We start from the raw sequence: 72,089 nt of genomic DNA on the forward strand, positions 1-72,089 counted from the left end.
CTCTTAACAAATAGCATCTCTCGATCTCGCTATAGGTCCCTAATGTCACTAATACTAACTTTCGTCCGGAAAAGTGACTAACGGTCTAAACTATACCTATCTTTCGATCTTAGCACAGTTTAGTCGATTTAATTGATGGTCTAATAACCTCCCCTATCTTTCGATCTAATGGGTCATCCACGAAATAGGTATCTAATCGGTCGCATGCATTCGATTCGTTAAATACAAGATTAAATTCAATTAAAACGAATATAAACCCTACGAGGTCGGGTCGATCGATCGATAAGGTCAGTCGATTGACCAACACGCGAAACAGCCTTCCCTAATCTAATGCCGCCTATGCCATAAATCGCCTACATCCTAGCACTAAAGAATTAGCTACTCATGATAAAGATGAAAACAACAATAAAACTCATAATAATCACTGAATTCATGCTTAAGGTAAATAACAATAATGACAAAACGATAATTGGCTTTCGGGACACTAGCTATCAATTCTATACTAATAATGAAAGTAAACAACAAACTGAAACTAGAGCAGAATGAATACCGAGATTTTAAGAGAAAGATTGAGAACAAAGGCAGAATTCCAATGCTAAAATCGATAACCCAAACCCTAGTTACTCGAAATAAACCGAAACTGAAAGTACTGTATTGTGATAGAAACTTAGATAAAAACTTCATATCAACTGATGGTTTTATGTTACGTTATATAGAAATCAACGCAACATCTTATTTCCTAAACCTAAACTTCACGGGCTTCAAGATTCACGGTCTTTCAATTCACGTCTGTAATCGAAATCTGGTCGATCGATCGTAATCTTTGGTCGATCGACCGACCTTCCTCAGCAAACAAGTAGCTTCGGAACCGAGCATTGGTCGATCGATGAAGGTGGTCGTCGATCGACTGGATGAGCTGCTAATTGACTTCTTAAAACACGTGGACTAGTCTTTTGGGCCTTGGATTGCGCACCAAGCTCGTTCCTTAAGCAGTTCCTTTACGTCATTTGCAATGCAGATTACTCGGGGACGGATTTGGCTTGATTTCCCGTTGAATTCTTCACATTTCTGCAATAAAGTACAAAATACGGAAGTAGATGGAAATAGGGAGAAATATAGCATAAGCTACAAGAATGAGCTCTGAAATGCGTGTAAAATGGGATGTAAAACATCATATAAAAGACACGCATCACACACCATCTCCTCGGCCCCACACGGCAGACCAGAAATCATGCCGTAATCCTCCAGAGTGACACCCACCTCACCAAAAGGTAGGTGAAACGTGGAAGTCATGTCCCAAAATCGGTCCAAGAAAGCGCGGACCAGGCTAAGGTTAGCCCGCAACTTCCTCTTCACGATATCCCTCCAGACCTCAACCAGAGGACCGAACGCTCCACGCTCGATCATGGCCCTCTCCTCCGCCGACGACACCGCTCGTAGTGCTCCATTGTCGTGTAACCCGAGAACGACCTGATGTTCCGGCCTCCTATTGTGATTTGAAACAAAGCTATCTTTAGTTTTGAATGAAATTTGAAAAAAATTTGGACAAAAAAGAATGAAAGAGGATGAATAATGAGTAGTGAATTCTTATTTACCAAGCTCTTCACCGTCCGTCGTAGGACGGGTGACCCCTCGCAGCCCACACGAGGTGCCTACTCTCCCAAGTCTCAGCCCACGCAGAGCTCCTCTCAACTGACGACCTCCTCGCCCGACGTTGGCCCGTCTCGGGGCCTCCTCCTCCTCGACGGCCTCTTCCTCGTGAGCCTCGTCTCCAGCAGCCATCACCGCAGCGGTGAAGGCCTGCTCTAAAGCCTCCTCAACAATAGCGGCGTCTATCTCCATGGGAGCTCTCCCAGAAGTAGAAGCCTCATCACCTGCAACGTTAAAGCAAATTCAGGCCGCGTCATACGACGACAAGCCTTTGTTAAGGGGTTTTCGAGCCTTCAAAGCCCTGAAACTACTCCTCCCGTGCCATCCTTGGCCACATTCCCACCAACCCGATCACTCATGCGATAAATTGGGTCAAGTCAAGTCCAATTCGAAGCCTTAGTTCCGGTTTCGAGTCGGAAATTCGGCAGCATTTTGCTATAACGGTGATTATGCCCTAGAAAGGTGTCCTGAAAAAGTTGTCACAAACCAAAATTCCGAGATGGTAGGAAGTTTACCCATCGTTCAAGGATCCCAAATATCAAATTTCATCGCCAATGGGCAATCCTAAGGCTATTTTCGAAGCAAACTACGGTTCAGCTATAAAACCGTCTCAAAATTCATTCAAAGGCTCAAAACTTGATGAAAATTCGAAGCGAATGCATGGTTGTGTTCCTAACACTACCTACTATCCATTTCTAACATCAATTTGGCAAGGCAAGTCCGTTTGGGGGAAAAGCCCTAAATTTTCGATCAAAAGGGTCGAAAACCCTAATTTTCGCGGCTCAAAATTCGACGAATGTAGAAGATTAATGCAAGATCAAGACACATACCTCGATTAGTCATGTTTAAAGCAAGCTTTTGAATCAAACCTTGGCGGAAATGGTGAAGATTTGAGAGAGAAATCGTGTGAATTGTGTTTCGAAATAATGAAACAAATGCCTCTGATTTTCGCGTTTTTACGCAGGAAAGCCAAATTGGGGAAAAGACGCAGCAGGCGCTGCGCCTCTTCCAAGAGACGCAGCTCTTGCTGCGCCTCTTCCTTTTGTTCCCTCCATACGGATTTTCAAAAATTCGTTATAAGTTCGTTATTTGTGGGCCCATCTTTGGTGCGCCTCTTCCACAATGCTATTTTAATCTCTGGGCCCATTCGACGATTTTCTTTCGTTCCGACCCGCATTTGTCCTCAGCGCAGCAGTATTTTGCAGTATTGCTCACTCAAGATTTCTTCCATGACGATCAAGATGTTCCTAGGTCGTCAAAACATTTATCCCCAGCGCAGCAGTATTTTGCAGTATTGCTCACTCAAGATTTCTTCCATGGCGATCAAGATGTTCCTAATCGTCAATATATTCCCCAACAAGAGTTCGCTTGAGACCGACGCAAGCCGATTCAACCTCAAGTTTTTTTTGCCAGAGTTCGCTTGAGACCGACGCAAGCGGATTCCCAGCAGATTTCTACCGACGCCCCTTTGCTTTCGATATTTATTCCTCACGGAGTTCGGCAAAGGTGTCATTCTCCGGAAGCATCTCGAGAAGAAGTCTCAGGTATGGTCTCTTCTTATGGCTGGCGAGCTTCCTTACGTAGTCTAATGGACTTTAAACGACCCTCCCCGATAGTCGACAGACTCTAAAATGTTCCCGACGACAGGTCCTTGGCTCAGACCCCTTGAGCCGCCTCGCGTCGCCATAGTCGTCAGGTTGTAATCTTCGATTGACCTGATGGCTATACTTTGACTTTCGCCTTGTCCAAGCCTCAGTCAAAGTGGGGGCTCTGTAGATACCTCATTTCTGCACCTCCCGCAAACCACCCGGTGATGATTGGGCCGCATGTTTGATACGCGGAACGATTTGTGACAGTTCATAAGTTTATCGTCAAGTGATTGCTCAAACATTAATGTATACCTCTCAGTTGTCATCTACGTCCCGATACGGTCGTTTTGGCAGTAATTAGAGTACATTCGGAGTCCGGGTCAAAAACCGTCTCCATTTTCTGATAACTGTTAAATCCCGAGTCAGAATGTTCTGGAATGTTCCGGATATTTCTATTCCATATTTCACAAATTTTATCTTTTGGCAAATAATATCCCGTAATATTCATAAGATATTCGAATTATTTCCGTCCTACCATAACTCAAACGCGGAAATCTTTCTTCAAAGCAGAGGAAACCTCCGGGAACGACGCGGCAGCGCCGCGCCTCTTCCAAGAGACGCATGGGCTGCTGCGCCTCTTCCGTGCCCTTTTCGCATGTTTTACGTATCTTTTTCATATCTTTCCGAGATTCACTTCCAAAGAGTCTCCGAAACCCTAATTCCGTCGTGTGATTAGTATAAATAGGAGCCTTCGTTCCTCATATTTCTCACGCGAGTGTCCGCCCTTCTCTTCTCCCTTTGCATTCTAGACTTTGTTCTTACTTACTGGCGCCTACGTGCTTGAAATTTCGACCACGTAAGCTCGGATCTTTCCGGGTACCAACCTCTCCGTTGCATGACCGACCAATTTGACCAACTACACTCAATCAACTTAATTAATCAATCGTTTTCCTCTTACGTGGGCACTCTCTTTGCGTTCGCGTCGAGCATTCACTAATCGGTATCTTAGTCCTTCTCGTTTCGTCAACATGTAAGTCTGAGGGTGTATAATTCCTATTTATTTATTGTATTTTACTTTATCGTTGTCAATTGTAAGGTTTACGTCGAAAATACCGTTAAAATCGATTTCTAAAACCCTTTGTTAGAATCTGTTTTTGCGGATTTCCAGTAAATAACCGTCGAGAAAGGACGCAAAGAATCGCTCCGCCTCTTCGAAGGAGCGCACTCGCTGCGCCTCTTCGTGAGGCCGCATGCATTCTCGCTTCCTTTCTTCTTCGTTTGTCCTCTGTAATTCGTATTCAAATCTTTCTTTTGCTTGTTTCGTCTGTTAATTCTTCGTCGTAATAGTATATAATCCACATGTATTGTAATCATTCATCATTAGTATGTTTTAATTCATCATAAATCCGACTTAAATCCTAAATAATCCGATATTTACGGGTTTTCGTCATTAAATTCAAACCCGGATTTTAGAGATTCAATTTGCTCATATTGAGTTTCTGGAATTCGTCATTGATATAGTTTTAATCTGTTTATTCGCATGTTTGTCGCATACTCGTTTTATATCCGTCGTATTTAGTCTAATTGACTTATTTCAATAGAGGACTCATTAATGTTCTTCGCTTTCAATCATAATTTCATGTAAATAATCCGTTTCCGGTTCGTCCTATCCATGTTTATCGCTTTTATGACCATCATTCACATGTAATCAACCTGTTAATCACTTTCATCCGAGTAAATATTTTAATCCATCATTAAATTCATCAATTCAAATTAACGATTTGCAGTTCCGGCTTCACAGCCAGAACTCACCCTTGGAACAGACGCAGCAACTGCTGCGCCTCTTCCAGAGGGCGCGATCTGCTGCGCTGTTCCAGGATGATTTCGTCCCCGAACTCCGTTTCGCGCTTGACGTAGTTTAATTAGTTTACGTATTAATCTACTACTAATCATATTATCATCACATTCGTTAAGTAATTCCTTCTTTTATTCTTTTTTTCTCAAATCATCCGTTTTAAAGGTATTTTCGACATAAATCACCTATCCAATGTAATTATTGTAATTTTCATTATTGTAATTTATAATCACTGTATTTCTTTCTTTGTTTGTATGTTTTCACATGTAAATCAACATTAAATCCTACTTTGACCCAATTGTATGCTAAATTAATTGTCCACCGACTTAGTCTAATCTTCACATGCTAGGATCAAAACAATGGATGTTGCATTGCATGCATATAGCCGACGATATATCAAGTATAAATAACTTCCCTAATCATTAGTAGAGGCCGCTATCAAGGCGGGCGGGATTAGGTGTTCGATCAAAAGAGCTTCCTAATACGTACCCTCACCCCTTACTCCAGATCTCCGTGAGCACCCGTGTTCATTGGCATCCACGAGAGTCATTCTAGACATAGAATGCTAAGGGTAACGATTGCTTAGTGTTCATGTCACTACTTTGTGTCTTGACATGACACGAGGTATTCGAACGGTTCCAATTTCCCATAAAAATTGGTGGCGACTCCATACAAAATGCAAACGCTTGTTTCGACCTTCACCAAGCGCCCCCGTGGGCGGCCCGCTGTCCACACTTTAGGTATTCAGTTTTCATTGAGCTTGCATCCAGTTTTAATTTATCATTAATTAGGGTTTGGTTTCCGAGTTGAATCATTCAATACAATTTCTTTTGTTCGTGCTTTTCTTCCTGCAATTCTTCTACTGGTATTCCTTTGTTCATTATTTTAGTTTTATTGCTTTATTTCGTTCGTAGCTAGAATTGATAGATTAGTTTTCCGAAGCCATAATTATCGTTTTATGCTAATCTTTTGTTCCGTTATTTAAGCATGAATTCAGTAGTTTATTTCGTTAATCTTGTTGTTGTTTTTACCAATATCATGAGTAGCTAAATACCTCGTGCTAGGATGTAGGGAATCTGTAGATTAGGCGGCAGTAGAATAGTACGACCTGAGTCGTGCCACGGTCGATCGACCGCACACTCTGGTCGATCGACTGGCCATGTGAGGTTTTGCTTCGTTTTAATTGATTTACATTCTATATTTGACGAATCGAGTGCACGCGACTAGTTGAATGTTCAAGAAATGACCGACCCATTAGATCGAAAGATAGGGAAAGTTGTTAGACTACCAATTAAAATGACTAAACTATGCTAAGATCGAAAGATAGGTAAAGTTTAGATTTTTAGTCACTTTTCAGGATGAGAGTCAGTACTAGTGATATTAGGGACTCGTAGCGAGATCGAAAGACGCTACTTGTTGAGAGTGGACCGAGAGGACCTCTTGTTTTCCCGCCTCATGTGTTTATTTCAGACCTACTTAGTATGCTGCTGCCGAAACTACAGTGAACCGATCATCTTAGTACTCCTTTTAAATTTGATTTTATACATTTCTTTAGTTTATTGCTCATTAGTTATAGACCAATTCAAAACAACCCTTACATAATCGTTACCTTAGACTAAAATTAAACAACTAATAATTACATCTGCCACTCTGTGGTTCGGCCCTGCTACCGCTATCTATAGTTGTAGTTAGGAATTATAAATTTATCTTTGGTGCACAACGACGGGCATCAAATTTTGGCGCCGTTGTCGGGGAGGCAATTGTTCTAATTTTTAGTTGTTTTATTTTAATCTGTTTCTTAGTTTAAGGGACATTCGTTCCTTAAGCTATTCTCATATTCTTTTTGTAGTTTCCTCTTATGCGCAAGTCACATGGTGGTGAATTACTACCGTTCAATCCTGAGATTGAGAAGACTTTGCGCGAGTTGAGACGATCATCTATGATATTGCCGACATAGGAAGAGCTAATTACTCTGTCTAGTTACTACGAGAACGAGCTGTTTGAGGAAGATCCACCTTCATCTCCCATTTCCACTTCATCAGCTGAGACCGTCACATCTCCAGGTTTTCTAGAAATGGCTGAAGAAGCGACTATAGCAAGTCACTCTGAGCCGACAGCTGCAAATCTATATAAGGGGTTCGAATTACCGGGAGCTGATAGAAAATTTGAACCGAAGCCTTCTTATATCAACTTGGTTGAGAGAAACCAATTCGGGGGAGCTGCAAATGAAGATGCAGCCAAACATATGGAGATATTTATTGATTATTGCTGCTATATACCCCCGCCGACTGGTGTGACCCAGGACCAGGTAAAGGAGACTATGTTTATATTCTCACTCCATGATGCTGCAAGGGAGTGGTATAGAGACCTGGATCGAGCTGCTAATGGGATCACCGACTGGAATTATTTGGCCTTGGCATTCTACAAGAAATATTTCTCTGCCTCAAAGACGAATGCTATTAGAGCTCAGATCACAAGCTTTAAACAGGGTCCTGACGAGAACTTTCATGAGGCGTGGGTCCGTTTCAAGAAGCTGGTGCGAACCATTCCGCATCATGGGTTTGAGAAATGGAGCCTATGCAATCAGTTTTATAATGGGCTCTATGACGATCAGAGAGCTATCCTGGATGCGGCAGCTAGTGGCAGATTCCAGGAGAATATGGGGGAAACTAAGGGGTGGAAGATCATTGATGACTTGGCGACCCATAAATCTGAGTATGGAAATTCCAGAGGAAATCAAAGGAGAGCTGCTGAATCTCCTTCTGTAGCTGCATTAGAGGCTCTCACGGCGAGATTTGATAAGTATGAGTTGGGGAGAGCTTCAAAAGGAGGGATTTACCATGTAAATGTTGTTTCAGACGGTCCTTTCGTCTGTAAAAGATGTGGAGTTGAGGGACATGTTTCAGACAATTGTCCTAGTCCCTTTGAGTCTTGTGCTGCCTTTCAACATTATAGGCAGACGAACACTTACTATGAGCCGAATATCCATCCAAACTTGAGGTGGAGTAGCCAAAATGTCCTAAATCCAACTCCACCTCAACAAAGAATAAAAGCAAAGAGCGAGAACTATGTGCCCCCTCATAAGCAACAACAGTTTCAAAAACCTCCCTATGTGCCGCAGCAGCAACAATTCCAAGGTTCTGATCTTGCCGAGTTGAAGAATTTGTTGTTGAAAGAATCCCAAGCTAGAGAGGCCGGGATAAAGATGTTGGAGAGCCAAATTGCCCAATTGGCTAGCAAGAATACAACTCGAGCTCCAGGACATTTACCAACTCAAACTGATCAAAAGGAGACCTTTAATGCAATTACCTTGAGGAGTGGGTCTACCCTTGATGGGCCCGCTATGGTTGAGGATGTGTAGACACCTCGTTTCTGCACCCCTCGCAAACCACCCGGTGATGATTGGGCCGCATGTTTGATTCGCGGAACGATTAGTGACAGTTCGTAAGATTATCGTCAAGTGATTGCTCAAATATAAATGTCAACCTCTTAGTTGTCATCTACGTGCCGATACGGTCGTTTTGGCAGTAATTAGAGTACATTCGGAGTCCGGGTCAAAAACCGTCTCCATTTTCTCGATAGTTAAAACCCGAGTCGGAATGTTCGAATGTTCCGGATATTTCTATTCCATATTCATCAAATTTTATCTTTTGGCAAATAATATCCCGTAATATTCAAAAGATAATCAAATTAAATCCGTCCTACCATAACTAAAACGCGGAAATCTTTCTTAGCGGGAGGAAACCCCCGGGAACAAAGGCGCACTCTTGCGCCTCTTCCAAGAGACGCATTCGCTGCGCCTCTTCCCAGGCCCTTCTTTGCATGATTTACGTATCTTTTTTATATCTTTCCGAGATTCACTTCCAAAGAGTCTCCGAAACCCTATTCCTTCACGTGATTAGTATAAATAGGAGCTTTCGTTCCTCATATTTCTCACGCGAGTGTCCGCCCTTCTCTTCTCCCTTTGCATTCTAGACTTCGTTCTTACTAATTGGCGCTTACGTGCTTGGACTTCCGACCACGTAAGCTCGGATCTTCCGGTACCACCTCTCCGTTGCATGACCGGCCAATTTGACCACTACACTCAATCAATCTAATTAATCAACTTGTTAAATCGTTTTCCTCTTTCGAGGGCACTCTTTCCTTGCATTCGCGTCGAGCATTCACTAATCGATCTTCTTAGTTCTTCTCGTTCCGTCAACATGTAAGTCTGAGGGTGTATTAATCTCTCTTTTGTTTATTGTATTTTAATTATTGTATAACAATTGTAAGGTTTATGTCGAAAGTATCTCGTTAAAACCGATTTCTAAAAACCGTCTTTAAAACCTTTTTTGCGGATTTCCAGTAGACAGACGTCGAGAAAAGACGCAGCAACCGCTGCGCCTCTTCGAAGGAGCGCAGCACCTGCTGCGCCTCTTCGTGAGGCTGCCGCAGTTCCTGCTTCTTTTCTTCTTCCTCCGTCCTCTGTAATTCGTACCAAAAATTGTTTCTTTTGTTTTGTTCTTTAATTCTTCGTCACGGTAATTTATAATTCATATGTATAACGTATATAATTCATCATTCATGCTTAATTAGTCGTCAAGTCCGACTTAAATCCCTTATAATTCATATTTGCGGGTTTTCGTCATTAATTCAAGTTTCGGGTTTTAGAAGTTCAATCTGTTCATATTGAGTTTCTGGAATTCGTTATTGATAAATTTGCATCTGTTTATTTATTGTTCATCACTAATTCGTCATCGTTCATCGTGTTTAATCTAATTCGTTTTGTTAGTTTAATCATTCATTTATTAACGTCGGCCCTTCACATAGTTAATCCGTCTTATTTCCGTCTCATTCATGTTTATTGTTTTCATAACCATCAATCATATGTAAATAACATGCTAATCACTTTCATCCGAGTAAATAATTGAATCGATTCATTAAATTCATCAACTGACATTAACAATTGCGATTCGGCTTCACGATGAATTCGTCCTTGAAAGACGACAAAGAATCGCTGCTGCGCCTCTTCCAAAGGGCGCGATGTCTCTTCTTTGTTCAGGGTGAATTCTCGTCCCTCGAACTCCTTTTCTGCCTTGACCTATATTAATTAGTTTACGTATCAATTAACTAATATTCGTAATATCGCTAATTCCTGTTCGTTGATTTGTTATTCTATTCTTTTATTCGTTTTATCAAATCATCCGTTTTATTGGTATTTTCGACATAAATCAATTAAATCCATTGTAATTATTGTAATTTTCATTATTGTAATTTATAATTATTGTATTTATTATTTGTATGTTTTCACATGTAAATCAACATTAAATCCCAACTCCGACCCAATTGTATGCTAATTACATGTCAACCGACTTAGTTAAATCTTCACATGCTAGGATTAATCTAATGGATGTTGCATTGCATGCATATAGCCGACGATACATCAAGTACGAATAAACTTCCCTAATCATTAGTAGAGGCCGCTATCGAGGCGGGCGGGATTAGGTGTTCGATCAAAAGAGCTTCCTAATACGTACCCTCACCCCTTACTCCAGATCTCCGTGAGCACCCGTGTTCATTGGCATCCACGAGAGTCATTCTAGACATAGAATGCTAAGGGTAACGATTGCTTAGTGTTCATGTCACTACTTTGTGTCTTGACATGACACGAGGTATTCGAACGGTTCCAATTTCCCATAAAAATTGGTGGCGACTCCATACAAAATGCAAACGCTTGTTTTCGAGCCCCTTCACTCCCGAGCGCCCCCCGGGCGGCCCGCTGTCCACGCTTTGGCGACTCATTGGGATAATACACTTACGTGTAGCTAAGGGTGAAACTTGAACAAGGTTAGGGAATAGTTTGTACAAGACAATTGTCGGTTTTCATAACTCGGTCTTCCTAGACCGTTTATTCGGCCTTCCTAGGCCCAACCCAACCCATTCGACCAATCGTCCCGTCTAAACGGTCCTAATTCTTATTTGGGCCTAAGGATGGATAGCGATTGACGTCATCCATACCATGATGCTTACTCTTGTTTGTATCAAGGGCCTTCACTACTCGAGGAAATGGACTAGGAATCGGCCTTACTCTTGTTTGGCACGAGCCTCTCCACAGACTTCGGGTTTGATGGTTCGGTATGGCAACCCACCCTTTAAACCAAAAACCCTTCTAAATGCACTCGGCATCCCGTTATAATGCTTGTATAAAATATGCAAACCTTATGTGATCACCATCCTAAACAAAACCATGACGAACTTTCAAAAACCAAAACCCGTTTTCAATCAAGAATTTCGAAAATAGGGCCTTTAATTAGTACAAAATCCGGTCAAAACTCTGTCCGTTTGTCGTGTCAAAATTCGGGCCACAAGCCCATTTCAAAACCTCACTTCGAGTCCACTCCTACAACTACACTACAGTTGGCTAGGACACACATTTTCAAAGACCTTGTCTTTCTTCAAAACTCACTCAACACAAGTGGCACACACCCACTTCATGAGTCAAAACTTTTTTAGCAAGTGTGATAGAATGGTCGATCATGTTTTGATTCGCCGCCGATCTCTTGTCCAGTTTCCAAGATGCCTGGGTCAAGTGATGATACGAACCTCCAGCAACTTCAAGAGAATAGTGATCGAATCCTAGCCGCGCTGGCCCAAATGCAAGTTACCCAAAACCAAACCTATGACCGCCTCGAGCTCATCGAAGGCCGTATCTTTGACGTAGAGGGAAGGTTGCCTCCCATTAAAGGTGAAGTACTACAATTTTCCGATGACGAGTCTAAGGACGAAAGTTCTCCCATGGGGATGACCGCAGCTGAGAAAAGACTCCAATACCTAGAGGAGCAATTGATGTACCTTAAAGGAGATGACATTTACAGAGAGAACAATCGTAAGTATGAAGCCGTCAATTCCAAATTGCCCACTAACTTTAGCATGACGGATATCCCTAAGTTCAAAGGACACGAGAACCCTTTAAACCACATCCGAGCTTTCAAAGATTACATGTCTATCAAAGGCATCAAACCCGAGATGTTCTTAAGGATCTTTCCTTCATCTCTCGACACCATCCCGAAGCAATGGTTCTATACCCTAGATCACAAGAAGGTCGCTACTTGGGAGGACGCCGCGATCGAATTCTCAAAACAATACGCGGATAATGCCGAGATCCAAGTCAATATGCGCACTCTAGAGGTTCTTACCCAGAATGACAAAGAAGGATTCACCGACTTTCTAAGTAGGTGGAGGAAGACTAGTACTCAACTAGTAGAACGCCCGGATGAGGCCACTCTTGTGGAGAAATTCGTAGACAATCTCAAGCCCATATATGCCAACCATCTGAGATATCAAAACATCAAGACTTTCAAAGACTTAACCGTGTTAGGGACACGAATTGAAGATGACATCCGCAAAGGACTCTTGTCCAAAACGGTAGGTCGAGGATATCAAGGGTCCACGAGTCGTTCATACGGCTCTACTAGCAAGACCGACGAGGTTAACCTTCTCGAACCATCCAAGAAAACTAGCCCACCAAGGAAGTTCACAAACCTTGGAGATACGTACTCCAATGCTCTAAAAAGGCTAGTGAAGCAAGGCAAACTCCAACCCATTGGACCTACTCCCGAGCCCGAAAGGAAGTCCAAATTCTGGGACGAAAATTCCTACTGTGAATACCATAGGGGTAAGGGGCACGACACCGAAAAATGCTACAAGTTAAAACACGTGCTTCAAGATATGATCGAAGATGGTCGACTTCCAATTCCACCAGGAGGTAAGCCTAATAACACTCAGAATCCTCTTGGAGTTCTAGTGATTACAAGTGATGAATCTACCTTAGATTGCTCACATCTCATTTCTCCCACCGAGGATGAAATTGGGCAATTGAGAAAGAAAGACTCTACTCTACCATCTCCCTACCATTTCCGACTTCATCGCTCGGGCAAGGAGTGTAGATAGACAAGTGTGGGAATTAGAAAGCATGGTAATGATCTTGCGCGATCCCAATGCAACACCTAAAGAACGCGTACCGTTGATCTTCTCTCAAAATGCTACTATGCAAGAAGTCATCACCGTGGTCGATAAACTAGTCGATCAAATCATACAACTAGAAAGTGACATCATGAGGATGAGGGAACTAGCCGCAATCAATGGGGTTTGGGCCGATGACGATGAAGATGAATATCTCATTGAAAACTCCTTAGTCAAAGAAATAGTCCAAAATGGTGAAGACCAAGATGTGGATCACCTAACTCGCTCGGGTCGTCCATACCAAAGCACTACTCAAAACGGTCCAACCAATGTCATCACACCAAATGACAACGAAGACGACCCCACTGATCATTTGCTCAAGCAATTACAAAAAACCAAGGCTGATCTTTCGGTCTGGCAACTAGTGGCGAGCTCATTTCCACACCGCCAAGCTTTCTTTGCAAGCCTTGGCCAAATTGAATGTGGCACATAACTCTACTCCTGAAGATGTAGTTAACTTGGTCTTCCAAGAATCCCCGAAACTAAGTAACCCTGTTACTTTCTCGGATGAAGACTTGCCACCTTTTGGCGCCAGTCACAACCTTGCTCTATACATCACCGTCGTCTGTCTAAAGAAGAATGTGCCAATGACCTTGGTGGATGATGGCTCCGCGGTCAACGTCATACCCCTCAAAACGGCACACAAACTAGGCATGAGAGAGTCGGACTGGACTCCTACAAATCAAGGTGTACGTGCATATGACGGTACACGACGAAAAGTGGTAGGACTTGCTAACCTAACCATAGCAACGGGACCAATCGAACGAAAGGTTAACTTCCAAATAGTGGACATCGAAGCTTCATTCAACATACTTCTGGGAAGGCCTTGGATTCATGCTTCTAAAGCAGTAACATCCACCCTTCATCAAAAGATCAAGATCCCACTAAATGGCAAAGTTGTGACAATCACTTCGTCACCCATTAAGGCCATAATCGAGAAGCAGTCGAATAATCAAGTCCTTGCGGATCCCATATACGAACTTGGGGGCTTCCAAAGTGTAAATGTCATAGAAAGTGAGTTGGCACCCTTATACTATAATCCCTACTCCAACTTGGTGGTCAACCACATTCTCAAAAACCAAGGATACTTCCCTGGAATGCCTTTGAACCCAGTTCGGAAAAACACCTTCGCGCCATACAAGAAAGGCAACTCATCGAGAATACCACTTGGACTAGGATACAAACCCACAACAGAAGAAGTTCTCGAAATGCTCGCCCAAGTCCAAAACCGCAAGTATGTAGGAGTCCAAATGAGGCCATATCTCCCTACCTTGAATGGATACTTCGTTCAAGAAGGAAGTTCGGAACTCTTTCATGGATTTCCCGAACCTTGGCATTACCTCGAGAAGAAGTTAGCCGGAATCGAGATCTTTCACGATTGCTACTTCATCCCTCCAGAAACGGTTCCTACCGTCAAAACCCGTCAAGCGCCTTGCTTAGACGAACAAGCTGTTAGCCTCCTGTTTGGAGAGGATCGATTTGTTAGGGCGCGCAGATGAGATCATTACTACGATACTTCAAGACGATCGCTTCAACCCCACCGCTTTGATCACAGAAATCGACACCAAGCAGCAGAAAGGGTGGAGAAAATCAATCAAATGGACCAACAGTCAAGGAAGACTCTTCAAGCTCACCACTGGAGAAGGAGAGATGTTCAAAGAAGAACCAGAAGACGACGAATTCGAATCAGAGTCGGAGTCGGAGTCAGAGTCAGAGTCTAGAGGAGTCATTAGAGAGTCTACTCCTGTCGTCATCCCCACTCCCCTCGTTTCTCCTAGCTTATTTTCGAGTAGTAGTTCGGGAAATGCCCCAATTACTGTCCCTTTGCCGCCACTATCCTTGGATCAGTTGGCTTCTTTGTTTCAACTTTACTCAAATCTTAATATGAATAAATCAGGTTCTGCTTACTCTTTGCGTTATCTTGAGTGCAATTCTGTTTATGATGATACCGAGGATGACCAAGACCCAGACTTGACCGAAATACCTCCCTACGTAGCCAAAGAAATACTACGGGAAGGGGAAGGGGACTGTAATTGAGGACACCGAACCCATCAATGTTGGAACCGAACTAGAACCCAAAGAACTTAGGATAGGGACTACCTTGAGCTCAACCGAAAGAACCGATTTCATAGACCTCCTAAATGAATTCAAAGACGTTTTCGCTTGGTCCTACAAAGACATGCCAGGGATCGACAGGGATATCGCCGAACATAGAATTCCGATTAAGCCAGGTTTCAAACCTGTGAAACAGAAGCTTCGACGAATGAGAACAGAGTGGGCTCTAAAGATTAAGGAAGAAGTTGACAAACAATTCAAAGCCGGGTTCATCAAAGTTTCCGAGTATTCTGACTGGGTAGCTAACATAGTACCCGTGCCCAAAAAGGATGGGAGAATCCGAGTTTGTGTTGACTTTAGGGATTTGAACAAAGCAAGCCCAAAAGACGACTTCCCTCTACCTCACATCGACATATTGGTAGACAATACTGCAGACCATGCATTACTATCCTTCATGGATGGGTATGCGGGTTACAACCAAATCAAAATGGCCATGGAAGACATGCATAAGACCGCGTTCGTCACCCAATGGGGAACCTATTGCTATACAGTAATGCCGTTCGGATTGATCAACGCCGGAGCTACATACCAACGCACCGCGACTACACTTCTACATGACATGATGCATAAGGAAGTCGAGGTATATGTAGACGACATGATTGTCAAATCCAAGGAAAGAGAGGGACATATTGCGAACCTTCGCAAATTCTTCGCAAGGCTACGGAAGTACAACATGAGACTCAACCCTCAGAAATGCACATTCGGGGTGACATCTGGCAAACTCCTAGGGTACGTCGTTAGCCAACGAGGCATAGAAATAGATCCGTCCAAAATCAAAGCTCTGATCGAAATGCCACAACCTCAAACAGAAAAAGAAGTCAGAGGATTCCTGGGAAAAGTGCAATACATAAGTCGATTCATATCGAAACTTACTATGATTTGCGAGCCTATCTTCAAGAAGCTCAAGAAAACAGACCACACCATGTGGGACGATGATTGTCAAAAGGCATTCGACCGAATCAAGGAGATATTAGCTAAACCACCAGTGCTCATGCCGCCACAACAAGATCAACCTCTTGGTTTATATCTCACGGTAACTGAAACTGCCATGGGTGCTATGCTAGCTCAAACCGTAGGAAGTGAAGAAAGAGCTATTTACTATCTAAGTAAGAAGTTCTTGGATTACGAGTGCAAATATTCACAACTCGAAAAGACATGCCTCGCTCTTGTATGGGCAACAAAGAAGCTACGTCATTACATGCTTAGCTACTCTGTCAAGATATTCTCCAAAATGGATCCAGTCAAATACCTCTTCGAGAAACCCGTTCTCAACGGACGCCTGGCAAGATGGACCATGATGCTCTCCGAATTTGACCTCAAATACGTGCCACCGAAAGTAATAAAGGGTCGCGCCGTCGCCGAATTCTTCGCATAAAATCCCATCAACGACGCACAAACCATAGATACTTGGTCATTTCCCGACGAGGATATACTTCAGACTGATGTAGAATCTTGGGATCTATACTTTGATGGAGCATCAAACCTAAGAGGATTTGGGATAGGAGTGTTGCTCATTTCTCCTGAAGGTGAGCATACACCGATTGCTGTCAAACTCGACTTCGAGGTGACAAACAACGCCGCAGATATGAAGCTTGTCTCATTGGACTACAAGCGGCAGTTAGCTTAGGTATCAAAAACCTACGAGTGCATGGGGATTCACACCGATCATCAACCAAATCACGGATCCTGGAAAATCCGAAGTGAAAGCCTTGCACCCTATCAGGCCAGGATAGACCAAGTGGCTCAATTCTTTGATCATGTAACCTACTTACACCTACCTCGAGAGGAAAATCAATTTGCAGACGCTCTTGCGAAACTTGCATCTTTGATAAACATGCCAGATTACATGATGGAAATGCCTTTGTGTATCGAACGACGGTCGGAACCAGCGTATGTCCATCAAATTACCAATGAAGAAGAAATCGCACAAGAACCCTGGTTCCAAGCAATCCTAAACTTCAAGCTTAACGGCACTTATCCACCAGAAATGGACAAAAGGGGACAACGAGCTATACGCCTACTAGCTTCCCAATACATCCTGATGCAAGGAGAATTGTACAAAAGAACACCTCTTGGTGTAGTCCTACGTTGCCTTGATCATTCACGGGCACGGAAAGTAATGGAAGAAGTCCACGACGGAGAATGCGGTCCTCACATGAGTGGGCCTATGATGGCAAAGAAAATCACACGTCTAGGGTACTATTGGACCACAATGGAATCCGATTGCATCAAATATGTGAGGCATTGCCACAACTGTCAAATCTTCGGGAACGTACAACACGTCCCTCCTTCGTTGCTCTATACAATGACATCTCCTTGGCCATTCTCCGCATGGGGAATTGATATAATTGGGAAAATAACCCCAGTAGGAACAGGAGGTCACTGTTTCATCCTAGTAGCGATTGACTACTTCACCAAGTGGGTAGAAGCGGCTTCCTACACCGCTCTTACGGCTAAAAATGTGGCAAAGTTCATACAAAACAACATCATCTGTCGATATGGTTGCCCGCATGAGATCATTAGCGATAATGGGTCCCACTTCCAAGCCGAAACCGAACAATTGCTAGCCAAGTACAAGATCAAGCATCATCACTCCTCGCCCTATCGACCACAGACTAACGGCGCGGTAGAGGCGGCTAACAAAAATGTCGTCACGATCCTCAAGAAGATGACTGACAATTATAGAGATTGGCCAAGCAAAATACCCTTCGCTTTGTGGGGGTATCGTACATCGTCAGACGCCCACCGGGGCTACTCCTTTCTATTTGACCTACGGCATGGAAGCCGTACAACCAGTTGAGCTAGAAATACCATCCTTACGTATTCTACTAGAAAGTCAAATCCCGGAGGCCGATTGGAAAAGGGACAGATACGAAGAACTCATCCTCTTGGATGAACGTAGGCTACGTGCCTTACATAATGTCCAAACATATCAAGCACGTATCAAACGAGCTTTCAACAAGAGGGTTAGGCCAAGAAACATCAAAGAAGGAGATTTAGTTCTCAAATCGGTTAGAGCTCTTTTACCTGTCGACCCGAGAGGGAAATTCAAACCTAATTGGGCCGGACCATATCTAGTCAAATCCATACTCCCTGTGGGGTGCGGTGGAGAATCACGGACACTGGATGGAAATGAGTTTTCAAACCCCACAAATCTCGACCAACTGAAAAGGTACTATGCCTAGGATAGAACAGAAACGCGCCTCGCGTAAACCTAAGTGTCGCTCTTGTGGCACTAAATAAGCGGCCCCTGGCCCATTTGAATGTCACTATGCTCTTGCATCTTGGCAAACTTGTCATCCTCATATCATCAAACAAACTAAAATTCGCACCTCCAGAGTAAGTAAAGCTCATGCTTATTTTCTATGTTCATTACAAGCTCTTGCTTCGAACAATTATTCTTTTACATTTACTCGAACTACGCGCAAGGGTTTGATTTCGCTTTCTTTAAGTGAATACGTAGGCAATCCTTCACGGGATTCAACCCGCCATTATATATAAAATAAATGTAAATAGAAGGACATTTGCGTCGCATCTGAAATTCGACAAGAATAATTAAAGAAAATGCCAACGGTTTCATAACCATTTAACCTTTTATTTCATTCAATTTCTAATAATAATAGTACGACAAATAATAAAAATAGATAGGCTAGGATTCTAAAAATCCCCCTTTTTATTACAACAAATAATAATAATAATCTAATAATAATAATAAGACTTGGGCTATTCCTCCATCTTTCCCTTGCCCTTGTCGTTCTTGTCATATTTCTTGTCACGACCTCGAGCCGGGCGCTCTTGCACCACTTCAGACCTAATCACCAACGGTCTTTCTCGAGGCCTGACTCTCCCATTCTTGCCAACCACCATCTCCGCGGCAGAGTAATCTTTGATTTCTTGAAGGATGAATGACTTGAAAGCCGGCTTCTTCTTCTCCTTCGGTCAGATGCTTCTCTTTCTCTTTCTCTCCCTCGCGCACCTTGTAATCAACGGGCTCGCGCTTCCTCGATCTTCGCGCTCTTCCGAAGTTGCGGCCTTCCTCCACCTCGAGATAAGAGTCCGACACCCACAAGGCATTGGAGGAGAAGCTCAGGAACCACATGTTTCTCTGGGCCCATTTCACAGCCCACTCTCTTCGGCTCTCGGTAGTCAACGCCATGGCGTCTCTGGGGACGGTGTCAAGCCTAGGGATCATCTCGCTTCAACCCAACTTGCCTCATCAACCTCTCGGGAAAGATGCACACCATAAACTCCAATCCAGGGATGCGCACGGACCTAGTAGGATCCAAAGAAGACACCCAATGTGAGACTTGAGGTGCCACCACGGTACAACCCACCCGATCAAAGGGCCGTCATCGTCTTGACTTGTTCTTCCAATAGTCACGGACCGGGTGAAGTCCACCATGTACTGTACCGTGTCCTCATCGAAATCATACGGGCATGATAGGAAAGTGCATGAACTGGGGGCTCAAGCAATCGGAGCCGTTCCATGAGCCAAACCTACCAAGACAGGTATTAGACACCAAAAAACAACAAAAAAAAAAAAAAAAAAAAAAAAAAAAAAAACCGAAAAAAAAAAAAAAAAAAAAAAGAGAAAAAGAAGATGTCTTTTACCTGTAGGATAACGGGACTTCCCAAGAACGGCAGATCGCGGTTGGATTTCCTATTATCCAAACCCAAAATAATCTCCCTAAGCACGCACAAGCTGGGCTCTGCGCGACTCCATTTGCTCAATAAGGCTCAAAAGGCGAGGATCACCTCTCAAGTCCTCATCAACATGTCCCTGAAAGACATACACATGCAACAAACAGAAGCCAAATGCTCTCCTTCTAGCAACATACGAGACAGTAGGGTCGGCCCTGTTGATGAATCGGTCTATAAAATCCAACATCCGCACGCCTTTTGGGGTAACAAGACGATCTACCTCGAGTCTAGTCACCCAAGCAAATCTCCGAACTTACTCTTATACCCTTGAGCAGTAGAAGGAATGGCAGGTAAGTGTTCGGGGTCCCACCCGCCAATAGCGCAACAATTTCCTCAGGAAAAGGACAAATATCACCTCCTGGAAAGGCGAACACGTGATAGTTTGGATCCCAATAATCAAGGCAAGCGTCTAAGAACGGTTTCACCACCTTGATGAGTTTCAAACTCAATAAAGACCCAAGATTATAAGCACCCATGTCGTGCTTTTCCATGTTCGAAAACTCATTAGTCCATTCCTTCAAGCGAACCTCTAAAGTATTCATGATGATAATTTTCTCTTGAAAATTTATTTTAGGAGTTTTAGGAGAAGCGACGAAGAAAAGACGGAAGAATTATATGATTCAAAGCTTCGGCAGCGCTTCTATTTATACTAATTTCTTTGTTTCCAAAATCCGTCAGAATAAACCGCTCTCGGGAACAGCGCGGCACTGCGCGCCTCTTCAAAGGGACGCACGGTGTCTTTGCGCCTCTTCCCAGGCTCACTCCCGTGATTTCGCGTTTGGATCTTTCCTAATTCTATAACACGCGTGATTTCCTATTCCTATGGGATTTTATTTTGGTAAACTACGGAAGTTTACCATGTTTTGGGATTTCCTAATTTCGCGGGCACGCATTTCGAGGCGACATTGACATTTTCGCCATTTTATCACATTTGTGTATTTAATTGTCCATTTAATTCTTTTTATTATTCAAACTTTCATATATTTATTTCATTTTCTTAATTTCTTTTGCTACATTTTCTAACTTATGAATTTCTATTTTTTCTTTTTTTTTGGGGTAACCCTCCCTACCGTCCGGTCATTTGTCATTTCATTTAAAGCAAAATTTTTGCATTTTTGCGTTTCTTTTGAGTCTCATTATGCGCTAATTAAAGGCCTTATATGTATATAAAATGTGTGAATCGCGTGATTTTCCATGTAAATTTCGCGGCAAAGATAACAAGACAAACCGTTATCTACCAAACCTGTTCAAGAACTAACCCGCAGTACAAACAAACAACCCAAAGAACAAAGGCACTCGGGCCATCATATATACAAGCAACGGGGCTTGCGCCCGAATAAGTCCGGATGTACAAGCAACCGGGGCTTGCGCCCGACCAAATCAAATCCAAGAAAGCGGGGCTTGCGCCCAAACCAAGTCCAAAAATGTTTCAAAATCAAAATGTACAAATCTACAAAACTACACAAGCTACTGCTGGGCACCCTCCAACTCAAAGAACTCTCGCCATCGGAGCGGCGATCTCGGCATCCCGAAACTCGAGCTCCCTCGACAAGCGAGCCGTCTCCTCCCGAGCCTGGGCCAACTCTCGTCCTGACTCGCGGTCACCCTGCAAACAGCAACGAATTGGCTCACGTCAATCAACTCAATTGGAAAACCAAAACTCAAAAAAAAAAAGAGAAGATCGAAAAATGGGCACAAAGGTTCATACCTGACGACCCCGACCGCCGACGAGTGCCTCAATGGCCGTAGCTCGTAGCCGGTTGGCCACCCTCCATAGTGCCACGAACCGAGATGGCGCGACCTGCATTTCAAAAGGAAATTCTCAGCAAATTAAACAAATTCAGTCAAACGTGTTCTTACACGAAAACTATGCAAAATGGGAACTCACCCTCCGAATCGAGATCTTCGGTCATCATCCAAAGATCCGTCGCGCCTACGTCAAAGTCACGTAACTCGAGATCGTCGTCTTCCCCCGTAGCGTCGGTGTACTCGAGGGTCTCGGGGTACTCTGGGGGCTCGATGCCCGCCGCCTCAACCTCCTACAAGGACAAAACAACTCTCGTTAATCGATGATCCTTCGTCGTAATTTTCAAAATCAAATCAACAAGAAAACAAAGGATACTCACCACTACCGGCCAATAAGCCAACCTCCCGTAAAGGAACGCCGAGTAATCCTCCTCGGGGAGAAGAAGGTCGTCGCCACTGGCACCGGCCAGGTCCGCCTCCCTCTCAGCCTCAGAAGGCTCCCTAAACATCGTCCTAGGAGGATCGACGGGAACCGTCAACGCGCCCGAAAGCACCGACGAGCTAACCGCCGCCCGGATACCATACAGACCCATCGACGTCCACAACGGCCAGGCGACTCGAACTCCTAGGACGAAGGGTCTCGGCAACAAAGGGAGGCGCTCCAGTGCGTACTCCGCCCAAGGTCCTGGGCACCCACCGTGACAATATGAAGGCAAAGGTCATTCCTATGATCAATTGAAAACAAAATATGAGAAGATGTGAATGAATACAAATGGGATACTCACGTTGCTCGGTGAAGGGCGTTCACATCCCGCCGGTAGACATTGTGAGAAGAGCGCTTGCTCTTCGTCCGACACATGACCCAATCCCTCACCACGGGATAGGCCCTCTCCAACGGCTCCGTCCTCTTGGGCGCGAGGTCCGGAAAGTAAGAGTACACCCACGCCCGTAAAAGCAGAATAGTCAATGACGATCTTTCGATCTTTGATAAAAGAAAGGAATTTACGTTGATCTAAAGGAAGGTTCATACCTCACAGCCGGTCCGGTCCGGCGCGGGAGAAGTCCCCTTCTCCATCATCTCTGGGCGAACCATGGCCCTCATAAAGCGGATGAGGACCGCAAAACCAGTGATGACCCGGTCCCCAACGCCCTAAGGAACTCGGAATTCAGTCGAAAGAAAGGGGAGAAGCTTCGTCGACAGCTTGACCTCTCACCCTTGTCTCCGAGGTAAATCGAAGACAAGAACCACCAAAGCCACGACGAGCCCCCTCTCCGCTTCATTTGTACAAGGAGGAGGAGCCGTCTCCCTCCCATCGATCGCCACCGATGCCGGGGTCTTCCCCGCAAAGTAATCTCGAACATAGGTACTGGGTACCAAACCCGACACCGCAACAGCCTTCGGCGACAAGTTCCAGCCGATCAACCTCCTCGCCTCGGCCGAATCCGCCCTCATGCCACCTCCGCCACACCATCTCCTCGATCCCGCACGGCAGCGTAAATCATGCCGTAGTCCTCCAAGGTGACTCCCACCTCACCAAAAGGCAGGTGAAATGTGGAAGTCGTATCCCATAATCGATCCAAGAAAGCGCGAACCAGGCTAAGGTTGGCCCGCAACTTCCTCTTCACGATATCCCTCCAAACCCGAACCAGGAGAGGACCAAATGCTCGCGCTCGATCATGGCCCTCTCTCCTCCTCCGATACCGCTCGTAGTGCTCCATCGCCGTCGTATACCCGAGAACGACCGGATGTTCCCGGCCTCCTATCATGATTTGAAACAAAGCTATCTTTAGTTTTGGAATAAATTTAAAAGGAATTTGAACAGAAATGGAAAAGGATAGGTAATGAGTTAGGGAATTCCTATTTACCAAGCTCTTCACCGTCCTGTAGGACAAGTGACCCTCTGCAGCCCACACAAGGTGCCTCGCTCTCCTGTGTCTCGGCCCACGCAGAGCACCTCTCGGTGGCGACCCCCTCGTCCGAGGTGGGCCCGTCTCGGAATCTCCTCCTCGTCGGCAGCCTCCTCCTCGGGGACCTCCTGCGCAGCTGACCATCACCGCGGCGGTGAAGGCTCGCTCTAAAGCCTCCTCAACAGCAGCGGCGTCTATATCCATGGGATCTCTCCCAGAAGAAGAAGCATCGTCACCTGCAACGATTAAAGCAAATCCAGGCCGCGTCACATGACGACAAGCCCTTGTTAAGTAGCATTTCGAGCCTTCAAGGCCCAGAAATCGCCCCTTTCCGGCCATCCTTGGCCATGTTCCCGCCAAACCCAATCACTCATGTGATGAATAGGGTCAAGTCAAGTCAAAGTCAAAGCCTAGTTCCGAGTTCGAGTCGAAAATTCGGCAGCATTTCGCTATAATGGCGATTATGCCCTAAAAAGTGTCCTGCAAAAAGTTGTCACAAACCAAACTTCCGAGATGACAGGAAGTTTACCCATCATCCAAGGGTCCCTACTATCAAATTTCATCACAAATGGGCAATCCTAAGGCCATTTTCGAAGCAATTTTCGATCTAGCTGTGAAACCGTCTCAAAATTCGCTCAAGGGCTCAAAACTTGATGAAAATTCGAAGTAAATACATGGTTATGTTCCTAACATTGCCTACTATCCATTTCTAGCATCAATTTGGCATGACAAATCCATTTGGGGGAAAAGCCCCAAATTTTCGATCAATTGGGTCGAAAACCCTAATGCTCGCAGCTCAAAATTCGACAAAAATGAATGGTTAAATGCAAGATTAAAGCACATACCTCGATTAGTCATATTTTAAGCAAGCTTTTGAATCCAACCTTGATAGAAATGGTGAAGATTTGAGAGAGAAATTGAAGGATTTGTGTTTCGAATGAAATGAAATAAAACCTTTCTGATTTCGCGTTTTTACGCGGAATTGCTGAATTGGGGAACAGACGCAGCAGGCGCTGCGCCTCTTCCAAGAGACGCAGCTCTTGCTGCGCCTCTTCCTTTGTTTCCCTCCTGTTGGATTTTCAAAAATCCGTTATGAGTTCGTTACTCGTGGGCCCATCTTTGGTGCGCCTCTTCCTCGATGACATTTTATCACTTTGGTCCGTTTCGACGATTTCCTTTCGTTCCGGCCCGCATTTTATCCAGTGCGACAATATTTCGCAGTATTGTCCGAATTCATTTTATCCCGCACAGCAGTATTTCGCAGTATTGCTCAACCATTTTGTCTGGCGCAGTAGTATTTCGCAGTACTGCTCACTCGAGACTTTCTTCCATGACGATTAAGATGTTCCTAGTCGTCAAATCATTTTATCCAGCGCAGTGGTATTTTGCAGTACTGCTCACTCAAGACTTTCCCCGACGATCAAGATGTTCCTAGTCCCCAACAAGAGTTCGCTTGAGACCGACGCAAGCAGATTCAACTTCCAAATTTCGCCAGAATTCGCTCGAGACCGACGCAAGCGGATCCCCAGCAGTTTCTACCAACGTCCTGCTGCTTTCAATATTTCTTGTTTCCCCGCAGAGTTCGACAGGGTGTCGTTCTCCAGAAGTTCCTATACCCAAACCTTAGTTACCTTTAGGTCAGAACTCATATTTGGCCTCCTTCCTGTCAATGCTTTCCTTTAGGGTCCCACACCCTAGCACATTCATATATAACCTTTAGGTCTTAACCTTAGCTCCTATGCACCTCCGAAAGCATCTCGAGGAAGAAGTCTCAGGTATGGTCTCTTCTTATGGCTGGCGAGCCTCCTTACGTAGTCTAATGGACTTTAAACGACCCTCCCCGATAGTCGACAGACTCTAAAATGTTCGACGACAGTCCTTGGCTCAGACCCCTTGAGCCGCCTCGCGTCGCCATAGTCGTCAGGTTGTAATCTTCGATTGACCTGATGGCTATACTTTGACTTTCGCCTTGTCCAAGCCTCAGTCAAAGTGGGGGCTCTGTAGACACCTCGTTTCTGCACCCCTCGCAAACCACCCGGTGATGATTGGGCCGCATGTTTGATTCGCGGAACGATTAGTGACAGTTCGTAAGATTATCGTCAAGTGATTGCTCAAATATAAATGTCAACCTCTTAGTTGTCATCTACGTGCCGATACGGTCGTTTTGGCAGTAATTAGAGTACATTCGAGTCCGGGTCAAAAACCGTCTCCATTTTCTCGATATTTGTTAAAACCCGAGTCGGAATGTTGGAATGTTCGGATATTTCTATTCCATATTCATCAAATTTTATCTTTTGGCAAATAATATCCCGTAATATTCAAAAGATAATCAAATTAAATCCGTCCTACCATAACTAAAACGCGGAAATCTTTCTTAGCGGGGAGGAAACCCCCGGGAACAGCGCGGCACACTTTGCGCCTCTTCCAAGAGACGCAGTGGCTGCTGCGCCTCTTCCCAGGCCCTTCTTTGCATGATTTACGTATCTTTTTTATATCTTTCCGAGATTCACTTCCAAAGAGTCTCCGAAACCCTATTCCTTCACGTGATTAGTATAAATAGGAGCTTTCGTTCCTCATATTTCTCACGCGAGTGTCCGCCCTTCTCTTCTCCCTTTGCATTCTAGACTTCGTTCTTACTAATTGGCGCCTACGTGCTTGGACTTCCGACCACGTAAGCTCGGATCTTTCCGGGTACCAGCCTCTCCGTTGCATGACCGACCAATTTGACCACTACACTCAATCAATCTAATTAATCAACTTGTTAAATCGTTTTCCTCTTTCGAGGGCACTCTTTCCTTGCATTCGCGTCGAGCATTCACTAATCGATCTTCTTAGTTCTTCTCGTTCCGTCAACATGTAAGTCTGAGGGTGTATTAATCTCTCTTTTGTTTATTGTATTTTAATTATTGTATAACAATTGTAAGGTTTATGTCGAAAGTATCTCGTTAAAACCGATTTCTAAAAACCGTCTTTAAAACCTTTTTTGCGGATTTCCAGAGATGACGGCGTCGAGAAAAGACGCAGCAACCGCCGCGCCTCTTGAAGGAGCGCGAAGCACCCGCGCCTCTTCGTGAGGCGCCGCAGATTCTCGCTTCTTTTCTTCTTCCTCCGTCCCCTGTAATTCGTACCAAAAATTGTTTCTTTTGTTTTGTTCTTTAATTCTTCGTCACGGTAATTTATAATTCATATGTATAACGTATATAATTCATCATTCATGCTTAATTAGTCGTCAAGTCCGACTTAAATCCCTTATAATTCATATTTGCGGGTTTTCGTCATTAATTCAAGTTTCGGGTTTTAGAAGTTCAATCTGTTCATATTGAGTTTCTGGAATTCGTTATTGATAAATTTGCATCTGTTTATTTATTGTTCATCACTAATTCGTCATCGTTCATCGTGTTTAATCTAATTCGTTTTGTTAGTTTAATCATTCATTTATTAACGTCGGCCCTTCACATAGTTAATCCGTCTTATTTCCGTCTCATTCATGTTTATTGTTTTCATAACCATCAATCATATGTAAATAACATGCTAATCACTTTCATCCGAGTAAATAATTGAATCGATTCATTAAATTCATCAACTGACATTAACAATTGCGATTCGCTTCATGACGAGATTCGTCCTTGGAGCAGACGCAAAGAATCGCCTGCGCCTCTTCCAAAGGGCGCAGTGTCTGCTGCGCCTGTTCCAGGGTGAATTCTGTCCCTGAACTCCTTTTCTGCCTTGACCTATATTAATTAGTTTACGTATCAATTAACTAATATTCGTAATATCGCTAATTCCTGTTCGTTGATTTGTTATTCTATTCTTTTATTCGTTTTATCAAATCATCCGTTTTATTGGTATTTTCGACATAAATCAATTAAATCCATTGTAATTATTGTAATTTTCATTATTGTAATTTATAATTATTGTATTTATTATTTGTATGTTTTCACATGTAAATCAACATTAAATCCCAACTCCGACCCAATTGTATGCTAATTACATGTCAACCGACTTAGTTAAATCTTCACATGCTAGGATTAATCTAATGGATGTTGCATTGCATGCATATAGCCGACGATACATCAAGTACGAATAAACTTCCCTAATCATTAGTAGAGGCCGCTATCGAGGCGGGCGGGATTAGGTGTTCGATCAAAAGAGCTTCCTAATACGTACCCTCACCCCTTACTCCAGATCTCCGTGAGCACCCGTGTTCATTGGCATCCACGAGAGTCATTCTAGACATAGAATGCTAAGGGTAACGATTGCTTAGTGTTCATGTCACTACTTTGTGTCTTGACATGACACGAGGTATTCGAACGGTTCCAATTTCCCATAAAAATTGGTGGCGACTCCATACAAAATGCAAACGCTTGTTTTCGAGCCCCTTCACTCCCGAGCGCCCCCGTGGGCGGCCCGCTGTCCACAGGATGTCGCTGGAAAAGATGAGACGGAACCGAGTCAAAAGAAAGCTGGAACAAACAGTAACAAGAAAAAGACGATCAGCAGGTATATCAGTCGATCGACTGACATACTCGATCGATCGACGGTCCAAAGCAAAGAGACAGACTTCTAGAATCGTAGAACTCGCCGATCGATCGAGCAACATGGTCGATCGACCGACCAAGCTCTTGAAGGTGATTCTTTTCGTCCTCGATGCCCGATAACTTGAGGGATCACTTGTTTCGGGGGTACTACGCCCGAAAATATTGAGGCCGACCGAATCTTTGATGGGTCCGTTCAGGTTCGAAATACGACCCTTTGTCGATTAATGGTTCACATTTGAGACGGTCTGAAGAAGGGTCAAGCTACAACAAGGAGAAGGTTGTGGACTTTCAGCCTAAGTCTACCGATGCCGGCATGAGATATTTAGAGGAGAAGGCTAAGTTACTTCTTAAAGCTCCTTATCCAGAGAGATTGATGCCGACGAAGGAACAGGTATCGTTTAATAAGTTTGAAAATGTTATTCGTAGCTTAAACGTACAAGTTCATTTTCTTGAGTTAGTCAATCAAGTGTCGGCTTATATGAAATTCATGAAGCAACTCTTATCTAAAAAGAAGTCACTTGAAACTGTGCACACTGTCGCACTCACTGAGGAGTCATGCTCTTATTTGACCCACACTGCACCCCATAAGCTAGAAGACCCGAGTAGTTTTTCAGTTCCAGGTAATATTGGCACCTTTTCTATTGAGAAGGCCTTGTGTGACCTAGGAGCCAGTATTAGTGTAATGCCCTTGAGTCTTGCTAGGAAGCTCAAATTGACTAGGTTTGCAGTTACCAACATGACAAAGACTGAGATGGGTGACCGATCTGCGGTCCAGCCAATAGGAGTTTTAGAGGACATTCCTGTGCAAATAGGAAAGTTTTTCTTCCCTGTTGACTTCATTGTACTAGATATGCCCGAGGATGCCCAAATTCCTATTATATTGGGTAGACCATTTCTGCACACTGCTGGTGCAGTTATAGATGTTGGTTCAGGGACTTTGACCTTTAAAGTAGGAAAACACTCTATTGTCTTTGCCCAGACTGCTAAGAAGAAAGACCCCATGTGGCCGATAACTTGTAATACGGTTTCTGAAAAGAAATCCTATTTTGTACTTCCTGATATGCCTGTCTCTACGCCTATTCCTGTTGTAACCCCTCCGCCCCAGATTGGGAGCAAATTGGAGGAAGATTCGTCTATTTCTGACATTGCAGGAGCTGGTTTGGGGAAGGAAGAGTCGCATGTTGCTCCAGCTGCGCAGGAGCCAATCGTCTCAAGAAGCGGCTTAGGATGTCTTAGCTATGGCACTGATGAGGAGCTTGAAGATGAGTCAGTCAAAGTGAGGGAGTCCGACTTGGACTTTGATGAGCTAGAGGAGGTCATTGAGTGGGAAGATGTCCGACCTGTTGATCCGTTGAGTCCTGCAGATGTTTGAGTTGAGAAGAGTGCTGCTGAGAAGATGAGCACTGTTGAGGCTACCTCTTGTAGCCAGAAGCCGACCAAGTGGGCCATTCCGTGGCCATTCTTGATCAACTATTAGTTGATCACATGCTTTTTCAAACTTTCATTTTATTGCTTTTTAAGACTTTTTATTGTTTTCGTGTGCGCGAGACTTCGCATTTTAATACGTTTGCTTAGGATTTTAAACACTTTAGTCGGTTACTTTGGGTTTTGCGCAATTTTGGGCGCGTTATTATGTGCTTTTACAAGTATATAGACCGTATTAGCTCAAGTTAGTGAGCTAATTCGAAGAAATCAGAAGGTTGCAGCAGCTATTCCAGTCGATCGACTGGTCTGTATGGTCGATCGATCGGGTCGCACAAAGCACATCAGAGCTTCATTTCGACATTCTGGTCGATCGACAGGGTGAGGTAGTCGATCGACCGTTGCCCGCTGCTGTACCTGTTTTCGACCTTTCCCCTGCTGTGTTTGGTCGTTTTGCGGACTTGAGGGAGTCTTCTCTCATCTTTATTTTCCGCCATATTTCTGTTTTCTTCCGTTTTTAATTTTTGCACATAATTACCGCGTCCACTTTGCTTTCTTGGTTTTATGCGTGGTATTTGTTGTCTTTTCAGGTACTTATTGGTAGCATCTTTGCTAGCTCATCGAAACCTCCTAGCTCACGCTGGTTTGGGAGGTTTCTTTTTGCAAAGACTTAAAGTCTTGTGAGTTTCCGAGTTCTTACTTCATGCCTTATGTAGTTAATTTACGCAAATTCCCGTTTTCCTGTTATTTCATTATATGATTTTGCACAATGGGGACATTGTGCGATTTGGTTTGGGGAAGGGTTTTGCGTTGCATTTCATTTGCTTGCATTCACGTTTACATTTTTTGTCTTGCATTGTTGTTTATTTTCCCTTATATATACAGAAAATTCAAAAAAAAAATTGAAAAAATTTGAAAAAATTCAAAAAATGCACGTTTATTTTAGCATATAGGTCGAGTCGGAACGGTAGTATTTCAATGATAACATTGCATTTGATTCTGTTTATGCCTAAGCCTTGCTAATCGACATGTTATTAGTAGAATCAAATATGCATAGTCTATGAGTTTTTGTTAAATTATTTGCTGGACTTGAAACTTGACTTTGATTTTTGGCAAACTACATCACTTTCTGAGATTTAGAGCCTATAACTGGTGACATCCATGCCCAGTTTATCTAGGATTGTGAGTAGTTCTCCTTATGAGACATGTTACATAAATATGCATAAATATGAATTTGATCTGCTTAATACCTGTATGCATTCGGTTTGTGGTTAGTTGACACATGTGGTAGAGGTTTTCCTTTATTCATTTTGTCCATAAGCTCCACACTGCCAGAAATAGCCTTTTTGTCCCGTTACTACATCTTACATTTAGCCTGCCCTTGTCAAGCTAGTAGTCTAGTTTTGGGATTGTTACTATGTTTTTGGTGGCATTTGCTCATTTTGAGATGTTGTTGGGAAGATGAAGAAAGGAAGGGAAAAGAAGAAAGGAAAAATTGGAAAGGAAAAAAGAAGAGAAAATAAAAAATGATTCGAAAAAGAAAGAAAAAAGAGAGTACTGTACTGTAGACGTGGTCGATCAACTGACCATCCTGGTCGATCGACTGATGCCCGAGAAGGAAAAGAAAAATCAATTCGCATAATTCAAAGTCTTTATTATATGACAATTTTTGCTCCCACGTTGCATTTGTATCTTATGGGGAGTTAGTTGATTGATTACTACGGAGATTGTGAGTTTTGTGCTTGCTAATAGCACTGGTTTCATCGAAGATTTTGAGCAAGAAGTTGGATATTGTCATATGGTTTTGTCAGGATACTAGCTTGATCACCTGTACCTCCACGTTCCCATAAATGTTTTGCCTCTTCCTGCCCATTACCTCACATATCCCTTATCTACCTCGGCATGTGTCATGGTCATTTGTTTGGTTGGAATGCGTATGTAGGGTTGTAGAGATCATTTTCATATTATATTGCAGGCATGTTCTTATAGATCATAGTTAGGTGAGAGTCACTACAAAGTAAATTCTTTCTATCTTTTACATATACTCACCTGTATTTATTGAGTGATTTGAGCGACCCGTGAGAGTCCATATTGATAAGTTTCTATCGTTGATGGTTCAGCAGTTTTTGACGACTACATAACTCGTTTGCATGATTCACATTTCTAATTGATTGTTGGTTGTTGCATTAAATTGGTTTAGGCCTTACAGTTTGCATTTCGCTCTGAGATTGAACTCGTTCCATTAGGTTTTAGGATTGAGTCTAGTTCTTGCTTGGGGACAAGCAAGGGTTTGGTTTGGGGAAGTTTGATGCGTGTCTTAAAAATGATGTTTTACACCCCATTTTACACGCATTTCAGAGCTCATTTGTGTAGTTTATGCTACTATTTGCCCCATTTCGTCTACTTTCGTATTTTTATGTAATATTGCAGATTTATGCGGAAATGAGTAGATATTGAGCTAAATCCGTCCCTGAGTACCTTGCATTGCATTTGACATGAAGTAGAGACTCGAGAGATGAACTTGGTGCGCGTTTCGAAGCTTGAAAGACAACTTTATGAAGAATTAAAAGCGGATTATCAGCTACTCTAGTCGATCGACTGGACCCTATGGTCGATCGACCAGAGCCCGACTTACAGGAACTCCTGTTCAGCATACCTCGGTCGATCGACTGCCTTGTGTGGTCGATCGACCAAGCCGCTATTTCAGACGTGAATTAAAAGATCGAGAATAAGAAAGCTCAATGATTGTAGGTTTAGGAATAAGTTGTTACGTTAGATTCCTATATAACGTAACCTGACATTAGGCTTTAGGTATTAAGTTTTCATTGAGCTTGCATCCAGTTTTAATTTATCATTAATTAGGGTTTGGTTTCCGAGTTGAATCATTCAATACAATTTCTTTCGTTCGTGCTTTTCTTCCTGCAATTCTTCTACTGGTATTCCTTTGTTCATTATTTCAGTTTTATTGCTTTATTTCGTTCGTAGCTAGAATTGATAGATTAGTTTCCCGAAGCCATAATTATCGTTTTATGCTAATCTTTTGTTCCGTTAATTTAAGCATGAATTCAGTAGTTTATTTCGTTAATCTTGTTGTTGTTTTTACCAATATCATGAGTAGCCAAATACCTCGTGCTAGGATGTAGGGAATCTATAGATTAGGCGGCAGTAGAATAGTACGACCTGAGTCGTGCCACGGTCGATCGACCGCACACCCTGGTCGATCGACTGGCCACGTGAGGTTTTGCTTCGTTTTAATTGATTTAAATTCTATATTTGACGAATCGAGTGCACGCGACTAGTTGAATGTTCAAGAAATGACCGACCCATTAGATCGAAAGATAGGGAAAGTTGTTAGACTACAAATTAAAATGACTAAACTATGCTAAGATCGAAAGATAGGTAAAGTTTAGATTTTTAGTCACTTTTCAGGATGAGAGTCAGTACTAGTGATATTAGGGACCCGTAGCGAGATCGAAAGACGCTACTTGTTGAGAGTGGACCGAGAGGACCTCTTGTTTTCCCGCCTCATGTGTTTATTTCAAACCTACTTAGTATGCTGTTGCCGAAATTACAGTGAACCGATCATCTTAGTACTCCTTTTAAATTTGATTTTATACATTTCTTTAGTTTATTGCTCATTAGTTATAGACCAATTCAAAACAACCCCCACATAATCGTTACCTTAGACTGAAATTAAACAACTAATAATTACATTTGCCTCTCTGTGGTTCGACCCTGCTACCGCTATCTATAGTTGTAGTTAGGAATTATAAATTTATCTTTGGTGCACAACGACGGGCATCACCCACATAACCTCACCCTCCATGTTCGATCCATCATTCCCTCTCCTAGGTGTACTCTTTGCGCTAGCCCTTCCCTCCCTGAGTCCACCCTCCACGTTCTCCGAGATTGTGATCTCGCTGCTGCCACTTGGTCCCATTTTAATGTCAACCATTCCTTCTTCCTTCTTGACCTCCAACATTGGATCTTTGAGAACTGTACCGCGAGGGGCGAATGGCCCACCCTATTCTCCTTCATTGTGTGGCGTCTTTGGACTAGACGTTGTGACGCTACCTTCTCTCCTGCCCCTTCCCTCTCTCCTCCCTTGTTCTGCAGTTACATCTCTTCCCAGGCCGCCTCTTGGAGTGCCGCCAACTCTCGTTCCTCTCCAACCACCCCCCTTAGCTCACCTGTCTCTGCCTTTCGCTTCCCTTGTAGCTGGGCCCCTCCGCCGCAACATTGGTGTAAGATCAATGTAGATGCGGCCTTCTCTCCCTCCTCCTTGGTCACTTGTTTTGGGTGTGTTGTTAGGGACTCCGTTGGCTCTTGGGTTCATGGGTGGTCCAGCCGGTGCTTTGCTACTACCCCCTTTATTAGTGAGGTCCTTGCTATTAGAGAAGGGATCCGTTTTGCGGTTTTGTCCACGGATAAGTTTGTAATTGCTTCTGACTGTATTAATGCTGTTAATGTTATTTTGAGCTCGGCCTCCCCATGTGGCCCTTATGCTAACATCATCATTGAGTGTAGGGAACTCTTAAAGGTATCACCAGGACTGAAGCTTGTTTTTGAGAAAAGATCGGCTAACAAGGTTGCGGATGCTCTCGCTAAGTTCTCTGCGGCGGATGCCACTCCTTCTAGTGGTTGTTTTAGCTGGGACTATGCCCCCTCTTTTGTTACGAACTTATGTACTCTTGACTTTTTAGAGGCTTGCACGTCTCTTAACCCCGACCCCCCATGATGTACTTGAACTCTTTGCTTCCTTTTTAATTTAATGTTCATTTCGACCAAAAAAACAAAAAAAGAACCTTAGAATCAAACAAAAAAAAAATTTGTGAAGTCTATATAATTTTAACTAATTTAGTGGAACACATAATAGGGAAAAAAGAAATTCAGTGAATCCCCCATCCCATCATATGAGAGGTCTCTCAATAACGCTATTAAGAGACCATCTCTCCGGAGTTTTTGTGTAACTTAAACTACATTAACAAAATGATGGTGTATATATGTGCAATATAGATGTTCAATGTGTTCATTTGGTATTAATAATCGCATAAAATGACCACTGAGTAATCATTTTTTTTTGTTACATCCTCTCTAAATATACAATTATTGGTAACTTGATAAGACCTAAAGCCAAGCAATGGGGTACCAAATCGCTCTACTATATACTGTATGAAATAGTAGTATTTATCCGTTTTAATTATTTGTTTATCTTTAATTAATATATATTCGATTTTCACATAAAATATAATAAATAAAAGGTAAAAAAATGATTGAAAGTACGAGACAAAGGAAATAATAAAGAAAGGTTCGGATTAGTGGCTAGCCGTCCAACATCCTCTAGCAAAAAATGAAACATATAAGCACTTAATTAAGATTTCGAGCAATGTAAATTTTCGGTCCCATTTCGTATCTTATCTTATATCTTATTACTTCTCTTAATGACAAATAAGCATTTTTATATATATTATTATCATTTTTAGTATTATTTAAATTCTGAGATGTCAACATATTAAGATAATAAGACACAAAATGCGACTTAAAATAATTGAGACAAATGATCTCAGCTCATTTATTTTTAGCCTCATTACCTATATTCATAATTACGTCATTGAATAAAAATTTATATAAAGTAAAACTAGGGATGTCAGTGGGGCGGGTTTTGGCGGGTCTCGCCCCATACCCGTCCCACTTGGGGCGGGTGTGGATAATGATTTGACGGGTCGTGGGGCGGGGATGGGTTTCAAAAGTGTCATTCGTCGCGGGTCGCGGGTCGTGGGGCGGACGTGGGTATCACGTGAGAGCCGCCCCATACCCACCCCGCCCCACACCACCCCGCCCGCTCCGCCTCGCATGTCCACGCTCCGCTTATACCTGCCTTACTCATAAACCTAGACAAATTTGTACTATGTAAAAATAAAATTTATAACTTAGATAAAAAGCTTAAACCATTTTTTTCATAAACCTAGACAAATTTCATCTACTTCTCTTACCCACCCAAATACCCAACAACTTAAATCCCAAAAAAAAAAAAAAAAAAAAAAAAAACTTTAATCCTCAAACTATTTCGTGGTTTGAAAAAGTTGTGTACTAGTTAATTAAATGTTAGACTATTTTGCGGAAACCTATTTGTATAAGATGTACGAGAGTACAAGACTAGTATGTTTTAGATTCAATATTTATATTTTTAAAAATTGTTTTGTGAGGAGATAGGTAATTTGGCGGGTCAAAGATTTCCCGCAGGACGGGGACGGGTTTGAAAAGTCCAACCCGTTGCGGGTCGTGGGGCGGGTGTGGGTACGCATTATAGTTCGCGGATGCGGGTGCGGGTTACCCCTCCTCCGCACCCACCCCGCCCCATTGACATCCCTAAGTAAAACCCACACAAAGGCGGGCTAGCGTATTATTAAATTAAAAAGATTATTTCCACTTTGGTGTTATGAGATTTGCCCTAATTAATTCCATTTTATTGCCCTGAGATTTGCATACTTCTACTTTGATGTCTTGACGTTTGGACTACTACTCACTTTGGTGAACTATACATAACATTCTTAGTATTTTATACTAAAATATACTCTCTCTTATTCATTCATTTTGTCCCCCTTCTATTTTGCACAAGAATTAAGAAAATGATTTTGGACCACACAAAACACTCTATTCCACTCTACCCCATATGTAATTAAATTTGGACCACACAAAAGTTACCAAAAAAGGAAAGAGGGACAAAAATCCGACTAGCTTCGATAAGGAAAGAGGGACAAAATGAATGAATAGGAGGGAGTATATTTTAAACATAATAAATCAAGCCTTTTTTTCCAATATTATATTTACTATTCTATTTTGTATGTAATTTAATATTCTATTTGCACTTTATTTTATTTAAAATATAATTAATTAATACGGAGTATAAGATAAAAGTTGACTGACAATTAGTCTATTATATATTTTAGGTTTGTCACAATGAAATTTTATTCAAAACTTAGGTTATTAAAGTGGAAATAAAACCAAACTTAAGATCATCAAAGTGAAATTATCTAAACTTCAGAACACCAAAATAGAATTACCCCAAATCTGAGAACACCGAAGTGGAAATATCTCAAAATAAAATGGAGGTAGTATTACGTACTAGGCAGTACTTAGACATGTTGATAGTTATAATTAATGGAGATGAAATTACATGCATAATTTACGATAGCGTAGTAACAATAGAGAATGACATGCGCTAATTAAGACCTCCCCACATGTATGGTTTGCTATATAAATGTAAGAAAGGCCACCAAACCCTACAACACTCAACTAGTCAATAATTCTTCTCGCATTATTACTTCTATATATATATTCTATTTGTCAGTAATTAACAACTATTGTCATCAATTTAGAATCATACCCTCGAGTATATAGTGTAATTTCCGCTTCCTCGGAAAAAAAAAAAAAAACTTCCGATAGAAAATAATACGATATATTCCGTAGTGCGTGGTCTTAGCGCGAGTGTTATTTGGTTCATATATACGAGATAATATTGTATTAAGAAAAATGGGTGTTCAAGGAACATTGGAGTATTTTTCAGACTTAATTAAAAGCGTAAAGAAAAAAAAACGCAAGCAATTTAACACGGTCAATCTTAAGGTTACAAGGATTGACTGTGAGGGTTGTGCCCGTAAACTTAAGAACACACTCTCTGGGCTCAAAGGTATGCCATAATATTCCTTCCTTTTTTTTCCTATTTAGTTCCATTTTTTTTATTTTATTTTTGTTAGGATTGTACCCTTATAAATAAGAAAAACTTTCTAAATTCAAAAAGTAGTTCATACATGATAATAGGCGAAATAGTCGACTTGATAAGAGACGGAGGGATCTTGTCAAATTGGTACGAAAAGTTTTAAAACATTTGGTAAATTGGTTAAAACAGGGGTGAAAACAGTGGACGTAGACATGAAGAGCCAAAAGGTGACAGTAACAGGATTTGTGGATTCAAAGAAGGTAATAGCAGCGGCTAAAACAACCAAGAAGAAGGTGGAACTATGGCCATACGTGCCCTACACCGCGGTGGCTCATCCGTATATAGCTGGGGCGTACGACAAGAAAGCACCACCGAATTTGGTAAGGAAGGTGGATGATCCTATGACTCCTATGGAGGAGCAGTACACCACTATGTTTAGTGATGACAATCCTGCTGGTTGTTCCATTATGTAATTTTTTATTTTCTGTACATTTCTTGTCATATAAGTGTGTTAATCAGCTTTGCTTATGCTTTACATTACTGTGGAGTATGTCTTGTACTAATATTGAATACGATTTTGTAAAAAGAGTAGTTTCTTGTATGAGCGATGATAAGATTTTACAAGTAACGCGTATAATGTACTTCGTATGGGTCAAGTCATTGAGATGGATGTGGTTATTCGCCTGTTTTAGGGTTGGTCATATCTAAGTTAGGTTTTGTGGGATTAGCATAATCGATTAGGTCATGATGTTTTTTTTAGGTAAGAAGAAAAGTTTTGTTTTGGTCCGACCTACAGGGAAACTGTGAACTTAACGATTAGATTGCTCTTGATAAAATTGTGATGAAAATAAATTGTTCCCCACTGTCATGGAGGCCGGTTAGCTTCTTGTTATGGTTACTGATAGAGCTGATCATTTACGAGCGCTTAGCCCGGGTAGAGACAACGCCTACCATTCATAATACGTACCGTGAACAGAGTTAGAGTATTAAATAACCAAAACTGCAATTGCGACTAATTTCTTAAAATTTAAAGTACATAATAACATTTATTTTGTTTAAATACAACAAAATATAAAAAAATTGTCTAAAGACATGATTAACTTCTTTAAACTTACAATTCTTCCAATACTGGTCTCTGTGTGGGCTCATTAGTTACCTCTACCGACCCATTAAAATAAGCGAATCAAACTTGACACATCCACCCAGAAAACTCTAGAAATCGCTTTGTCCCCGCCCCAGGACTAGTCGAATTAGTTCTGTGTCATCAAATTTACGAATTCTGTGGATGTCGTTATAATCGGTGTCAAATCGAATTACCAAAATTTGCCACCTTTGCATGCAAATAAATGTACCTACATTTAAGTGTTAGGTACGAATTATAGTCGATGTTGAACCTAAACATCATGGCCCCAACACCTGAGCGAGAAGCCGCAAATGATAAGACCTGATGTTTTTCATGATGCTCCTCAAATACTGTATGTCTATTGTCTAATCAATTAGCTGTGAAACCATCTCATAGTAATATAATTGGATACCAACCTAAATATTACTCCGTATCAAGCTATCCATAGCTTACCGATGCATCCATTAACCCATTTTAACGATACCAAATAGAATAAATAAAAAACTCAGTATTACAGACAGTCATTTTTTTGGGTCCAACAAAGCACGCATTTAGTCGCATTACAATAGAGGGGAGGGGGAATCGAACCTGTTACCTATTTTCCACAATACCTCCGTCTTAACTACTAGACTAGAACATTTTCGGAACAATATAGTTACTAGACCGGTTTATATGAGAATTTTATGTTGTATAATAAAGTGAATATGCAACTTTTAAATAATGCTTGGAAATGCCATATAACTATACTATAAGTTCTTATTCACAACTTTTGTTTTTCTTGGACACCTTTTTTGTTGCAAGAAGATAGGTTGTATCAGTATGAACGGAAATAAATAACATACAAAGATCAGGTGTTTTTTTTAATTAAAATGTAGATTCATTCAGTAGAGATTGTTATCAAACACACCGGGTTCATGCAAGAATAGTTCTCGCCCATTCATTTGCACAGTCCCGGCTCTTATATCTTCTTCACGCTTCCTTGTCGCTTCTGCTCTCCTAGCTGATTCATCTGCATCCTGCAATATAACGTTTTGTTGGACAAAATGAACCGATGACACCCAAGCACATCCATGTCGCAAAATATAATGAAATTGAACAAAGAAAGGATAAAAACAGCCAACTTGATCTTAATCTCAAATCACAAACCACTACATACGATGCCCCATATACACGCCTTTGCGAAAAACTCTCTTTTAATCATCAAATGGTGAAACACTCCCAATTACATCTATTTGTATATGAAGTGCTTCAATTTGTCAAGTTCTGGTGAGAGACAAAATTCCGGTCATTGACTTCAAATAAATTGAACATAAATAATCATATTCCACCATTAATTTGTTTCATGTGTTTGAAGTCATGACCAAAATCTTGACTTCTCTCAAGCGAGCATGACAAATGAAAGTATTTAACAAAAAAAATGGATAAAAAAGGGAGTGTTGCACTTTTAGATGATAAAAAGGGAGTCAAACAAAATGAAGGCAAATAAGAACAACTTTAACAAGGACCCTTTAGATGACTGCTATAATCTAAATGACGAAAGTATTTAACAAAAAAAAATGGATATAAAAGGGAGTGTTGCACTTTTAGATGATAAAAAGGGAGTCAAACAAAATGAAGGCAAATAAGAACTTAAACATGGACCCTTTAGATGACTACTATTAATCTAAATGACAAAACGCGAAACATTTAGCCAGTGATGATAATAGTTCACAGCAAAAGATTAGAACCTAATGAAAAACCTAAAAGTGAATCCAACCACCAAAATAGGGACGCAATAATGATCCTAGCCATTCAAAATCTTAAATGCACGGCTCACCCATAATTAGTATTACAGGAGAAGAAAAAAACTCAAACTATACAAATGATGATGTTAATTTTTGAAAATTGAAAGATAATGGAATGAAAAAACTCTTTAAATCACAACCAAGATCTTTTATGCAATGTAAATGCTTATAAAAGAAGAGAGAGTTGGAAGATAATAACTAACCAAGAGCTAGGAAAAAAAACAGGTGGATTGTTTTTTAGCCAAGAATTTTGAGAGGGAAAATGAGAGTGCAAAATTTAAAATAATACAGAGAGAAGAACGGGTCAATAGCACGTGAAAAGGCGAATCAAGCTACAAAACTAGAAAAGCGTATAATAAAAAACAAAAGTATAAGAGACTTCCTAACACATGGCCAATAAACACCTCGCTATTTCACCCGTAGTTTTAAAATGGCTAAGGAGAAGAGGGGCTTAAGCAATTAGGAGCGAGATGGGAGGCAAAGACACAAGCCTAACATAAACAAGCTGCATGGTTTCTTCAAACGAATTTCTATTTCAATATAAAATACCATTTATTGGACTTTGGCCTAATATGTAAAAGAGTGAAAGATTGGGATAATATAGCTAAGAGGAGAGCATGATAGAAAAAAGAAAAAAGAAAAAAAAAACGGAAGTTGCATAGTACTCCCTCCATACCACACCAATGGTAACATTGAGAATCTTGGCACTATTCTTGGCACTATTCATGGTTGTAGGGAATCTTCGATATTATTCTTTAGCTATAAAACAAAATATAGTCATGTGAGATCTTGTTTGATTTATCGTCATGAATGCTATAAGAATATCAAATTTTTATAATTTTTAATAATGTGTAACTAAAGATATTCACGTTTCAAAACGTGTCTCGACAAGTGTGAAAAAGTCAATGTTACCATTGGTGTGGTATGGAGGGAGTATTACTTTCGCTAGGTGCGCCTTATCTACAAGACTACAACGCATACTTAAGGCGCACTCAAGCGTTTTGGCTATTGTCCCATAGCTGGTCTTGAGCATGCCCAAGACACGCTTTTTAAAACTAAGAATGCACATTCATCATCCGAAAGCAATGTGATGACAAGACAACTAGTTGCATCTGATATTAAAAGGATCTGCAAAACTAAAATTGATGAAAAATCACCTAATGTTTTTTAACTGAAAGAAGAAAATAAATCATATGAAAGTATATAACCACACTTTTGGCCTGACTAAGTAACAAAAACAATCGTCTTTTATTTGCAGTTCTCATAAACACACCACGATTCAACCGGGAATAGGACGTGGTTAACCCTCTTTCTTTTGTCCATTTTGCTATTCCCCATAAACAATTGGAAAAAGCAAGCATACTAATAATACAAGGGATAGTCAATACCTTACATAATGGCCTAAAAGCAAGTAAAAGGGGATACTTGATGATTGGACCATGATTATAATGAGGACGACTCTTCCAAACCATTTTACGAATCTTAGCAAATTAGAATTCTGATTGTCGTTCGTTATTAAAGGAGACCAAATATCAAATTTAAGGAGTCGCTTAGAGTTAAACATTGGTGATTTTTATTTGCCTTCACTGTATTCGACTCAATCGCTTGAACCTCTTATAATGTTTGTTTACTTACCCAAGTAAGTATAAAACTTTGGACACAGATTGTTCAATTGATCTGTGATACGTTTTTGAAACGAGCTTTTGCAAAAATACAATCTAGAACTGCCTTAAATACTGGCAATGACAATAGTTGCCACAGAACAAGTCCATGATGAAGCGGTAACAAAAGTATCTAAAACAACGGTCTTAAATGAGCGTAATTCGATAACAGGATCCTGTGAATGTAAAAACCATCCAGCAAAACTTATAAATTGAAACCTAATATTAAGGATATAAGCAGTGGCGGAACCAGGAGTTGTAGCTAGGTCGGGTGAATTAGCAATAGCCACACAATAAGATATTCTACGGTACTTGGAAATTTGTGGAAATACAATTAGAATTTGTTAAATTAAAACCTAATTGGAATAATAGAAGCAGATGAAATAGGCGTATAAGATGAGCAACAAATACCAGAAGAAGAAGAAGAAGAAGAAGAAATAGAGAAAGGGAAAGTACCTTTTGGCGTTTCCATGAGAGAAATTGGGCATGAGTTAGAGGAGGAGTTGTTGATTTCTCTCCTGGAGCTTGTGCTTCCGCCGCTCCCATTCTCCTCCCTCTCTTCAAAAATGAGGCCGTTTATATTATGAAATACGGAGTATTTTGTTAGATGGATGTTTATTGGCTTTGTACCGTAGAGTGGCAATCGGGTTATATCGGGTCAATGACGGGTTTGGGTCGGTTCGGTTCATGTCGGGTCATAAACGGGTGACAAGTCAGGTCGGGTCATTAGCGGGTCAGGTTATCAGCATATATTTTATCTTTTATATTTAGTTTTAGATGTAAATTTTATGTTTAAATAATGGGTAGGTGTATTAATTGTAATTTTAAGTGAAAGATTAAGATTAACTAGTGTAGATCCCGCGCAAATGCGCGGTAAATATAGGTCTTTTAATTTTTAGTGTATTAGATATAGATTTTAGATTTATATCTCGCAAATTTTTATAAAAAACAACTAATATTAAAATTAATCAAAAAAATTGAATAATTCTATGAATTGTGTTTTTTATGAACATATTTTAACTACATCAATTTTTTTTTTAAAAAAGCTTTTTTCGTCACGAAGTTAATAATAGGAGATACATTTTTTATGTATAGATTATTTTAAATGGAAAATTAGTTTAATAAATGAAAATCTAATTTGTTTCCATATATAAGTTTGAGCACTTTGGAGGGAAAACTTTAGAGAAGTTATATTCTCTTAGTATATATGAGGATTTATACTTTCAAAACTTGCACCTCATTAATATTTATCGGTTCACTCCATTGTATTTTGATATGAACCAAAAAAATTGAAATGGAAAAACTAACAAAAAATTTTATTTAAGTTGTGAATATTTTTAGTGAATGTTTTTTATCACGAAGCTAATAGTAAGCATGTGTCAAGTTATTCTCTATAGTAATAATTATTGCATTACTGAAAAAATTAGCAACTTATACTTTATAATTTAATATCAATTTTATTTTATTTTAATAAAAAAATCATAATTATGAATTTATTTAAAAAAAATTAGAGTTTATTTATAAGAATATATTCATTGAAAAGATAATAATGTAATGAAAGAAAATTTTATTTATTACCTTATTTAGCTAAATGCTTTTTGGAGGGAAAACTAAGAGAATTTTTATTCTCTTAGTAGTAGGGGGGATGTCATTTGGTGTTATTTAAACCATTATTAAGTTTGTTCATTATCGGGTCATCTATGTTGAGAAAATATCGGGTCAAGGGTCGGGTCGGGTCGTTTTGAGTTAAAAAAATAAAGATGTTATCGGTTCGGGTCGGGTCGGTTCGGTTCACCCAATTTTCGGGTTGTATCGGGTCGGGTTTCAGGCGGGTCGGGTCGGGTCGACTTTTGATGACTCTACTTGTACCTATTATACTCCTTACATATATATATATATATATATATATATATATATATATATATATATATATATATATATATATATATATATATATATATATATAGATAGATAGATTTAGGATTCTATGAGAACCCTCTTCCCATGAAAATCATGAGAACCATTCTCCACCATCGATCAAACAATCTAACTAAGCATATCGACGCGCTCACTTATTATTTCAAGTGAGGATATTTTCATCTGCTTTGTTATTCACTCCGGCCTTTTTCCGTACTCATCTTCTTCAGTTGCCTAAGGCCAATATGATTCCACTGTCATTTTATAGATTCTCTCTTTAATTTGTCTCCTTTTTGTCTTATCTTTAAGGTATAAATCACTTAGTTTGTTTTTATTTTATCATTAAGGTATCAATCATTCAATTTATTTTAGTTTTTGGAATTCGCGGATCTGTGTCTTATACAATAGATGGTATAAGTTGATTTCATGCTCTTTTTCCTATGTGCCAAATAAAATGTAAGATATGGCTGTTTTGTTCACTTGCGAAATTTTGAACCTTTGATACGAAGGTTCTGAACCTGTGGTATAAAAGTTCTGAACATTTGGTTCAAAGGTTCTGAACCCGAGGTTTTCCTGGTTCTCATGGGAGAGGAGTTCTCATAGGATCTCAACCTATATATATATATATATATATATATATATATATATATATATATATATATATATATATATATATATATATATATATATATGTAAATAAGATGTTGATAAATTCATTATCTATGTACTATATATATGGTTGTGCGGTGCGCCGGGCTGGGAGCGGGTCGGACTGGCGATTCATGGCCCAGGTCCGATACTAAATAGGGGGCGGGATGGGTTCCATATTCTTTGGTCTGCGCCCGGGCCATATCGTGTTTTCTTTTGTGTTTTTTTCAATTTTTACCCGTCCAAGCCAGACTGGGCCGAAAATCTCTGGCACTGGCCCGGCCCGGGTAAAGAGGCGTGCTGGGCTGACACACAGGTTAGCCGGGTTGGAAAATAACGGCTCACGAGTCACGAGTACGGGTTGGGCTAAGCTGGCCCGTACCATTTAACACCCCTACTTATATATACCCCATTAGCCATTAGTAATGAATAACAATGAACTATTTTCCCTCTCTCAAAATATTTTCCTTTAATTCTCTTTACTATTTCGTTTCAATTTCTTATTCTACAACACGTTATAAACACGAGTCTAATTAACTTAGATTGGCTTGTCAAATAAAGTTTTGTTACCGTGAATATTACGTCAATTTCTGATTTGGTATGTTTTTCTTTCGCTTCTATGATTACTCAACTAAACTAGTTTGAATGCCCGTGCGCAGTGACGGAGCCAGGATTTGAACTCAAGGGGGGGGGGGGGGGGTGGCGGAAAATTTTAGGGGGGGCGAACGACCAATTTTATAAGGTACTCTCGAAAAAATTTCAAAAAATTTAACTAAAACTTTGAAAATTTCATCCAACAGGGGGGGCGACCGCCCCTGCTAGCCCCCCTAGCTCCACCACTGCCCGTGCGTTGCAACGGAGTAATTAGCTTATTTATAATGCAAAAAAAAAAACGTTATAAGGGTTTAATATTTACATTCTATGTCTAATGATTTGTTTACATATTATTAAAATATCTCTTTCAAAAAATAAAATAAAAGATTAATATATACGTGGGTTAACTCTTATTTATAATCATATAATCACCCCACCTTATACTAATCTTTTGATGTGGGGCAGTTCTACTATTTATAAGTAATATATTCGCCAAACTTGGATTATTTTTCTGATTTGGGTCAATTCTACTATTTATACGTAGTATATATTTATCAAACCTGCATTGTTTTTCAATGTGGACAAATAGCATAATCAGAATTACACCATCTTTTTTGCACTTAGTTCGACATCCAACCAGATCCCGAATACTGAATACGGACAATTGCTACTCATTATATCTAATAGTTATATTTAAATTTAATAATATGATCAAGTACTCTCCATTAATATTTGTACGTTGTTTTTCTTCAATTTTTTTTCATAATTGAGATACGAAAATTTCTCGTGGTACCCCTTAATTTTGTCAGATTTTCCATGTTACCCCTACTTTTAAGAATCTGCCTATGGTACCCTTGATGTTCCATTTTTTTCCCATGGTACCCCCTAATGTAAAGGCTGTTAAATGGACGTTAAGTTTGATGACGTGACAATAAAATAACAATTAAAAAATAATACCCCCTTTATTATTTTATTGGTACGGATAACTCTCTTTTTTAAATGAAAAATTAATTAGTTATATCATTATAATATTGGAAATTGCTCATGGTAACCTTGAACTTTGATAGATTAATATTTACACATGATATCCCTAATTTTAAGTTTCTACAAATGGTACCCCTATGTTCACCTTTTTCTTTCCCAGAATCTCATTTCATAACGCCATTACTCCTAGGACTTGTGACGCCATTGTCTTTTGTTATCTATTACACAAACACTTCGTCATCTAATTCCTAAATCCATATTTTATTTAATAAACTAATATTTAATGCCTAAATAACAAAACACAAATAGCATGACATGCTCAACTACTCATCTAGTTACTCATAGGAGTACCGACGTTATGAAAAAAGTAAACACAAAGGTATTATATGTAGAAACTTAAAATTAGGGGTATTATGTGTAATCTACCAAATTTCGAGGGTACCATGAAAAATTTCCATTATAATATTGACCATTTTATCGCTCTTTCTCTCATCTAAAAAAATGTTACAACTTTAAAAATTTAACATTTAATTCAAGATTATGTTTAAAGTCTCTTATATAATAAGTATACTTTGAGATATTCAATATATTTGGGGTGATACCTAAGGTCCAAGGATAAATCTTATTTATAATCATGGGATCACCCCACCTTATGATAATCTTCTGATATGAGGCAATTTAACTATTTATACGTAGTATATATTTATCACACCTACATTGTTTTTCAATGTGAGACGAATAACATATTTAAAAGTACACCATATGTTTTGAACCTAATTCGACATCCAACCCGATTTAATAATAAGCAAATACTATATTATCTATTAATATTCATATGTTTGGTTTCTATTTTTTTTATCATAATTAAAATATGTGCAAATGATATGAACCTATACTTTAATGATAGAATTTTTTTTAACACAATTCTAATGATATTATGTAAATGTAGTATATATATATATATATATATATATATATATATATATATATATATATATATATATATATGTATATGTATATGTATGTATGTATGTATGTATGTATGTATGTATGTATGTATGTATACCACACCTACATTTTTTTTTCAATGTGGGACATATAAAATCTATAGGTAGAAAATATAATGATATAAACTTTTAAGAGCTCTCCAAACAATACTTAAGAGATTCAAAAGATTTTGGGTTGATGCCTAAGTTCCAAGGATGCCTCCTATTTATAATCATAGAATCACCCACCTTATGCTTTATTTCGATGTGGGAAAATTCTATTTTTTATATGTAGTATATTTGTCACACCTATACTATTTTTCAATGTGGGACATATAACATACTATGAAATACACCATCTTTAATATGTACAAATTATATGAAATCTATATATACTCTAATGATAGCATTTCTTACAATGAATCTAAGAATATTATTTTCTTAATTTTTGACCGATATTATTTTGCCAAATGAAATGTAAAAGTTTTTATATAAAAATTAGAAACATCACTTGAATATAAAATATGAAATACAAAGTATATATTATAATAACTAAAATATTTTCCAAAGATTAACTTAGATTAAAAATAATTATTGTAGAGACAGTAATACAAACTCTTTTAAGAGCTCTCTCTGACAATACTTAAGAGAATCAAAAGATTTTGGGTTATGACTTCTATTTATAATCATAAGATCACCCTGCCTTATGGTAATCTTCCGATGTGGGACAATTCTAATATTTATAAATAATATATTCTCTAACTTACATTACTTTTCAATGTAGGACAAATAACATACTAAGTACACCATTATTTTTCGCACCTACTTTGACATCAACCCGATTTAATAATGAAAAAATACAATACAATCTACACTCTAGTGATAACATTTTTTTTGTTACAATCTAATTATATAATTTTCATACGATACTTTTTTGTCAAATGAAATATAAAGTTTTTATAAAATTATAAACATCACTTTAATATAATATAGAAAATGTATATATATGGGACAATTCTATTATTTATACATAATATATTCACCACACCTACATTATTTTTGAATGTGGGACACATAACATACTAAAAAGTACATATCTTTTATATCAAAAAATTTTGAGTTAATACCTAAGTTTCAAGGATGTCTTCTATTTATATTTATAGAATCACCCTACCGTATACTATTCTTTCGATATGAGATACATAATTTAATGATTTAGACGTAGTATGTTCATCATGCCTACATTATTTTTCAATGTAGATATAACATACCAAGAAGTACATGTCTCTTCTTAAAAAAACCACTATTGTATACATATTATTTTCTTTGAAGGTAGAACCACTTAATCTCGATCATTAGATAGCGATCTCTACATCGTACATATAACGACTCATTAACGCTCTATTACTGAATTCAACAGACAACCATTAGTAAAATCTTTAGTTTTGTACTGTGTCCGGAGACTACCATTAGTAAAACCTTTAGTTTTGTATTTTTTTATTTTCTTGTTCATGTTCTTAGCTCTTTCCCGGGCAGTTCCCAACGATTTCCACTTTATTTTTTATATAATATCGTAGATAATGATACAAAATCTTAAAAGCTCTTTAAAATAATATTTATGAGACTCAAACAATTTTGGTTGGATCACCACAGTTTTTAAACATTTAAACGGGGTCAGTTACTGATTACACAAAACACAATATATATAAGATACAACACACATATTATCCAAACTCCGTCACAAATCCACACACCTGATTACACACTAAAGTGTGTAGTCCTGCCAGAATACCCATCGCAACAGATATTCCTTGCCGCCAGTGGGGGACCGCAGTCGTATCCACCTAAGCCCCGCCCATCTCATCCGAGCGATAACCCATGTTCATTAATGTGCACATCCCCTTTTGTGGCGGGTTCCACAGAGGGCGTATCAAGGGCGTGAAGCCACTCCCGTAAGTGACTCCACTCAGGCGAGGGCGCACCTCGGAATCATAGACAATTACACAACCAACCATATTATACAACAACAATTACCAATTACCAATTCCAATACGATAAAAGATAGTCTCTTTGAGAGGTCCTAAGGGAGTTAGTGTGTCTTATCGTGGGTGTGTTGTCAAACCCAAAGTCAAAGTGATTGCAGCGGTAACATTGAAGTCTTATCTGAGGAAGGGGTGTCCTTTGATTCTATGTCATGCGAAAGACTAGAATAAGGTGAGTTCGACAGTTGATCAGATACCAGTGGTGGAGGATTTTCCAGATGTTTTTCCGGAGGAGATATTAGGTTTGCCACCAAAGAGGGATATAGATTTCAGTATGGAGTTGAAACCAAGGACGTGACCAATCTCTAAGGCCCCATACCGCATGGGTCCTAAGGATTTGGAGGAGTTGAAGAAACAGTAGGATGATTTGATTGATAAGGCCAATAAGGGATACATTAAACCTAGTGTATCGCCGTGGGGAGCACCAGTTCTGTTTGTGAAGAAGAAAGATGGGAGTTTGAGGTTGTGCATCGACTACATGGAGATGAACAGGGTTACAGTGAAGAACTAGTATCCTTTGCCAAGGATAGATGATCTGTTTGACCAGTTGAGTGGGGCAGGAGTCTTTTCCAAGATTGAATTGAGCTCAGGTTACCATCAGGTGAGGATTCGGGATAAGGATATACCAAAGACAACTTTTCGATCGAGGTATGGTAACTATGAGTATGTGGTGATGCCGTTTGGGTTGTCTAATGCACAAGCAGTGTTTATGGATTTGATGAACCGGATCTTCATCAGTTTTTGGATCGGTTTGTGGTGGTGTTCATAGATGGTATCTTAGTCTATTCCAAGACTAAGGAGGAGCATGAGGAGCACTTGAGGTTGGTGTTACAGACTTTTCGTGACAAATCAACTGTATGCAAAGTTATCTAAGTGTGAGTTCTGGCTCGAGGATGTTGCCTTTCTGGGGCATGTGATTTCCAAGGATGGTGTAGTTGTGGATCCAACAAAGATAGAGGCGGTGTCTAAGTGGGAAGCACCAAAGAATGTGGCAGCGATCAGGAGTTTATTGGGTTTGGCAGGGTACTATCGTCGGTTCGTGAAAGACTTTTCAAAGATCGCCAGATCTATGACAGCGTTGATGAGAAAGACAACAGGTTTCGTTGGGATGAAAGGTCTAACACGACGTTCCAAACATTAAAGGAGCGTTCGACCACAAGCCCAGTCTTAGCTTTACCTGAAGGGTGTGAGAACATTGAGGTATATACAGATGCTTCAAAGAATAGGTTGGGATGTGTGTTGATGCAAAATGGGAAAGTAATTCCCTATGTTTCGAGGCAATTGAAGCCTTATGAGTAGAACTATTCGACACACGATATAGAGTTGGGTGCAATCGTGTTTGCTCTCAATATTTGGAGGCACTACCTTTATGGAGAGACCTTTAATGTGTTTTCAGACCACAAGAGTCTCAAGTATATCTTAACTCAAAAGGAGCTTAACATGGGACAGAAGAGGTAGATGGAGCTGATAGGGGACTATGACATGGATATCATATACCATAAAGGGAAAGCAAACGTGGTTGCTGATGCACTAACCAGGAAGAGTGTGCATTCTTTATGCACAGCTATGTCCTTGTAGAGGTTGAGAGATGAGGTAGGGAAGATGAGGATACATGTGATACAAAAAGGGGATATTAGAGGGGACTTGACAGTGGAGCCGGATCTTTATGATGATATTCGCATGAAGGAGGCTCTTGATCCTACGATTGAGGAGTGGAGAGCTAGAGTAAAGAAAGGGACATTGTCTCGGTTCTCTATTAATACAGATGAGAGTGTTCAATTTGATGGGGCGGTGGTGTGTTCCGAGTGATGAGGAGTTGAAGAAGATAATCATGATAGAGGCTCATTAAACACCGTATTCAGTATATCCAGGTGGTGACAAGTTGTATAAAGATTTGAAGAAGACTTTCTGGTGGCCTGGGATGAAGAGGGAAACAGTTGAATTTGTGGCTCGATGTTTGACATGTCAGAGGGTTAAGGGAGAACAACGACGACCATAAGATAAGATACAGTTACAGTCTCTTGAGGTTTACCAAGGAGCCAGTAGGGTAACAACATGATATGGGTGATAGTTGACTGTTTGACAAAGTCAGCTCACTTTATTCCTATGAAAGATACATGGAGTAAGGTTCAGTTGGGTAATGGGTACAGGAAACATGTGGTGAGGTTACATGGAGTCCCTAAGGAGAAAGGACATTGTGTCAGACCGGGATACAAGGTTTATTTCTCGGTTTTAGCAAGAGTTGCAGGGGATCATGGGAACTACCTTGAAGATTAGTACTGCTTTTCATCCTGTAACAGATGGGCAGACAGAGAGAACTATCAAGACATTGGAGGATATGTTGAGAGCATATGTGATTGAGTTTGGTGGCAGATGGGAAGATAGGTTGGATCTGATAGAGTTTTCTTATAACAACAGATACCATACGAGTATTGGATGACACCGTTTGAGGCCTTGTATGAGATGAGGTGTAGGAGTCCGATTTGCTGGGATGATAGGGCTGAGCCAGTGGTTTTAGGACCACAGATGGTATAGGAGATGACAGAACAGGTTAAGGTGATTAGACAAAAGATGAAAGCGGCCCAGGATCGACAAAAGAGTTATGCAGATTTACATCGACGTGACATAGAGTTTCAGGTTGGGGATAAGGTTCTTCTAAAAGTATCTCTTATGCGTGGGGTTATGAGGTTTGGTAAGAAAGGAAAGGTGAGCCATAATTTCATCGGACCATATGAGATTTTGGATCGTGTGGGAGAGGTTGCTTACCGGTTAGAGTTACCAACAGCTTTGGATCAGGTGCATAATGTGTTTCATGTGTCTCAGTTACGAAAGTATGTGAGTGATCCTTCACATGTGCTAGAGGTGAAGAACATAGAGTTGGATGAGTCCTTGTCTTATCTTGAGGTACCAAAACAGATTCTTGATCGCAAGGTTCGGAAAACTAGGTCCGGGGAAACGGTGTTTCTTAAAGTTCTATGGTTTAATCATGAGGAAGAGGAAGCCACTTGGGAGGCGGAAGAGGCTATGAGGGAATGGTATCCGTCTCTTTTTGATCAGGTATGTGTGGTTACGGAGACGTAACCATGTTTCTTTTAGGGGGGGAGGGGTAGGAGATGATGACATAAGGTTTTGGTGTGGCTTTATGTTATTTTTTTGTACAGTTAGTAGTTATTTTGAGTCGGTTTGAGTTGTGGTTGGGAGTTTTGTTTCGAGTTCTTGGTTGTGTTGTTGTGTCATGGTTGAGTTAGTATGTTTTGTTTTGAAGTATGGGTTGAACTTGGGGTTACTTTTAAGGAGGGAAGACTGTAATACTACGGGTTTCTGTTCAATTGGGTACTCTATCGAGTGGGGCTTACTCTGTCGAGTAAGTGAGTTTGGATTTCGAAACAGTGTACTGCTGATGGGTACTCGATCGAGTAAGTGTGGCACTCGATCGAGTAAGGGTCACTCGATCGATTAAGTGACTTACTCGATCGAGTAAGTCGGTTTTACGGGTTATTTCTGTCGGGTTTTGTTAGCAATGCGAGAATGATATATAAAGTTTTCCGTCATTTTCTTTTTTCACTTTTTATCTTTTCTAAAATCTCACAAAACCTAAACAAAATACGTTGCTCTCTTCTTCACATTGCTACCAAATCCTAGGGCTAAAGTTGTCGGATCGTCGTGTTCTTTACGCCGTTGAGTTCGTCGTATTGTGGGCAAGATCCTTGTATAGTTTTTATGTCTTTTCGTTGAGTTTGGTTAAAACCCTAATTGGGTATTTTGGGGGATTTTGGGAGTATGATGTGTATTAGATAATACCTGTATAATTATATTATTATAGGATGTGGTTTCGTAGACGAGGAATATTGAATAGCTGAATTGTGACGATCTGGTGATTTGCTTATTCCAGGTAGGGTTTTCCTACTCGATTATTGATGGATAGCTGGGATGGAGTCACCATGTATCACTAGAGTCTTCCGTTGTGTAATCAATAACCGAGTAATTAATAAACGAGTAGGGAAACCCTACCTGGAATAAGCAAATCACCAGATCGTCACATTTAAGCTATTTAATATTGCTCCTCTACGAAACCACCTCTTATAATCATACAATCATTCAATTACTATCTAATACACATCATACTCCCAAAATCCCCCAATATACCTGTGGACATGGGCCACAAGCCGGTCTGCGGGCGAGAGCCGCCTACCGGTCCGTAGTCACGGGCCACCTGCACGCCAAGCCAATATGTGGACATGCAGCAGTCTAGAAAGCCACGCTCGATGGCGTTGAAATGCTTTCGACCGGATCGCTTTAAACCGGTCGATTTCGTCTCGGTAAAGGTCTCGAAACGATACAGAGATGTTCGGAGTCGCCACCAAGCATTTGTGGGATGCTTGGAACCCGTTCGAATCCACTTTATACCTAGGTCAATCAAGGCAAAAAGCGGTGCTTGACATAGGTACTAAAGATAAGGACTCGTCCCCCTTTTAACATTCTATGCCTAAAATGACTCTCGTGCGCCCTGGATAAGGCCATCCACTACCCAAAGGTTCTGAGTAAGGGGCGAGAGTACGTATTGGGAAGCCCTTTAATCGGACACCCAATCCCGCCCGCGTTAGCGGCCTCTACTGATCGATCATGGTTGTTTAAGTGAAAGAGTTGATTTATCCACATAGCATAAAAATGATGTCGAAGTTGGATTTAGATTGATTTGCATGTGAAAACGGAAACTAAACATCCATTTACCAAATTCGGATTATGATGCTTAACACGATCCATTTATTTGAGAAAGGGTGTTAAAAAGATAAAGTATAAAATGCAAACTCGTTAATCTGATCCCTCACGTATTCAACCGTAATCGGGATCGTCCTAGACAAGTACCAAAACGAGACAGAACAATGCCAGGCAGCCCCATTGAGGCGCGAGCCTATTGGCGAGGGAAGGGGCTCTGCCCTGGTTTTTAAAAGATGAAAACATGAGGCCTTGGGGCGCGAGCCATGAGCCGAACCAAGAGGCGTCTCCTGGTTGTTGAAAAGGTATTTAAACCGTATTTATGATGAAATATTTACAAATTTTGTTTATATGACTCGGAATAATTACTATTTTATTAGTAACATTCGTTGTCGGATTTGCAAGTTTGGAAAACATATTAAAATGTGTAAAAGGAGAATGTTTGATTTGAACTAATTATGTTAAGTTCAATTATTTGTAATTAGTCAAGTTTGTCATCGTACTCGGATTAAACCGACATGGTATAAAGAACCAAGGATGATTATGAATTATGACTAATATGTTTGCAAATGTAAATAAATGAGAAAGATGCTAAATAAAACAAAAGGGTGTTAAAATACCCATTAATTTGTAGTTAATCGATAATATCATCAAGTCACGGAATAAACCGTCATGGTATAAAGAACCAAGGATGATTTTTGTAATGGTCAAAATATCATAAAAATGAATTAAAATGGTAAATAAAAGAAAAGGATTTCCTTTAAAATGTAATTAACCAATTAATATCACCGAGTCACGGATTTAACCATGGTATATGGAACCAAGGGTGATTATGATTTATGGTTAAAAAGTTTGTCATAAAAATGATTTGAAACATTTGAAATGGTAAAAACCGATTACAAATAAGAAATGAAATAAAGAGGAAAGACGAGAACAAACACGTTTGAGCCTGACCCGAGAACCCACAAGAGGCGCGAGCCTCTTTGCATAGCAAAGGGCTTCTGTCTCGGGCCAAAACTCGGTTTTGGCTCGTCTAACCTATATTTGAATCGTGTTATGCATTGTTTATGCATATAAACTCATAAAAACAGTAAAGACATGAAACAAATGAGATATTTACACCCTCAAACTTACGTGTATTGATGTTTGCGACATAGACGACTTTAGAGACGGTTTTCTCGTAGCGACTACTCACGATTAAAGAAGTTTAAAAGAGTGCCTTAAAAAAGGATTTTGTTTTGAAAATATGTTAATTAAAACATGTTGATTGATTAATTGAGTTGGTCAAATGGGTCGGTCGAATGCATGGCGACGGTGCCAAACAAAATGTGTAAGGCTTGTGTTTACAATCGGTAGGTCGTAAACACGTGTCGATTTTGTGACTTAGGAAGTCGGGTCTAGAAGTTTAAGAGAGAGGTGAAAGGGCGGACGCTCGCGTAAATTCTCAAATGGGGGCATTTGAGGGGTATTTATAGGAAAATGAGTGGTTGTGTGAGTTTTGAGCGACGTGGCCACCTGCGCTGCTCAGAGAGGCGCGAGCCACGTTGCGGGTCTTCGAGTTGTCCTGTCACTTTCACACAAATGCAATCATGATTTGTTCTATCCTAGGATTTGTAGTCACATGTTTGGTACTTGACCATTGATGTGACCAATATTTGAGCATATTTAGTCCCCGAATTAGCCTCGTTCCTATGCTTTTTAGTGCATATTTGGGTCATTTACTATCTTTAGTCCTTTTTTTTGCATATTCTTTGAGGTTTTGTTTCCTTGGTAGGAGAGGAGTACAAACCTTGAATTTTCATGGCAAAATAGAGCTAAATTGATCGAATCCAATGACCAAGCATCAAAGTGAAGACAAGACTAGAAGGCCTTTGTAAATAATGTAGTAGATGCGCAATGATGAAGAAGATCCTTGCATCTCCGACAAGATTCCTGAGGATTGTTGGAAGAAGAAAAGAAGGAAAGAAGAAAAAGCTCGCTGGACTGGAATCCGCTCGTCCCAGCATCGGGATGCTCGTCCAAGAGCTCCACAATCCGAGCGCCCCACCTGCCTGGCCGCTCGTCCACCCCCTGCACAATCCGCTCGCCTGACCTTTTGGACGCTCGGATTATTCTCCAGTGCAGCCCGACTTCTTCTTGTTCTACTCGGGATGCGCATATTTTCGAAAGACTAGCAAAAAGGAGACTCGCATTTTTCTTCGAGAGGAGCATTTCCTCAACTTTTCTTAAGGACTTAATCGTCATTTAAGCCCTTAGTAACACTAATTTGTGCACCTAATCCCCACTATAAATACCCCATTGTACTAATTAGATTATCATGTTCTTCTTATCAATCCTTAGTATAGTTTATATCCTTCTAATCTCTCTTTAATCTTGTAATCAACTTTTAATCAAGTATTAATACAAATCTCATTTCCTTAATTTCTCTATTGCTCATCTTTTATTTTGGGTAATTGAAGATTATTTGGGTTTATTTGGAGGATTGACAACCTTCCAATCATTCATCAAATACTTCTATTATTCTTTGATTATTATTTTGGAATCATCATTAGGTATAATTCTCTTAATCCCTTTTTAATTATTGTTAATCATCTTCATTTATTCATCATGTTTTGCTTTGTTAATATGATTGACAACCTTGTTAGCATGTTAAACTTGATAATGAGTGAGTAGTTTCCTTAACTAGGGTTAATGGGGAATTAGGGGAAACCAACATCGGGATTGATTCATGCTTAATCTAATATGCTTTCATAATTAATTTCCTTGCTTGTTGTGATTTCAACTTATGCACATGTTATGTTTGATGAAATGCAAGCCTATGAATCCTTGCATTTTTTTACCCATCACTTATCTTTTCAATGAAACTTGTAAGACATAAACCAACTCGAGTCTCATTAGACCATGGATATTGTTGGATAGGTACGATTAAGTCGACTTGTAGGTGTTGTACAATCTAATCGATTCGGCTCCGGGACCCAAACCTTCCTAGGGATTGTAAGATATACACTAACTCGATCCCATCACAACAATAATTGCTTGCATCTAGTTGAAAACATATTTGTATGATCAAATCCCATGAATCCCCTATGAACCTGATAGGCTTATCGCGTACCTATGCAAAGATAAATTCCCTAAACACAAATAAATGTAGTAATAGGGGTCGAACCACAAGGAAACGGGAATTACGTTGTGAATTGCTATGGGTAGATTTTTATCAAGGTCGATTTCGTTTTTGGTTTGACTTGGTTGTTTGATTGACTAATAAACTATGATGTGAATTATATGATTAAAAGGGAGTCTAAGGGGTTTGGGTGATTTGGCTCCTCAAGGTTTGAGTTTTCTCCGGTGGAAAAAACTTTTGATAGAAGGTTAGAGCCAAATTCTTCCAATTGGTGATTCCCATGGCGGTGCGGTCAAGGCTATTGATCCAAAGCTTGGCCTTGTCCTTCAAAGAGAAAGGGAAAAGTATTTCCCTTATTTGGGCTTGAGTGACGCCCGTTTGACGGATCATGGAGCAATAGTCACAAAAGTTTTGCACATGCAAATTGGGATTCTCCAAAGGAATTCCTCCAAATTGCTTCCTCTCCACAAGGCTAATGAAAGCCGGCTTGATCTCGAAGTCCGGCGCGGTGATTTGAGTGGTTGTGATTCCGGCCGGAAGCATGGCCGCGGTGGCTTTGAGTGACCGGAAAGTTTCACCATCTTTTTGGTAGTAGATGGTGATGGTGGTGGAGATGATGAACTTGAAACCTCCTCCTCTTCAAGGGCTTCTAGATCGTCTAAGTAAAACTTTCTAGCACTTTCAATTTGGATGGGAGAAGTGGCTTCTTTTACTTCCTTCCAAAAACGTTGTCTTCTATTAAAGGTTTTCTCGGGTTCGGAATCCGGTGTAAGCAATTCTCCAGTACGAGAAGACCTGGGCATAAGACAACAATTTCTAGGAAAATGGTAAGTAACGTCCTCAAGGAACAAGTGTTCCCCAAGACAAAGGAAAACAAGATAAAAATCGACAATTCAAAACGCAATAAAACCGTTTCCCCGGCAACGGCGCCAAAATTTGATAGGCTTATCGCGTACCTATGCAAAGATAAATTCCCTAAACACAAATAAATGTAGTAATAGGGGTCGAACCACAAGGAAACGGGAGTTACGTTGTGAATTGCTATGGGTAGATTTTTATCAAGGTCGATTTCGTTTTTGGTTTGACTTGGTTGTTTGATTGACTAATAAACTATGATGTGAATTATATGATTAAAAGGGAGTCTAAGGGGTTCGGGTCACACATGCATAGGTAAACATATGATCATGATAAACTTGGTACTAATAACATTGTCAATTGCTTAGGTTTAGATACACCCACCTTACGATATTAGTGTCAACCATAGACCGGTTCCTAGAGAAACTCTCGTCCATGACTAGGTCGTCCTACTATACAGGCTTAGTCTAATTCAATTATGTGTCTCTCGACTTATAGAATAAATGAACAAACTTAATCAATTGAATAAGGCCTTAAACAAAGATTAAACGTTATGGCACAAGCATGTGATAGAAGCAATTTGAACAATATTATTATTAACCTATTTTATCATGTTATATACTTGAGTTGTATGGCTCCCCTAGCCCTTAGACTAAGAGATTTAGCTACTCATGTTAAGGTGCAAAGTCTATATAAAGATAAATGATAAACATGGTTTAGTGATTTATATGAACTAAATGTTTTAACATGTAAACGAAATTAAACTAAAGTAATCTAAATGGAGTGCTTAATTATAAACTAAATATAAACTAAATAGAAATGTAGACTATAAGTAGGAATACCTTAAAGGGATGAACTTTTATGGAAGAAATGAATAATAACCAAATGCTTGTATAACAAATGCTTGAACAATAACTTGAGTACAAAATGTTGAAAGATTAAACTAAAGGAAGACTTAACAATTTGTAAACGAAAATGAGAAAACTAATGAGGGAGATTATAATGCTTAAGGCTATTGTATAATAAAATGAGACGTAAGAAATTGGATGCCCTAAGCCTTGGAATGCCTCTCCTATTTATAGGAGAGGAAGAAGAAACGTAAACAATCAAGGTGCATGCGGCCCCGATCGGGGTCGTGGTTATCCGGGTATTTTGGCTTAAATTCTTGTTTAATGCTTGAAGGAATCCAATGTTTGCGATAAATGATCCTTAATGCACCCGGTTAATGCATCATAAATCCTCCCAAGAACATCCAAATGAGCATCCTAAGCTTTGATATTTTCCACATAATTTTTGGACTTCTTATTGGGCTCTTTGTAGGATCATTTTGCATTTCTCACACACACTTGCTTGGGCTTGGAAATACCATTCATTGTCATGCTTGGTCCATCTTGTTTCCACTTAGCTTAGTGAACTTGGTGTATGCTAATGTGGTAGGAAAAAGCCTCTAAATGCTTAGATTCCTACAAAAGGTAACAAATACAAACAATACATCTAGAACACAAGATTAGCTCACAATATACTAATTAAAGTACGATAAAAAATAGAAACCGAGCTAAAATGAGGGATAGAAGTATATATAAAATGAACATATCAAACTCCCCCAAGCTAAACCCTTGCTTGTCCCCAAGCAAGAAACCAAATCCCAACAATTGCAATATCCCAATTAAGCTAAGCATAATGATTTAGAAACCCGAAACAACATGGGCAAGGGATAAAGCAAAACATGGATGAGATTTACACGACGGCGTAGCATAGAAAACTTTGAATGAACCCTTAAGCTCTTGCATGATCTTTTTTACTTATGGACTCTCACGGGACACTCAAACTGTTTATATGTGAATAGGACAATTTTGTGAATGAACACTCAACTATCCTCAACTTATAACAATGTGCCCGCAATCTAATATGGTAAACACGTCAAAATTAGCAAGCAAAGACAATCAAATGTAAGCATGATAAAGAAGCCAAATGGGTAGGAAAAAGGCAAATAAACATGGGTAAGAAAGGGGAACAAAAGAGTTATGGTAATGTGGAGCTAAGTCAAGCTAACAACTACCAAAATGTAAGCATGCTCAATCCCAATTTTAACCCAATTTTGCAATGCAAACCATGAGAAAATCCTCCAAAATAATATGAATAATGCTTGAGAATTTCTCACATCTTTTATTCTTCTCATTCATCTTCTTTTCAATTCATACTTTTTTTCATGCTTTTTCCTTTCTTTTTTCTTTCTTCATTTTTCATTTTTTTTTCTCATTCTTTTTTTTTTCATCATTTCAACTCTTTTTTTCATTTTTTTTCTTCTTTTTTTTTTCTTTTTTTTTTCTTGAGCATTAAGACCAAGCTCACATGATTTCCAACAATAAACCATATCCCAATGAACACCCAAAACATTATCCAACTAAGCTACTAGCTCAACAAGGGTAGGCAATTTCAATGATGTAGCTAGGGATAAATTTTTTGAAGGGGACAAAAAAGGCTAATATATCATGTGAATGGCTCCAAAATGCTATAACAAATGAATGCATGCTTACCAAGAGATGACATGAGGACCATACTTGTGCGTTTTGATGTAATACACATTATAAGGAGACACCTACACTCACCTAAGAGAGACCGGATATGGATGCATCGGTCAAAAGAGGCTCTACCTTACCATTTTGTAGCTTGCCAATAGTCAAGATCAAGCTTATTCGGTTCATTTTCCATCTCTCACCTACTATGTCAAGACATCCCCATGTAGCTAATATCTCATCATTAAAGAATAAATCATTAGCAACAAGCCATTATTAGGATAAGCAAAGAGGAAAGTAGGCTACAAGCAAGCACAAAGCAAAAAATTTCTCTCAAAAATTTTCAAAATTTCTACACTACATGCAAACTACGCTATATGCAAATGCAATATCTCCCCCCAAGCTAAACATCATATTGTCCTCAATGTGCCAACAATTCATAATACCCAATCAAACCATAAAAATGGCTCAAAGCACAAAACAAGAAGGACTAGAGGTTATGTTTAATGGGATGCAAGATCTAAACTAAAATGCAAAGCAATTAAAAACTTACTCGACTTGCTAGCCTTCCCCCAAGCTAACATGAATTCGGGGGAAGTAGATGTTTCCTTGTGACTTAGGTGAAGAATAGTGAAGAAAAAATGGTAGAGAAAGAGAATGGAGGTACCGTCGGGTTTCTATAAGAATGATAGAATGATTTACTCTTTACCCGCATAAGAAAGAAAGGCCAAAAATTCACGGAACCACGACCCCGATCGGGGTTGGCAACCCCGATCGAGGTTGACCTCCTCTTCGGCTTTTTGACATGCTTCCGTGTTTGATTAATTTCCGTTCCATTATTGAAAACCACGTCCCCGAACGGGGATCTTGCATGGGGAAGCGTGCCTGATTCTCTTCTAATTCTCCTTCCTTCATTTTCACCTAAAAATCACAAAAACAAACATCGTCAAGTCGAGCAATTTATTACTAATCTACGAAAAACAATAAATTGCAGAAAGTAAAAAAACAAAAACACACAAAAACAAATAAAAAGCTTGGGTTGCCTCCCAAGAAGCGCTGGTTTAACGTCTCGCACTACGTAAGAAGCTATTTGATCAAGTTGCATCTTTGAGATTACCACTAACCAAGCTCCATTTCATAGCTCATTTTCATTCTTCAACCATTTGAAATTCTTCAAGTAAAATTTCCCTTTCTTTTTCTTTCCACTATTAGCAATAGCGCCCTTAGCATCATCACCTACAAAGCAAATAACACCCATATCTTCCTCTAATGGATCCATTAGTAAGGAGCCAAGTGTAGTAGAACCATTAGAAGAGTCCACAGTGCTAAATAAATAACAAGACTCTTGTAACATTGGGCTTCTAATGGTGTTGTTTTTGCTAAAGGAAACCCGGTCATCACCCACTTCCAATGTCAACCTCCTATTCTTCACATCAATTAGCGCACCCACGGTGCGTAAAAATGGCCTACCCAATATAATTGGGGTTTGTGAGTCCTCGGCCATATCAAGTATGAGGAAGTCAACGGGTATGAAAAACTTGCCAACTTTGACGGGTACATCTTCTAAGACACCTAAGGGTCGCTTTAAAGAACGGTCTGCCATTTGCAATGTTGTACTTGTGCATTTTAGAGCACCCATGTTAAGTTTATCACAAAGGGAATAGGGCATGACACTTACACTAGCACCTAGGTCGCAAAGGGCCTTATCAATGGTATATGTGCCTATAGTGCAAGGAATAGAATAGCTACCGGGGTCCTTAAGTTTCGGGGGAGACTTATTTTATAAGAGTGCACTACACTCTTCGGTGAAGGCAATGGTCTCAACCTCATTGAAGGATCACTTCTTTGAGAGGATTTCCTTCATAAACTTTGCGTAAGAAGGGACTTAGGTAAGTAATTCCATAAACGGGACGGTGACTTGTAAATTCTTACACATTTCCATAAACTTACCGAACTTACCTTCTTCCTTGTGTTTTGCTAGGCGATGGGGAAATGGTACTTGAACAACTTCCTTGGGAGGAGCATCCTCCACATCTTTCACTTTCTCTTTTTCATTGGGAATACTCACCTTCTTCGAAATGGCATCACTCCCCTTAGCATTAGGAGAGACTTCTTCAACAACCACCTCATCACTTTCTTTGGGCATAGGAGACCCAACATCTTTGGCATCAAGCTTGCTCTTCCTCTTTAGCATCAACAACCGGTGAGGAAATGGCACACGATCTTTAAAAATAGGCTCTTCACTAGCCTTCTTTTCGTCATTTCCCCCAAGCTTGGCCTTTTTAACAACCACCTCTTCATCCAAAGTCATGGATGGCCCATAATAGCTAGTACCACTTCTCAAGGAAATAGAATTAACAGTTTCATGTGGTTGCTCACCGTGGGGAGGTAGTTGACCGTTCTTCCTTTGAGAATTAGAAGCGGCTAGTTGAGGCATTTGTTGTTCCAACATCTTGACCGCGACACTATGAGCTTGATCATTCTTTTGAATTTGAGCCAATAATTCCCTTTGCATTTGGACTATCATGCCTTCAAGCTTACCAACTCCTTGATTGTTCTGTTATGCATTTTGTGGTGGATTTTGTTGGTAATTATTTTGTGGGGGCCTTTGTTAATTTTGATAACCCGGTGGAGGGATATACTTTTGTTTTTGAGGAACATATGCATTTTGTTGTGGTGGGGGTTGAGGGTTGAGCACATTGTTGCTAGTGTAAGACAAGTTCGGATGGAATTTTGTATTCGGGTTATAAGTGTTGGAAAATGTACCCGGTGGATATGAACTTTGTCTAAAAGCTTGAAACGCATTTACCTCTTCGATAGGAGCTCGGCAATGAGCGGCATAATGACCCGCACCTCCACAACCATCACAAACAACTATTTGACATGTTGAAGACACGACATTGAGTTGTTGAATGGAATCTTTAGCATCTCTCTCCGCCAATTGTTGTTGGAGCAAGGCAATTTGAGCTAGCAAAACTGAGTTGTTGGAGGATTCTTCTTTACCTTTGGATGGCACAACTCGGGAATTGACATATTGTGCATCATGGACCGCCATAGATTCGATCGTGGCATGAGCAAGGTCGGTGTCAATTTGATCAAACCGCCCATTGTTGGCGGAATCAAGAATCCTTTGGGACTCCGCACAACATCCATTGTAGAATGTTATTGCTAGAAACCAATCATCTAGCCCATGATGTGGGCATTGTCTTTGAAGCTCTTTTTACCTCTCCCAAGTCTCATATAAGCTCTCAAGAGCTTGTTGACGGAATCCGGTGATTTGGCTCCTCAAGGTTTGAGTTTTCTCCGGTGGAAAAAATTTTGATAGAAGGCTAGAGCCAAAGTCTCCCAATTGGTGATTCCCATGGCGGTGCGGTCAAGGCTATTGATCCAAAGCTTGGCCTTGTCCTTCAAAGAGAAAGGGAAAAGTATTTCCTTTATTTGGGCATGAGTGACGCCCGTTTGACGGATCATGGAGCAATAGTCACAAAAGTTTTACACATGCAAATTGGGATCCTCCAAAGGACTTCCCCCAAATTGCTTCCTCTCCACAAGGCTAATGAAAGTTGGCTTGATCTCGAAGTCCGGCGCGGTGATTTGAGTGGTTGTGATTCCGGCCGGAAGCATGGCCGCGGTGGGCTTTGAGTGATCGGAAAGTTTCACCATCTTTTTGGTAGTAGATGGTGATGGTGGTGGAGATGATGAACTTGAAACCTCCTACTCTTCAAGGGCTTCTAGATCGTCTAAGTAAGACTTTCTAGCACTTTCAATTTGGATGGGAGAAGTGGCTTCTTTTATTTCCTTCCAAAAACGTCGTCTTCTCTTAAAGGTTTTCTCGGGTTCGGAATCCGGTGTAAGAAATTCTCCACTACGAGAAGACCTGGGCATAAGACAACAATTTCTAGGAAAATGGTAAGTAACGGTCTCAAGGAACAAGTGTTCCCCAAGACAAAGGAAAACAAGATAAAAATCGACAATTCAAAACGCAATAAAACCGTTTCCCCAAGAACGCGCCAAAATTTGATAGGCTTATCGCTTACATATGCAAAGATAAATTCCCTAAACACAAATAAATGTAGTAATAGGGGTCGAACCACAAGGAAACGGGAATTACGTTGTGAATTGCTATGGGTAGATTTTTATCAAGGTCGATTTCGTTTTTGGTTTGACTTGGTTGTTTGATTGACTAATAAACTATGATGTGAATTATATGATTAAAAGGGAGTCTAAGGGGTTCGGGTCACACATGCATAGGTAAACATATGATCATGATAAACTTGGTACTAATAACATTGTCAATTGCTTAGGTTTAGATACACCCACCTTACGATATTAGTGTCAACCATAGACCGGTTCCTAGAGAAACTCTCGTCCATGACTAGGTCGTCCTACTATACATGCTTAGTTTAATTCAATTCCGTGCCTCTCGACTTATAGAATGAATGAACAAACTTAATCAATTGAATAAGGCCTTAAACAAAGATTAAATGTTATGGCACAAGCATGTGATAGAAGCAATTTGAACAATATTATTATTATTAACCTATTTTATCATGTTATATACTTGATTTGCATGGCTCCCCTAGCTCTTAGACTAAGAGATTTAGCTACTCATGTTAAGGTGCAAAGTGTAAACTATATAAAGAGAAATGATAAACATGGTTGAGTGATTTATATGAACTAAATGTTTTAACATGTAAACGAAATTAAACTAAAGTAATCTAAATGGAGTGCTTAATTATAAACTAAATATAAACTAAATAGAAATGTAGACTATAAGTAGGAATACCTTAAAGGGATGAACTTGTATGGAAGAAATGAATAATAACCAAATGCTTGAACAATAACTTGAGTACAAAATGTTGAAAGATTAAACTAAAGGAAGATTTAACAATTTGTAAACTAAAATGAGAAAACTAATGAGGGAGATTATAATGCTTAAGGCTATTGTATAATAAAATGAGACGTAAGAAATTAGATGCCCTAAGCCTTGGAATGCCTCTCCTATTTATAGGAGAGGAAGAAGAAACGTAAACAATCAAGGTGCATGCGGCCCCGATCGGGGTTGGGCGGCCCCGATCGGGGTCGTGGTTTGTTGGAGTAAGTGTCCCCGACAATAATGCGATCACAATTGTCGATCATATTGATCACATGTTTAAATTTCATATCAAGAATACGGAAGGGATGATACATTACATATATAGTCAACTGGTCCACACATATCGGTAATGATTGGCTGGCTAGAGTTTGACATTACTGTCGTGCGACGGTGGTGATCCGTTGATCCCTTGAGGTCACACCTAAAGGACGATTCCCTTAATTGAAAAGGTTAATTAATTGTATGACGATACAGATTAATTAATTCCTTAAAATTGAACAAATTATTGTCATAAGAGAGAAAATGACATCTTATTATAATGTGATTAAATAAGATTTTATTTAGTGATTTAAGAAGTTATATTACTAAAATTAATCGGTGTTTGCGAAACACGCGAGATGAGAATGATAAGTTAGTTATAATTACAAGATGTTGTGAATTATACTAACTAGTAATTAAATGACCATTTTTATGTGAAAGTAATTTTGAATTACTAGTCAATTTGTTAAATGTGATTTATTTAATTTGTAAATGATATTTAATTGTTAAATATGCATTTTAAATTAAAACATGACATAAGACATGTCACATGTCACATGACATACAATTGTACAATTGACAAAAATAAAGTAGACTCCATATTACTACATATAAACCGAAATTGGGTGGGCATTGTTAGAAGTTTTGTCTTTTTCCATTTGTCTTATTTATTTGTCTAATATGCTTGATAGTGACATGACTATAGACAAAGGCTTACACATTTGTCTTGTGAAGACAAAAAGGAAAAAGAAAAATGGTCTATAGACCATAGAGGCCACCGGTTTTATGGATGAGAGATTAGAGAGTTTTTCTCAATTATTCATCATTCTCTTATGTTTAAACAAAACATAAACTTCTCTCTCTTGTTCATCATAAAATCAAGTTTTATGAATCTAATTTGTATAAATCAATAACTAATAATACTAGTAGTAGTATATGAGTATTAGTAATCAATTTTAAGGTAAACCACATTACAAATATCTAGTACATATTAGTTTGTGGGATTTTGGGATAGTCTTGGATGCTACTAATTGGAGGGCTTCTATTTTGAAGTCATGAATGTTCATCCATTATTGGAAAGCTCAAGAACTAACAAGAAAGAAATCTTGTTGGTGCCCATATGATGACCGAAATTTAGATGGTGAGAAATCGATTTTCTTATCTCTTCTTATTTAGTTTGCATGCATATGATCTAAATTAATTTTATGACTAAATTAATTTGTAACATATAAGAATATGTTGTATAATGAGATATAGATTTCTAACAAGCGGTATCATGAGCCTTAGGTTGTTTGCATGCAAATCGGTTATAGTTTCTCCGAGTTATACGATTAACATATAAAACTTATAAATTTGTGTTATTATGATATATCACGAAATCTTTTTTGCATGTTAAAGTTTCTGATCCTAAAATGTATTTAGGATATTTTGGTTAATTTATGGATTTTTATTGTTCATTTTATATAATAATGGTATTAAAAATGTGATTTTATGATAAAAATGTCATTTTCGGACTAAAATTAGCTAAACTTCGAATTTTCCAGTGGTTTTTGGATATGTTTTCACATATATTATTTTTAGATGATCTGTAAATTTTCAGAATTTTCAGAATTTTTATGCTCGAAATATGGATTTTTCATGATAAAGATCAAATTTAAATGAAAAATAGGTTAATATGAGAAATATTTCGAATCTGGTCATATAAATTTAGTATGTTGTCACATGAAATTTTACAAGATGTGTGTAAAATAATAGGCTAGAATGAAGTCTTTATGCATGATTTATGAATTTTTGATGAAAAATAGCATAAATAGTGACTTTAATTAGTGAATAATTGCTAAAACATACTTCATGACTAAGAAAAAATGTCACATGTTGCTTTTTATTACCTTTTTCAGATATAAAATTGAAAAGTTGATAAATATAATTTTTCTCATATTTTTATGATAATATTTGATAAATCCGATAAACCGCAACATTATTTTTCTCGATAAATTTCGAAATTTTTAACCTATGTTTTTGGACATTATGAGTGTCATGGTATTTTTCCAGAATGTTCATGAGTTTTAAATTTCAAATTTCAAATTTATTTAAAATTTTTGTGATTTATGTGAAGTTTATAGCATTTTATTGTAATTTTGAGTCCATTAATGAACAATTTTAAGAAATATAAGTTAATTATTGTCAAAATGTTAGTGGAGAATAATTTTGAGACCTAAGTTCGTTAGGGTAATTAACTTGTGCATAAATATGATTTTATGTAATTTATTGTGATTTTAAAAGGTTGAATCACGCAAATCCGTAAAACCATTTAATATACGATATTGGCTCCTTAAAGGCGATTTAGCATAAAATTGGGCATGTTCTTACATATTAGAATGCTGCATTTTATTTATGATTGTCATAATTTTATTTTAATTTTATGTAATTTTTTAAATTATGTAATTTTACTTAGTATGGCCTTAGTTTTAATTGGTATTACCCGAAATGTATGAGAATATCGATTCGGTTGTAATTTATTGTGATCTCGTATCACCGTTTTGTAAATTTAATAGATTTATTTTTATTTTAATTACAAATGTATAATAGGAAATTATGTAATTTGTTATGTAATTTATTTATTCCGGAGATCCTTGAAGACGTTGTCACTCGAGAAGGCGATCCATTAAAGACGGTGTTACCTCGAGATGCATGCCAAAAACCGAAGTTCAAGGGACCAATGGAGCTGGTTTCCGAATATGTAATAGTTTATTAGATTTACTTTTTTTTAGGAAGGCCATACTAGGATTTTATTTATGCTTTGCATTTTATTTATATGTTGCATGCATCGCTAAATCGCCATAACTAACACATGCATTATCATTTTATCGAGTTTATCGACCGTGTCTATTACAATTATCGTAGTTCACCGCTTTAGTTCACTTAAAACGTGATAGATAATAAATTGACATGACCTCTCGCTAAAATAAACAATTGAGACTTAGCCTTACCAAAACGTAGAAACCATGAAAACCTATTTCGCGAGGGAGTGCACTCGGCCACCCCGGGGTACAAACCTTGTTACATAGGGGAAGTGGGTGATAAATGTCTATCCACCAAATTCATGTTGATGAGGGTTTCATCGGCTACCCCGTGCCCAAGTTAATGTGAATTTGGATCATGGACACATTTATTCGAAATTTGGGTTGAACTCAACAAAAATATTGATAAGGGTTTCATCGGCTACCCCGTGCCCTTGTCGGATGTGTTTTGGGCTAAAGATAAATGTTAATGTAATTTTATCGACCGAGAGTTCTAAAAGTAGAATCGATTAAAGAGTTAGTCCACCGAGTCATATTGATAAGGGTTTCATCGGCTACCCCGTGCCCAAGTTAATATGAATTTGGATCTCAGAATCATTTATCATAGTTGGGTAGAGGTCACTATGTAAATGCTTTACTTGTTATTTACAAGTATTAATAAAACGATAAATGTTAAGTTTTCCACTATTCCGTTATCATATTGTTCTATTTCTTTACCACAATTCATATACGATATCATTTCGATTTTTGATTCAAATCTCCATTAAAACATCGTAACTAAAGACAAAATTTGAATTTTCTTCTAAAAACCTCGTTTTTCATTGGAAGAATCTCTTATGAAGAGTATAGATGAAAGTTATTCGTAATCAAAAGGGTTTTTTTGATTCTTGACTAACATATCTACTTACAATGAATTGTTTCTCATATACTTAATTGAGTTAAGTACTTTGAAACGTTTTGGTAACAAGATTTATTTAAAATCAAATTTGACCAAAATACCGCAACCACTTCAATGAAAGTTTTACGACTAAACAAATGAATTGAAGAGTAGTCTTCATAAAATTCAATGAGTCTTTGCTTCTCTAAGCAAAGACTCATTGAATTGAGTGGGAGCATTCTCTTTAACCGTTAAGAAAAGGACGAAGTTCAAGAAGTAAAATTAGAATGGAATTGATACAAGGTAATGTTCAAAGTAAAGTTATTGAGAATAACGATACTAAACCTATCAATCCCGACCGATAAAGTTTCCATTGTCTTAAATGTTGGACACTAGAAAGGAAACTACTCCAAATTATTGAAAGAATTAGCAAATTAGTTGTGGGACATCTAATGAGACTTTCTTCTTTAAATATTTATTTGATTGACATAAATTTTGCTAGTACTACTTCGTCAATACTAGAAACCGGTGGCGGTTTTCATCATTGTATGCGATACATAGGATGATTAGAATATGACGACTAGCAACAATGATGTTAAGAGATAGAGTAATTGTGTACTCAATCTAGTTTTTGGGTTTAGAGTTGTACTTAATTGTGACTATTAAGTGCATAAACTCTAAATAAAAATATAAACTTGTTAAGATACAAAAGAGGTTTCACTTTTGTGACCCAATACACCATGATTTGATGTATGTCTGGTCCATTATCAAGGTGATTATATTCTAAACCAAACTAGAATGATATATCATGAAGATGATGCAAGACTCAAATTGGTAACCCAAGATTATACCTTAGATTCTGGAATGATGAACGCAAAGAGTTATCGAGTACTCTTGAAACCATTAGATTGTTAATCTTATGGTATATGCGCATCTTGTATTCAAAGCAGGTTGTCTCGTACCTTTTGGTTGAAAAGGAGATCGAGGTTGTAAATCATTGATCCAAAATAGGTTGATCATTTTCTTTTACCAACGATTTAAGTTGACGCTAATGTGTTCACTTAATAAGGTAAATAGAGAAATCTTTGAAGAAGTTCAAAGAGTTCAAGGAATCACGATTTAGTCATGATGGGATTATCAAAGTGAAGACTTTGATATAAGCCAAATGAAATGTGATATAGTATCACAAGCTAATCTCTCTTAACACACATTATGGGATAATGTGTGGTTGGATAAAGAAATCAAACGCTATTCGATATGGTTTGGACTTCAATCAAGTTACTTTGAGTTACTTGATCCTTTTGGGGATTTTATCATTTTGTCTAAATTATTTTTCCACTAAATCTAAAAACGAATCATATGAGATATGAAATGGTAGGGTACCATGTTTGTAAGTTCTCAAAAGAAACAAATGCTCATTTTTCCTTATTATAATCACGAGTACACCGGGTTTGTGGATCGTGAAGCTGTCTTTCTAAAATACAAGTTTATTTCTAGAAGACAGAGTGGGAGAAATTATTCAAGAGCCACAAAGAATGTTATGTCGAATGTTATGTCGCAAGAAACTGGTCTTTCTTGGCTACATGAGACGTTTTGTGTAAGACGTTGTTTCTTCAAAACCTAGGAGGTTAAAGTCATCACTTGTTGAAGATGATGAATTAGTGTTACTTTTAGAAAGTAAAGAGCTTGCAACTTACAAAGAAATTGTTTGATTCAAGTTGATTACTTCTGAAAAGTAATGAACATATGACTTACATGAGAGTGTTTAAGTCACAACTCAATACAAGGCTTAGAGCCATAAAAATCCGAAATAAAAGGCTTGATTAGTGACAAAGGGTTTTGCACTAATAAAGAGAGATTTCCAAGCTTGATTGGTAGCAAAGGGTTTTGCACTAGTTGAAATGCTTAAGTCTATTTGGATCTCCTTAGGGATTGTGTTTCATTATGATGATATACATATAGCAAGTAAATCTAAAACCCACTTCTTCAATTAGAAGGAATGTATTCAATACATGTCTTGAGTTTTGTAGATTCTTGCAATCCTAAGATAATGTGAAACTTAAGAGAGGGTCTTGAGTAGGACAACAATGAGTTGGGATCAATGTTTTGATCATGTTATAAAACTTTTCTTGATAAGTCGAGAACTTATGTTTATACATGAAGTTTAGTAGGAGTTACGGAAATTTTAATTAGTCTAATATATGGATGACATATTGATCATTGGGAATGATTTAAGACTTTTGGAGTTTTATAATACATCTTAATATCCAGATTTATGGAGATAAATCCACATGATATTAGCGTCAAATAAGAAGTCTTATGTTGATAAGATTCATGACTAGTTCAATCAAGTTGAACATATTTGATTGATTCCATTTGCTTCCGCTGCATCAATTAAATAGGAAATGATGTATAACAATTCATATACTTTGAGTATGATGAATGGTTTCAAATCGAATTTAAGTAATAGTTACCAAGTAAGCCATAAAGATTACTGATATGTGCTTGCAGAAGCATTAAGGAAGTAAAGCAAAGTGTTTTTGATGCAACTTTGTGTAAGGGTGTTACACAAATGACAATTCACAATTGAGATTGCGCATGGTTTCCGACAAAACCATAATCAAAACACATTAGGATGGTTAAGATACCATTGTGGCTATGTTATTTAAGAAATAGATTTTCTAGAATCGTTCTAGGCAATAAAGAACAATGAGAGATATTTACAACGGAAATTGAGTACACTTGCAATCATGAGATGTGCAAGAAGGATGAGTCCCGCACACTGTGAAAACAGTGGGAGCTATTCTAAGGCTAGAAGGCCTATGTCTTGACTGGATCTCAACACGTACTCAGAAAGTTTTATAATGCAAATGTATACATTACAAAGGAAAACGAGTATGTAGTAAGGTTGAGTAAGGTACAAGAAGTTGATAAAACCTACTAACCAAAGCCTTCTCATAGGCTTAACATGATGAGTCATGTCATTTCAATTGGATTGAGATTAATAACTACATAAAAGATCAAATTAGATTATAGAATATGAAATAGTAATCAAGTATTGACTATTCATATGTGATAATCACAT

General features: G+C 39.2%; 2 protein-coding genes and 1 non-coding gene across 3 annotated transcripts; 2 read left to right on the forward strand and 1 right to left on the reverse strand.

Annotated features, from left to right (window-relative positions):
- Window positions 1-36,810: 36,810 nt before the first annotated feature.
- Window positions 36,811-37,869, forward strand: LOC141658713 (heavy metal-associated isoprenylated plant protein 24-like). The gene is made up of 2 exons (XM_074465583.1): window positions 36,811-37,215; window positions 37,435-37,869. Exons 1-2 carry the CDS (start codon window positions 37,059-37,061, stop codon window positions 37,716-37,718), a joined length of 441 nt encoding a protein of 146 aa, XP_074321684.1. The 5' UTR covers window positions 36,811-37,058; the 3' UTR covers window positions 37,719-37,869.
- A 1,230-nt stretch (window positions 37,870-39,099) lies between these two features.
- Window positions 39,100-42,410, reverse strand: LOC141586735 (uncharacterized). The gene is made up of 2 exons (XM_074408048.1): window positions 42,270-42,410; window positions 39,100-39,384 (listed from the first exon to the last, which is right to left on the reverse strand). The coding sequence occupies exons 1-2, from the start codon at window positions 42,357-42,359 to the stop codon at window positions 39,250-39,252; spliced, it is 225 nt and encodes a 74-aa protein (XP_074264149.1). The 5' UTR covers window positions 42,360-42,410; the 3' UTR covers window positions 39,100-39,249.
- Window positions 42,411-63,377: 20,967 nt separating this feature from the next.
- LOC141589331 (small nucleolar RNA R71) lies at window positions 63,378-63,485 on the forward strand. The gene has a single exon (XR_012520274.1). It is a non-coding gene; the product is annotated as a small nucleolar RNA R71 (small nucleolar RNA).
- Window positions 63,486-72,089: the final 8,604 nt, after the last annotated feature.

Source organism: Silene latifolia, chromosome 6 (genome assembly GCF_048544455.1).
Source record: "Silene latifolia isolate original U9 population chromosome 6, ASM4854445v1, whole genome shotgun sequence".
Taxonomy (NCBI): Eukaryota; Viridiplantae; Streptophyta; class Magnoliopsida; order Caryophyllales; family Caryophyllaceae; genus Silene; species Silene latifolia.

Bases quoted from the DNA above. Each gene is read 5' to 3' on its own strand.
- LOC141586735 (XM_074408048.1), bottom strand. From the start codon at position 42,359: ATGGGAGCGGCGGAAGCACAAGCTCCAGGAGAGAAATCAACAACTCCT. The intron at 39,385-42,269 runs GTACTTTCCCTT...GTTATATTGCAG, and splicing joins TCTCATGGAAACGCCAAAAG to GATGCAGATGAATCAGCTAG.
- LOC141658713 (XM_074465583.1), top strand. From the start codon at position 37,059: ATGGGTGTTCAAGGAACATTGGAGTATTTTTCAGACTTAATTAAAAGC. The intron at 37,216-37,434 runs GTATGCCATAAT...TGGTTAAAACAG, and splicing joins CACACTCTCTGGGCTCAAAG to GGGTGAAAACAGTGGACGTA.